Here is a 72,089-nt window from a genome sequence, read left to right as displayed (position 1 = left end):
TGCATGCGCCGCCAACGATGGGCTGGGTTTAGGCTTAGTCCCACTTTGTAGTGGCCAGTGAAGCAAACCCAGATTAAATTCCCTAATAATTTCCCAGATATAAAGCAGATTCAAATCACGCGCCAACTTGATTAGTTCGAACACCAAGGCTTTAAAAACAGCTACTTCGAATATGGAGCTTTAATTGCTCGAATGTTCATTTTTCGTCTCTCGAGACCGAATTCCATGGAAGGGTCCCGTTAAAGCTCGTCTATGCCGCTTAAGCCGACAGCGACGGTGAACACGCGGATCAATTCCATTTTTCTCCCAAAACACTTCGGTTGTGCCTGTGCCAATAGTGCCAAACTCTAGTGGAAGTTCACGTGTCCCTGTATTACATAATACATACCAAATTACATAACTGCAAGTCGGCGGAGAATCGACTAAAATGCAAGATCAAGCTATATTGTGTGGTGAAAGTGCAAAGTGCTACGTAGAGAAAAAGAAGAATCTCTTGGTCACTGGAGGTCTGCCGTGCTTTGGCGCTCTCACGCCTAACCCCCCCACGCAACCTCCAGTGTCTTATTTTTGGCCGCTTCGAATTACCAGCGTTCCGTTGTACGGACGATCTTGTAACGAGTAACGAAGAGAATCTTCGCACGATGAAGCTGGTGGTCGGCTAACTGAGAAGGATTCCGCGCTCGCTTCCACGGCTGATCTCTGGTCGGAAATGGGGATGGGTCCTTTGGGGTATCCCTCCAGTTAGGTTGCTTCGCTCCTGCTGGTATTATTTTATTAAAATTCGCGTACTCTTTTTGGGAATGGGAGGGGGACAGACAAGGAAAGGATCGTTAGGGGTACGGAAAGTATAGTGGGGCAAAGATAGTGCAGAGAAGGAGTAGGGATCTACCACCGCGGCGGACATCTCTGTTTTGCTGGCACGGTGTCGTGCCACGCCCACCCTACCATGATCCTGAAAGAGCCAAGAATAATATCAGGATCCCTGGAGTGTCCGGTATTGGTCATCCTATTTCGCTCACGAGCGGCATGGTTCCCCCAAATGCGGTAACGTCTAGCACATATTCATCTTAACAATCATTTTATTAGAAACTATATTCAGATACTATAGTCATGTTACAAGAAAAAAGAAACACTAACCGAGAACTCCAAGACAAGGCTAAATGGATAAAAGGAGGAACGAAAAGCGTCACAAGAGATATAGCTATTATTACTAGGGAATATTTAGATAAATAAATACGATAAGTGTAAATAGTTATAAGTGCATATACGATATTTTATAGTGCGATATAAACTAATGATTTTTCCTTAGATAGAAGGATAATACTATAGCGCAATATAGGGACACATGTCCCAGCACATCGGCTTCAGGGAGTAGTTGGACATACTATTCGTTCTACCAAGCGTATTGTAAAGGCAGAAGGCCAATCAGCTGTGACTACTTTAAAAGTGTGAGGTCAACGACCGACAAACAGCTCTAGCAAAAAAGAACGAAGCTTTTGCCACGCTCGCGGAATTTTGGGAGGCAATAAAATTTAATGTTGTTGGTATATTATAAAGCTCACTCAGTTTTTGTTTGTGTTCCCGCGGCGAAAGATCTTTCGTAGCTGGGCGTGTGGCTGTGTGTGGGTGCATTAAACTTTTACCTGCAAACCAAAAACAAAATCGTACAGCGCGTGCTGCATGGCATAAGCTCGCGGAGGGGACCCGGCCGAGCGGACGCTTTTAAGCTCAAACTTTTAAGCTTTTATCAAATGCATTTTCAAACTTTCCATGTGTTGGTGGGTTTTTTTCTGGTTTTTTTTTTCTGTTACAATTAACACTAAGTATATCCAACTACACAAAAACAGACATATCAACGGACTGCGAGGTTCAAGGGAATGCGAGTCACGGTGGGATCTTACTGGCCTCAGTGGCTTTCAGTGGGCGTCGTATACATATGTATGTGAGCACATCTCTTACAGTTTTCATTCAGCCTACATAATGACACTAACGTGCACATAAGACAAACGCTGGCCTCCACTGCACTTTAAATAAACGTTTGGAACAGCTAGGCCGAATCACGAGAAGAACAAGAGAGGCGATACCACTAGGGGTCGCCGGGAGGTTATGTACACACGTGGTGCACTATTTTTTTCCCCCCCGGTAGGAACATTTAAGCGGCTTCGGTCCTACGCTGACTGCAAGCACCGGTTTCCGTTTCTTGGCCCGGTTTTGAATGCGAAACGGTTACGCCACTTCGCCGCACTAAGCCCGTTCAGACGGCTGTCCTCGTCTCGCGCAGCCAAAGTTCACTGCCCGCGACTTGGTGGATCAGCTGGTTCGTAGTGCGGGGGCTTAAAGCTCGGGCTGCAGCTTTTGGATAATTCCCAAACTAAGTGCCGATTCTAATGTGGAATTTGAAAATACTGATCAGGCTACTTTTTCTAACAGTTACTCCATGCACATATTTACCCGGTTGGAACTGGCACTGCGAAAATAGGGGGATGGGGTTGAGGTGCTAATTCCTTCTTTCTCCAGGTGTTTTTTTTTTTTTTTTTTTTTGTGTTGGGGCTGCTCACCTCCAAGCGGAAACTACAGAAAAAGTCGTAAAATCTAACTTCGAGGCTCCTAGCACTGTCGAAGGCCGGTACTCACGTTTTCGATTAGAGCCCAATCTGCTTTCTTGGGTTCTTTTTTCCCGATCGAGTGCACTTTGGTTTCACACCACGGTTATTTACGGCGGTTTAATTTTATTTTTATTATTTTTTTTTCTCACCGCGCAACTGAATGCTTGTACGGCCACGAGGAGAAAGAAAGATTTGGGCGGATCTACTGACCAACAAAAATGTTGTTCTCCGGATCTGCCTTTGCACGATCCTTCGCCATTCACCTTGAATGGTTATGGACATGGTGGGGAGATTTTTTGTTCGTTTTTAAGCATATTCTTAATGTCAACCCTAGATGGCGCTAGCCCTCACACGACCAGGAACATTTAACATGTAACACCACAACAAGAAATTAAGCCAACCTAACTATACACTAACTATGGGGACTAAACTTAATAATTAATAAGTATCTCGGTGAGGTGTGATATATACTTGTATAAATAATATAATATATATAAATATATTTATATATATAATATACATAAATATATAAATTGTACAAATACCATCGGGCATACTTTCAGGCGAAGAACACAAATATGCTTTCCTATCCGCCCGACAAGCGACCACTACAAATCCCCCCGGCCAAGATCACACTTTGGTGTTAATCACATCAAAGGGTGATAGACGCTTGGAGGAAAACCGTTAACCTGTATTAGGATGGTCACTGCTTTATGTCTTTAGCGTGGTATTTTCCGATAAGTCTACCTTGGGGATCTTCCAACTCGTAATAACTGTGTCCAAGCCTACGTTTTATTCTAGCTTTTACAAAAGTAGGAGCTAGTTTTGCGCTGAAACCTTTAACGAAATTGCTCTGCTGAAAGTTGCGTCTGTAGACCTCCTGGCCAACTTTGAACGCCACTTCACGACTTCGAAGGTTGTACTGCTGTTCGTTTCGTGGGTGTTGTTTTTGTATTGTTCGTTGGGCTGTTTTTCGAATCACATCAAACGAATCTTCCCGGCCAAAACTCACGGTACGATCTTCTAAAACCTGCAAATTTCGTAAGAGCTGATAGGTGTCTCCATTGGTGATCATGTGCTGTCCAAATGCAACCCGATAGGGGCTGTCGTTTAGGGCTGAATGCAGACTAGATCGTAAGGCACAACTAATAGAACTAAGCTGCTCATCCCAATTAGTTTGATCTGGCTTGATGAAAGCTTTAATGGCGGCAATAACGGATCTGTTAACGCGTTCCGATGCGTTGGCTTGAGGTGCGTACACAGCCGTATAAAAATGCTGCACATTGTACTTTTTCAACAGCGAATTGAAGTGATGGGACTTAAATTGTACTCCATTGTCGAACACAACCACTTCGGGTACCCCGAAGCAATGGAATAGGTCCTCTTCCATGAATCGAGTTATCGCCTCCGCTGTAAATTTCTTTACGGGTTCTAAAAACGGATATTTTGAAAGATGGTCCAAAACAACGAAGATACCGATATTTCCGGATTTGCTTCGTGGATACGGACCCAGGAAATCCACAAACAACTTCTGAAACACTCGTTGAGTTTCCTTCACTGGAGCTAATGGGGGTCGTAACGAACGATTCGGGTACTTGGTGCACTTGCAGACCGAACAGCTGTTTATGAACGCTCTCACATCGGTTACTAAACTTGGCCAATAATAATAACGTCGAACTCTCTCCAACGTTTTATTAATGCCGCTATGAGCTGCTAGCGACTGTTCGTGACTCTGTTTCAGTACATCGGACACCAGCTCCGTTGGAACCCACAGCTTCCAACACAGGTCGTCAGCGATCTGATCGGCAGCCGCGTGTTCTGCTCGCCAATATATGAGATTATCGATCACCTTAATGTCTGGCATCTGTGTCTGGTTGCCTTTAATTTTTCGAATCAGTTCCAAATATTCTGCCGACTTGAAGCAATCAGACTGCAGGTCTACCAATCCATCGCAGCTGAATGCCGATAGATCTTCGGTGTGCACCTGCGACAGAGCATCTGGGACAACATTTTGGCTACCTTTGCGGTGGAAAATTTTGAAGTTGAACCCCTGCAATTTGAGAGCCCATCTTGCCAATCTAGAACTTAGGTCCGATTCTGACATTAGCCACTTCAATGATGCATGGTCGGTATGGATGGAGAACTCGTGTCCTTCCACATAAGCTCGAAACTTCTTCACACACATTATGGCTGCCAAACACTCTTTCTCCGTGACTGAATAGTTTCGCTGACACTGATTCAGCTTGCGAGACATGAATGCGATTGGGAAGTCATTACCATCGCTATCCGTTTGCGTTAACACGCCGCCAACTCCGGTGTGGCTGGCATCGCAATGAATGGCAAATGGAATGGTAAAGTCGGGGCTATGTAGGACTGGTGCCTCGCACATTTGGTCTTTTAAACTTTCAAACGCCCTTTGCGCTTCGTTGGTCCATACAAACGATCGACGTTGCTTTAGTGTATCTGATATTGGGGCAGCAATTCCGGCATAGTTTTTAATAAATTTATGGTACCATCCAGTGGTTCCCAAAAATCGTCGCACTTGCTTCACCGATCGAGGCACTGGAAACTCCCGAATAGCAGCAACTTTTTCGGGATCCGTTTGTATCATCCCATACCCTATCACGTGGCCCAGGTATTTCACTTCCTTCAGGCAAAATTTGCTCTTCTCTACGTTTATCGTCAGTCCAGCTTGAGACAGTCGGTCGGCCAGCGCTTTCAACACGGACATGTGCTTCTCGAAGGACTCCGAAATCACCAATAAGTCGTCGAGATAAATGAAAATCTCATTTCGCAAAGATGGTGGGATAACTTTATCCATCAGTTTGGACATGGTCTGTGGGGCATTGCATAAACCAAACGGCATCACCGTGAATTGATATAGCGGCCTCCCAGGCACAGCAAAAGCCGTCTTCTCCCGAGCCCTTGGAGTAAGCGGAATCTGCCAGTAAGCATCTTTAAGATCGATGCTTGATATGAACTGCGCTTTTGGAAGTCTACTTAAAATGCCATCAATGAGGGGCATAGGGTAAGCATTTTTGACTGTTACTCCGTTAACTTTCCGGCTATCAAGGCAAAGGCGAACCTTACCTGGCTTACGCACAATTACTACCGGGGAAGACCACGGGCTATCTGATTCTTCAATCACCCCAAGGCCTAACATTCGGTCCAACTCTTCGTGTATACATTTTTCGACTGCAGGCGACACTGCGTAGTGGCGTTGTTTTATGGGCCGAGTCTCGGAAATTTCTATGTCATGTGTAAGCCAGTTTGTCTTTCCTAATCCTTTTTCGGCAAACGAAGGGAACATCTGTACTATCGCTACTAGTTCCTTCTGCTGTAATTCCGACAAAGGTATTTGCATCGGGTTGTCAAAGTTTATAGCCGCCAAACTGTTGTTATTCGCTTTGCTCATTAAGAAGAACGGCAGTAGATTAAAGCTTCTCCAAAAGTCTATTCCTAGATATAACTCCTGCGATAACGATGGTACAAGATAAAGGCATATTCGTTTGGAATTTCCACGAAAGAAAATGAGTGTGGAGATCCTACCTAGAATAACTTGCTTTTTCCCATCTGCGGTTCGCACGGCTGACTTCATCGGCTTGACCTCAGGGTTTGTTCGAGATAACTCTTCTGCAAATTTACCCCCAAGGCAGCTGATTGAGGCGCCTGTGTCCATTAATCCACTTATCGTCTTGCCAAACAGAGTGACATTGGCGTAGGGTCGTAGGTCAGTGATATTACTAATTACAGAGGCTAATAATGCTCTGCGCGCATTTTTACTCTGCGTGCGGAACAGCTTCCTACGCTTACGGTCTCGAGTTTTGCTAGGCGCAGGGGTCGTTTCCTGATCGTCGTCCTGTACTGGTATCATAGTGGTCGTTATCATGTCAGGAGGTAGGGGGAGTGAGCTTGACGTAGCCCCGGTTACTCCGTATTCGTTGCCTTCGACACTAACTTGCGTGCACTCGATATCGGTGCACGAGCCAACTCGTTTTTTGACGAGCTACATTTTTGGCACGATGGTTTATATGTGTCCCGCTTACCACATCCATAACAGAATACTTTACGCTCTGCTTCGCACTCTTGATATCGGTGGCCTTGTTTATTGCAATTCCAGCAAGAAAGCGTCATCGCGTCGATATCAAAAGCGTCAGCTTCTTCCGAATCGCCTTCTGCCAGACCTTCTGTCTGGATGGACATTTCGTTCACCTGATTGCGAGGAACAAATCGTCGAGTAGCCGGGATTGGCTTAGCAGTATTTTCGATGAACCTTTCACGCTTGCGGACCACTTGTCGCAACTGCACAATGTTCGGTATGGGCACATATAAAATCTCATGTTGTATCTCATTGAGCAGATTTGCTCGCAACACCTCTAACAAGGACTGCTCGGTCATCGGCTGCACGAGCTTGTCTGCAAGCGCCACTATGGCCTCATAAAAACTGTCAAACGGTTCGTTGACTTTCTGCTTCCTCTGGGTGATCGCGGTTCTGATTTCTAAATCTGTTCTGCCGTCCGAAAACTGCGATCTCAGAGCAATACAGAGATCAATCCAGCGCACTCTTGGTACGCTTTTATGATACCTCCAGTACCATTCACCCGCGCTTCCTTCGAACAGGTTGCTCGCGTAGCGAGATAACAATTCAAAATTGCTATCTAATGTCTGGCTGGTCAGAGCTTCGGCGCGATACAAAAAATCATCTATTGACATAGAGGAGCGCCCTGAGAATCTCAACTTCCAGTTCGCGATTATCTGGCTAATCCGATCCGCGCGCAAGTGATGTGATTGCTGCGACTCGGGTGGGGCTGACAAGTTAGTCGGTCGCTCGGACGCTGAATTTGGCAATGCTGCGTTTTCCCTGGCGGATAACCTAAAGAGTTGCTCAAAGGATTGATTTGACCTAACGGGAGAGGACTGCCTATGGGCTGGGTGTACCCTTTCCGTTGGAACTGGAGCTGCATTCTGGAGCGACAATCTTTGAAACCCCGCTTCAATCGCGTTAGCTAGCATTTGAGTGTGCTGTGCTAGTGCGGCTGTCACTGCGTCCGCAATGGTCTGTTGCAAGCTACCATCCGTGGCTGGCAGACCCGTTCGAGCTGCTGAAGCTGACACCACTGCTGCCGCAGAGTTTGGCGGTTGGCCTCTAGGACGATCTGGAGCGGCCATTGGACCGGACACACTAGGCCCTTCGGGTTGGCTAACACTTCGGACCCCACTCTGCATATTGGCAGCGGATAATTGGTTTTGCTGTGATTTAAGTGTTTTCGAACGGGATCTGGTCACTGCAACTGCCCCTGGTTGGCTGCCTGAGGCTTGAGCTGCTTCTAGTTCTTCTGCCAAATTAAGGGTCGATTTGCTCAGCGCAGTTCTGCACACTGGACAGACTTTCTTATTTCCTGAACGTGCACTAAAGCAGGTGTGATGGAAATAATGGTTACAGCTGGTAGCTAATAGTTGGCCTGGGTATTCGACTTCTTGCGTGCATACACAGCAAAAGGTTTCGCTCTCTTTTGGCTGAATCCTATAATCCGGGCTTCGGTCTACCGGCATTGTAAAGTTATCCTATATATTAACTAGCTTTAAGCACGTTCCTATAAATCTAGTTCAGACAAATATTAACAAAAAAAGAAACAATAATAACGGGGAAAGCAAAAAAAACGATCTTTGATAGAGAGATTTTGGGGGAAACGATGCAACCCTTTCCCTCCGAAAGGTTGCCAATAACTATGCGTGGTAGAGCGAAAAAGGGGGAAATAAAGAAAAGGTATCTTCGGCAATCGTGACCCAAGTAGTAGCTCTAGGCCCCTTCCTGTCTGCGGCGAACGCCTAAACATAGGGACGGACGACGTTCTTGCCCGCGTGCCCATACCAGGATCACGACGGTGTTCGTCAGCCGCCCATCGAGGAAACATTACCGAAGCGGTTACGGGGAGTTTGTAATAGTCTCTGCGTGCTACGACCTATACCTTTTTCGCAGCCATTATCGGTCCGGGCCGGAAGCGTAGCACGAAGAAACGCACCAGCACCAGGAGTACCACGTTCGGCCGGCGATAACCTGCTGTATAAATCGGCGCACGAATCACTAGAAAGTAGAGAGAGAAACAAAAGACGGAGGCACCCTAATAACCCCGATTCGAGTTGAGCGGCAACAAAAAATAATTTTGATTCTTCTAGCTGACTCCGGCGACAACTGAACCAAAGCTACCCAAGGTACCTGTCAATTTCCAAGGGATACGGGCGAATGTATTCACTAATTTGCTTCTGTATAGCGGCAGGTCGTAGATTTACTCCACTAATAACCCTGTGTCCAGCCAACTTCCACATACCAGTGAATCCATCTAGATTTCACTGCTATGGCATATACTGCTCGGCAATAAAGCTATGGTGAAGCTATTATCGATTCCAGAGCAGCTTACCATCGAGCAAGGGTTATGGATCATACTCTGATGCGGGCTAACCGTTATCGGAAACTAATAAGCATCCACCATCACAGGATCCAATTCCAGGACAAAAGGAAGGCTTTAAGGAAGGGGGGTGGGAAACAGGGAACAAAAGTCTTAAGCCAGTGCATGACTATGCACTGCTCGCAGGTGTTATGGACTTTCTCAACAATTTTTCTGCTTCGGGGTCAAGTTTGGCTGGGGTCACACACAACCATATAAGTTAATGTAACTCCGCTTTGTAATCTTCGCACGATGAAGCTGGTGGTCGGCTAACTGAGAAGGAGTACGCGCTCGCTTCCACGGCTGATCTCTGGTCGGAAATGGGGATGGGTCCTTTGGGGTAACCCTCCAGTTAGGTTGCTTCGCTCCTGCTGGTATTATTTTATTAAAATTCGCGTACTCTTTTTGGGAATGGGAGGGGGACAGACAAGGAAAGGATCGTTAGGGGTACGGAAAGTATAGTGGGGCAAAGATAGTGCAGAGAAGGAGTAGGGATCTACCACCGCGGCGGACATCTCTGTTTTGCTGGCACGGTGTCGTGCCACGCCCACCCTACCATGATCCTGAAAGAGCCAAGAATAATATCAGGATCCCTGGAGTGTCCGGTATTGGTCATCCTATTTCGCTCACGAGCGGCATGGTTCCCCCAAATGCGGTAACGTCTAGCACATATTCATCTTAACAATCATTTTATTAGAAACTATATTCAGATACTATATTCATGTTACAAGAAAAAAGAAACACTAACCGAGAACTCCAAGACAAGGCTAAATGGACAAAAGGAGGAACGAAAAGCGTCACAAGAGATATAGCTATTATTACTAGGGAATATTTAGATAAATAAATACGATAAGTGTAAATAGTTATAAGTGCATATACGATATTTTATAGTGCGATATAAACTAATGATTTTTCCTTAGATAGAAAGATAATACTATAGCGCAATATAGGTACACATGTCCCAGCACATCGGCTTCAGGGAGTAGTTGGACATACTATTCGTTCTACCAAGCGTATTGTAAAGGCAGAAGGCCAATCAGCTGTGACTACTTTAAAAGTGTGAGGTCAACGACCGACAAACAGCTCTAGCAAAAAAGAACGAAGCTTTTGCCACGCTCGCGGAATTTTGGGAGGCAATAAAATTTAATGTTGTTGGTATATTATAAAGCTCACTCAGTTTTTGTTTGTGTTCCCGCGGCGAAAGATCTTTCGTAGCTGGGCGTGTGGCTGTGTGTGGGTGCATTAAACTTTTACCTGCAAACCAAAAACAAAATCGTACAGCGCGTGCTGCATGGCATAAGCTCGCGGAGGGGAGCTCAAACTTTTAAGCTTTTATCAAATGCATTTTCAAACTTTCCATGTGTTGGTGGGTTTTTTTTCTGGTTTTTTTTTTCTGTTACAATTAACACTAAGTATATCCAACTACACAAAAACAGACATATCAACGGACTGCGAGGTTCAAGGGAATGCGAGTCACGGTGGGATCTTACTGGCCTCAGTGGCTTTCAGTGGGCGGTGTATACATATGTATGTGAGCACATCTCTTACAGTTTTCATTCAGCCTACATAATGACACTAACGTGCACATAAGACAAACGCTGGCCTCCACTGCACTTTAAATAAACGTTTGGAACAGCTAGGCCGAATCACGAGAAGAACAAGAGAGGCGATACCACTAGGGGTCGCCGGGAGGTTATGTACACACGTGGTGCACTATTTTTTTCCCCCCCGGTAGGAACATTTAAGCGGCTTCGGTCCTACGCTGACTGCAAGCACCGGTTTCCGTTTCTTGGCCCGGTTTTGAATGCGAAACGGTTACGCCACTTCGCCGCACTAAGCCCGTTCAGACGGCTGTCCTCGTCTCGCGCAGCCAAAGTTCACTGCCCGCGACTTGGTGGATCAGCTGGTTCGTAGTGCGGGGGCTTAAAGCTCGGGCTGCAGCTTTTGGATAATTCCCAAACTAAGTGCCGATTCTAATGTGGAATTTGAAAATACTGATCAGGCTACTTTTTCTAACAGTTACTCCATGCACATATTTACCCGGTTGGAACTGGCACTGCGAAAATAGGGGGATGGGGTTGAGGTGCTAATTCCTTCTTTCTCCAGGTGTTTTTTTTTTTTTTTTTTGTGTTGGGGCTGCTCACCTCCAAGCGGAAACTACAGAAAAAGTCGGAAAATCTAACTTCGAGGCTCCTAGCACTGTCGAAGGCCGGTACTCACGTTTTCGATTAGAGCCCAATCTGCTTTCTTGGGTTCTTTTTTCCCGATCGAGTGCACTTTGGTTTCACACCACGGTTATTTACGGCGGTTTAATTTTATTTTTATTATTTTTTTTTCTCACCGCGCAACTGAATGCTTGTACGGCCACGAGGAGAAAGAAAGATTTGGGCGGATCTACTGACCAACAAAAATGTTGTTCTCCGGATCTGCCTTTGCACGATCCTTCGCCATTCACCTTGAATGGTTATGGACATGGTGGGGAGATTTTTTGTTCGTTTTTAAGCATATTCTTAATGTCAACCCTAGATGGCGCTAGCCCTCACACGACCAGGAACATTTAACATGTAACACCACAACAAGAAATTAAGCCAACCTAACTATACACTAACTATGGGGACTAAACTTAATAATTAATAAGTATCTCGGTGAGGTGTGATATATACTTGTATTAATAATATAATATATATAAATATATTTATATATATAATATACATAAATATATAAATTGTACAAATACCATCGGGCATACTTTCAGGCGAAGAACACAAATATGCTTTCCTATCCGCCCGACAAGCGACCACTACAATCTGTATCGACTTTTGAATGCCCTCTAATCGTATCTTGCGAGATGCAACTCAACATCTGTAGTGGTCGCTTGTCGGGCGGATAGGAAAGCATAATAAATAATAAATATAAAATTAAACCGCCGTAAATAACAGTGGTGTGAAACCAAAGTGCACTCGATCGGGAAAAAAAGAACCCAATAAAGCAGATTGGGCTCTAATCGAAAACGTGAGTACCGGCCTTCGACAGTGCTAGGAGCCTCGAAGTTAGATTTTCCGACTTTTTCTGTAGTTTCCGCTTGGAGGTGAGCAGCCCCAACACAAAAAAAAAAAACACCTGGAGAAAGAAGGAATTAGCACCTCAACCCCATCCCCCTATTTTCGCAGCGCCAGTTCCAACCGGGTAAATATGTGCATGGAGTAACTGTTAGAAAAAGTAGCCTGATCAGTATTTTCAAATTCCACATTAGCATCGGCACTTAGTTTGGGAATTATCCAAAAGCTGCAGCCCGAGCTTTAAGCCCCGCACTACGAACCAGCTGATCCACCAAGTCGCGGGCAGTGAGATTTGGCTGCGCGAGACGAAGATAGCCGTCTGAACGGGCTTAGTTTGGCGAAGTGGCGTAACCGTTTCGCATTCAAAACCGGGCCAAGAAACGGAAACCGGTGCTTGCAGTCAGCGTAGGACCGAAGCCGCTTAAATGTTCCTACCGGGCGGGAAAAAATAGTGCACCACGTGTGTACATAACCTCCCGGCGACCTCTAGTGGTATCGCCTCTCTTGTTCTTCTCGTGATTCGGCCTAGCTGTTCCAAACGTTTATTTAAAGTGCAGTGGAGGCCAGCGTTTGTCTTATGTGCACGTTAGTGTCATTATGTAGGCTCAATGAAATCTGTAAGAGATGTGCTCACATACATATGTATACACCGCCCACTGAAAGCCACTGAGGCCAGTAAGATCCCACCGTGACTCGCATTCCCTTGAACCTCGCAGTCCGTTGATATGTCTGTTTTTGTGTAGTTGGATATACTTAGTGTTAATTGTAGACAGAAAAAAACAAAAAACCAGAAAAAAAACCCACCAACACATGGAAAGTTTGAAAATGCATTTGATAAAAGCTGCAAAGTTTGAGCTTAAAAGCGTCCGCTCGGCCGGGTCCCATCCGCGAGCTTATGCCATGCAGCACGCGCTGTACGATTTTGTTTTTGGTTTGCAGGTAAAAGTTTAATGCACCCACACACAGCCACACGCCCAGCTACGAAAGATCTTTCGCCGCGGGAACACAAACAAAAACTGAGTGAGCTTTATAATATACCAACAACATTACATTTTATTGCCTCCCAAAATTCCGCGAGCGTGGCAAAAGCTTCGTTTTTTTTTGCTAGAGCTGTTTGTCGGTCGTTGACCTCACACTTTTAAAGTAGTCACAGCTGATTGGCCTTCTGCCTTTACAATACGCTTGGTAAAACGAATAGTATGTCCAACTACTCCCTGAAGCCGATGTGCTGGGACATGTGTACCTATATTGCGCTATAGTATTATCTTTCTATTTAAGGAAAAATCATTAGTTTATATCGCACTATAAAATATCGTATATGGACTTATAACTATTTACACTTATCGTATTTATTTATCTAAATATTCCCTAGTAATAATAGCTATATCTCTTGTGACGCTTTTCGTTTCTCCTTTTGTCCATTTAGCCTTGTCTTGGAGTTCTCGGTTAGTGTTTCTTTTTTCTTGTAACATGAATATAGTATCTGAATATAGTTTCTAATAAAATGATTGTTAAGATGAATATGTGCTAGACGTTACCGCATTTGGGGGAACCATGCCGCTCAAGAGCGAAATAGGATGACCAATACCGGACACTCCAGGGATCCTGATATTATTCTTGGCTCTTTCAGGAGTAGGGTGGTCGTGGCACGACTCCGTGCCAGCAAAACAGAGATGTCCGCCGCGGTGGTAGATCCCTACTCCTTCTCTGCACTATCTTTGCCCCACTATACTTTCCGTACCCCTAACGATCCTTTCCTTGTCTGTCCCCCCTCCCATTCCCAAAAAGAGTACGCGAATTTTAATAAAATAATACCAGCAGGAGCGAAGCAACCTAACTGGAGGGTTACCCCAAAGAACCCATCCCCATTTCCGACCAGAGATCAGCCGTGGAAGCGAGCGCGTACTCCTTCTCAGTTAGCCGACCACCAGCTTCATCGTGCGAAGATTCTCTTCGTTACTCGTTACAGTAATAATTATTTTATTTGGCGCCCAACGTGGGGCCGAAAGGCCTGAAGGTCAGGGTTGCATTGTAAACGTTATAAAGCGGAGTTACATTAACTTATATGGTTGTGTGTGACCCCAGCCAAACTTGACCCCGAAGCAGAAAAATTGTTGAGAAAGTCCATAACACCTGCGAGCAGTGCATAGTCATGCACTGGCTTAAGACTTTTGTTCCCTGTTTCCCACCCCCCCTTCCTTAAAGCCTTCCTTTTGTCCTGGAATTGGATCCTGTGATGGTGGATGCTTATTAGTTTCCGATAACGGTTAGCCCGCATCAGAGTATGATCCATAACCCTTGTTCGATGGTAAGCTGCTCTGGAATCGATAATAGCTTCACCATAGCTTTATTGCCGAGCAGTATATGCCATAGCAGTGAATCTAGATGGATTCACTGGTATGTGGAAGTTGGCTGGACACAGGTATTAGTGGAGTAAATCTACGACCTGCCGCTATACAGAAGCAAATTAGTGAATACATTCGCCCGTATCCCTTGGAAATTGACAGGTACCTTGGGTATCTTTGGTTCAGTTGTCGCCGGAGTCAGCTAGAAGAATCAAAATTATTTTTTGTTGCCGCTCAACTCGAATCGGGGTTATTAGGGTGCCTCCGTCTTTTGTTTCTCTCTCTACTTTCTAGTGATTGGTCTATTCGTGCGCCGATTTATACAGCAGGTTATCGCCGGCCGAACGTGGTACCCCTGGTGCTGGTGCGTTTCTTCGTGCTACGCTTCCGGCCCGGACCGATAATGGCTGCGGAAAAGGTATAGGTCGTAGCACGCAGAGACTATTACAAACTCCCCGTAACCGCTTCGGTAATGTTTCCTCGATGGGCGGCTGACGAACACCGTCGTGATCCTGGTATGGGCACGCGGGCAAGAACGTCGTCCGTCCCTATGTTTAGGCGTTCGCCGCAGACAGGAAGTGGCCTAGAGCTACTACTTGGGTCACGATTGCCGAAGATACCTTTTCTTTATTTCCCCCTTTTTCGCTCTACGACGCATAGTTATTGGCAACCTTTCGGAGGGAAAGGGTTGCATGGTTTCCCCCAAAATCTCTCTATCAAAGATAGTTTTTTTTGCTTTCCCCGTTATTATTGTTTTTTTTTTGTCAATATTTGTCTGAACTAGATTTATAGGAACGTGCTTAAAGCTAGTTAATATATAGGATAACTTTACAATGCCGGTAGACCGAAGCCCGGATTATAGGATTCAGCCAAAAGAGAGCGAAACCGTTTGCTGTGTATGCACGCAAGAAGTCGAATACCCAGGCCAACAGCTACCAGCTGTAACCATTATTTCCATCACACCTGCTTTAGTGCACGTTCAGGAAATAAGAAAGTCCGAAGTGTTAGCCAACCCGAAGGGCCTCGTGTGTCCGGTCCAATGGCTGCTCCAGATCGTCCTAGAGGCCAACCGCCAAACTCTGCGGCAGCAGTGGTGTCAGCTTCAGCAGCTCGAACGGGTCTGCCAGCCACGGATGGTAGCTTGCAACAGACCATTGCGGACGCAGTGACAGCCGCACTAGCACAGCACACTCAAATGCTAGCTAACGCGATTGAAGCGGGGTTTCAAAGATTGTCGCTCCAGAATGCAGCTCCAGTTCCAACGGAAAGGGTACACCCAGCCCATAGGCAGTCCTCTCCCGTTAGGTCAAATCAATCCTTTGAGCAACTCTTTAGGTTATCCGCCAGGGAAAACGCAGCATTGCCAAATTCAGCGTCCGAGCGACCGACTAACTTGTCAGCCCCACCCGAGTCGCAGCAATCACATCACTTGCGCGCGGATCGGATTAGCCAGATAATCGCGAACTGGAAGTTGAGATTCTCAGGGCGCTCCTCTATGTCAATAGATGATTTTTTGTATCGCGTCGAAGCTCTGACCAGCCAGACATTAGATAGCAATTTTGAATTGTTATCTCGCTACGCGAGCAACCTGTTCGAAGGAAGCGCGGGTGAATGGTACTGGAGGTATCATAAAAGCGTACCAAGAGTGCGCTGGATTGATCTCTGTATTGCTCTGAGATCGCAGTTTTCGGACGGCAGAACAGATTTAGAAATCAGAACCGCGATCACCCAGAGGAAGCAGAAAGTCAACGAACCGTTTGACAGTTTTTATGAGGCCATAGTGGCGCTTGCAGACAAGCTCGTGCAGCCGATGACCGAGCAGTCCTTGTTAGAGGTGTTGCGAGCAAATCTGCTCAATGAGATACAACATGAGATTTTATATGTGCCCATACCGAACATTGTGCAGTTGCGACAAGTGGTCCGCAAGCGTGAAAGGTTCATCGAAAATACTGCTAAGCCAATCCCGGCTACTCGACGATTTGTTCCTCGCAATCAGGTGAACGAAGGTCTGGCAGAAGCCGATTCGGAAGAAGCTGACGCTTTTGATATCGACGCGATGACGCTTTCTTGCTGGAATTGCAATAAACAAGGCCACCGATATCAAGAGTGCGAAGCAGAGCGTAAAGTATTCTGTTATGGATGTGGTAAGCGGGACACATATAAACCATCGTGCCAAAAATGTAGCTCGTCAAAAAACGAGTTGGCTCGTGCTCCGATATCGAGTGCACGCAAGTTAGTGTCGAAGGCAACGAATACGGAGTAACCGGGGCTACGTCAAGCTCACTCCCCCTACCTCCTGACATGATAACGACCACTATGATACCAGTACAGGACGACGATCAGGAAACGACCCCTGCGCCTAGCAAAACTCGAGACCGTAAGCGTAGGAAGCTGTTCCGCACGCAGAGTAAAAATGCGCGCAGAGCATTATTAGCCTCTGTTATTAGTAATATCACTGACCAATGTCACCAATGTATCAATGTCACTCTGTTTGGCAAGACGATAAGTGGATTAATGGACACAGGCGCCTCAATCAGCTGCCTTGGGGGTAAATTTGCAGAAGAGTTATCTCGAACAAACCCTGAGGTCAAGCCGATGAAGTCAGCCGTGCGAACCGCAGATGGGAAAAAGCAAGTTATTCTAGGTAGGATCTCCACACTCATTTGCTTTCGTGGAAATTCCAAACGAATATGCCTTTATCTTGTACCATCGTTATCGCAGGAGTTATATCTAGGAATAGACTTTTGGAGAAGCTTTAATCTACTGCCGTTCTTCTTAATGAGCAAAGCGAATAACAACAGTTTGGCGGCTATAAACTTTGACAACCCGATGCAAATACCTTTGTCGGAATTACAGCAGAAGGAACTAGTAGCGATAGTACAGATGTTCCCTTCGTTTGCCGAAAAAGGATTAGGAAAGACAAACTGGCTTACACATGACATAGAAATTTCCGAGACTCGGCCCATAAAACAACGCCACTACGCAGTGTCGCCTGCAGTCGAAAAATGTATACACGAAGAGTTGGACCGAATGTTAGGCCTTGGGGTGATTGAAGAATCAGATAGCCCGTGGTCTTCCCCGGTAGTAATTGTGCGTAAGCCAGGTAAGGTTCGCCTTTGCCTTGATAGCCGGAAAGTTAACGGAGTAACAGTCAAAAATGCTTACCCTATGCCCCTCATTGATGGCATTTTAAGTAGACTTCCAAAAGCGCAGTTCATATCAAGCATCGATCTTAAAGATGCTTACTGGCAGATTCCGCTTACTCCAAGGGCTCGGGAGAAGACGGCTTTTGCTGTGCCTGGGAGGCCGCTATATCAATTCACGGTGATGCCGTTTGGTTTATGCAATGCCCCACAGACCATGTCCAAACTGATGGATAAAGTTATCCCACCATCTTTGCGAAATGAGATTTTCATTTATCTCGACGACTTATTGGTGATTTCGGAGTCCTTCGAGAAGCACATGTCCGTGTTGAAAGCGCTGGCCGACCGACTGTCTCAAGCTGGACTGACGATAAACGTAGAGAAGAGCAAATTTTGCCTGAAGGAAGTGAAATACCTGGGCCACGTGATAGGGTATGGGATGATACAAACGGATCCCGAAAAAGTTGCTGCTATTCGGGAGTTTCCAGTGCCTCGATCGGTGAAGCAAGTGCGACGATTTTTGGGAACCACTGGATGGTACCATAAATTTATTAAAAACTATGCCGGAATTGCTGCCCCAATATCAGATACACTAAAGCAACGTCGATCGTTTGTATGGACCAACGAAGCGCAAAGGGCGTTTGAAAGTTTAAAAGACCAAATGTGCGAGGCACCAGTCCTACATAGCCCCGACTTTACCATTCCATTTGCCATTCATTGCGATGCCAGCCACACCGGAGTTGGCGGCGTGTTAACGCAAACGGATAGCGATGGTAATGACTTCCCAATCGCATTCATGTCTCGCAAGCTGAATCAGTGTCAGCGAAACTATTCAGTCACGGAGAAAGAGTGTTTGGTAGCCATAATGTGTGTGAAGAAGTTTCGAGCTTATGTGGAAGGACACGAGTTCTCCATCCATACCGACCATGCATCATTGAAGTGGCTAATGTCAGAATCGGACCTAAGTTCTAGATTGGCAAGATGGGCTCTCAAATTGCAGGGGTTCAACTTCAAAATTTTCCACCGCAAAGGTAGCCAAAATGTTGTCCCAGATGCTCTGTCGCAGGTGCACACCGAAGATCTATCGGCATTCAGCTGCGATGGATTGGTAGACCTGCAGTCTGATTGCTTCAAGTCGGCAGAATATTTGGAACTGATTCGAAAAATTAAAGGCAACCAGACACAGATGCCAGACATTAAGGTGATCGATAATCTCATATATTGGCGAGCAGAACACGCGGCTTCTGATCAGATCGCTGACGACCTGTGTTGGAAGCTGTGGGTTCCAACGGAGCTGGTGTCCGATGTACTAAAACAGAGTCACGAACAGTCGCTAGCAGCTCATAGCGGCATTAATAAAACGTTGGAGAGAGTTCGACGTTATTATTATTGGCCAAGGTTAGTAACCGATGTGAGAGCGTTCATAAACAGCTGTTCGGTCTGCAAGTGCACCAAGTACCCGAATCGTTCGTTAAGACCCCCATTAGCTCCAGTGAAGGAAACTCAACGAGTGTTTCAGAAGTTGTTTGTGGATTTCCTGGGTCCGTATCCACGAAGCAAATCCGGAAATATCGGTATCTTCGTTGTTTTGGACCATCTTTCAAAATATCCGTTTTTAAAACCCGTAAAGAAATTTACAGCGGAGGCGATAGCTCGATTCATGGAAGAGGACCTATTCCATTGCTTCGGGGTACCCGAAGTCGAAGTGGTTGTGTCCGACAATGGAGTACAATTTAAGTCCCATCACTTCAATTCGCTGTTGAAAAAGTACAATGTGCAGCATTTTTATACGGCTGTGTACGCACCTCAAGCCAACGCATCGGAACGCGTTAACAGATCCGTTATTGCCGCCATTAAAGCTTACATCAAGCCAGATCAAACTAATTGGGATGAGCAGCTTAGTTCTATTAGTTGTGCCTTACGATCTAGTCTGCATTCAGCCCTAAACGACAGCCCCTATCGGGTTGCATTTGGACAGCACATGATCACCAATGGAGACACCTATCAGCTCTTACGAAATTTGCAGGTTTTAGAAGATCGTACCGTGAGTTTTGGTCGGGAAGATTCGTTTGATGTGATTCGAAAAACAGCCCAACGAACAATACAAAAACAACACCAACGAAACGAACAGCAGTACAACCTTCGAAGTCGTGAAGTGGCGTTCAAAGTTGGCCAGGAGGTCTACAGACGCAACTTTCAGCAGAGCAATTTCGTTAAAGGTTTCAGCGCAAAACTAGCTCCTACTTTTGTAAAAGCTAGAATAAAACGTAGGCTTGGTCACAGTTAAAGTTACAGTTAAAGACATAAAGCAGTGACCATCCTAATACCGGTTAACGGTTTTCCTCCAAGCGTCTATCACCCTTTGATGTGATTAACACCAAAGTGTGATCTTGGCCGGGGGGATTTGTAGTGGTCGCTTGTCGGGCGGATAGGAAAGCATATTTGTGTTCTTCGCCTGAAAGTATGCCCGATGGTATTTGTACAATTTATATATTTATGTATATTATATATATAAATATATTTATATATATTATATTATTTATACAAGTATATATCACACCTCACCGAGATACTTATTAATTATTAAGTTTAGTCCACATAGTTAGTGTATAGTTAGGTTGGCTTAATTTCTTGTTGTGGTGTTACATGTTAAATGTTCCTGGTCGTGTGGGGCTACCGCCATCTAGAGTTGACAATAAGAATATGCTTAAAAACGAACAAAAATCTCCCCACCATGTCCATAACCATTCAAGGTGAATGGCGAAGGATCGTGCAAAGGCAGATCCGGAGAACAAAATTTTTGTTGGTCAGTAGATCCGCCCAAATCTTTCTTTCTCCTCGTGGCCGTACAAGCATTCAGTTGCGCGGTGAGAAAAAAAAAATAATAAAAATAAAATTAAACCGCCATAAATAACAGTGGTGTGAAACCAAAGTGCACTCGATCGGGAAAAAAAGAACCCAAGAAAGCAGATTGGGCTCTAGTCGAAAACGTGAGTACCGGCCTTCGAGAGTGCTAGGAGCCTCGAAGTTAGATTTTCCGACTTTTTCTGTAGTTTCCGCTTGGAGGTGAGCAGCCCCAACACAAAAAAAAAACACCTGGAGAAAGAAGGAATTAGCACCTCAACCCCATCCCCCTATTTTCGCAGTGGCAGTTCCAACCGGGTAAATATGTGCATGGAGTAACTGTTAGAAAAAGTAGCCTGATCAGTATTTTCAAATTCCACATTAGAATCGGCACTTAGTTTCGCATTCAAAACCGGGCCAAGAAACGGAAACCGGTGCTTGCAGTCAGCGTAGGACCGAAGACGCTTAAATGTTCCTACCGGGCGGGAAAAAATAGTGCACCACGTGTGTACATAACCTCCCGGCGACCTCTAGTGGTATCGCCTCTCTTGTTCTTCTCGTGATTCGGCCTAGCTGTTCCAAACGTTTATTTAAAGTGCAGTGGAGGCCAGCGTTTGTCTTATGTGCACGTTAGTGTCATTATGTAGGCTGAATGAAAACTGTAAGAGATGTGCTCACATACATATGTATACACCGCCCACTGAAAGCCACTGAGGCCAGTAAGATCCCACCGTGACTCGCATTCCCTTGAACCTCGCAGTCCGTTGATATGTCTGTTTTTGTGTAGTTGGATATACTTAGTGTTAATTGTAGACAGAAAAAAACAAAAAACCAGAAAAAACGAGGTGGAACGTTGTGAGTTGCTGCGGACACCGCAACTCTACAGTTATACCCGATACTAAGTCAGTATGGCACTCCTGCGGCAGACGCCGCTAATATTGAACCACACGACAAAAAGTGCGTGCGAGAGAGACAGAAAATCAGTCTGAGCGTGACGTCGGGCGCTGCGTAGCCACTGAAAATTGATTTCTTGCTTTTGGCTATAAAAATTATCTGATCTGATCTTGATTCAGCAATCTGATAGATATGGTCATTATCGATGATTCTGCGTTTTTAGTTTTCTCGAATGTGCAATATTGTGGATGCAACAGATTTTCGTCTTTTGTGGGGGCGGAAGGGGGTGGGGCGAAGTTCTGAGATATACGTTTTATAGTGAGATCTAACAGAAGTGCGGATACCAAATTTGGTTACTCTAGCCTTAATAGTCTCTGAGATTTGTGGATGCCCCAGATTTTCGTCCTTTGCGGGGGCGGAAGGGGGTGTGGCGAAATTTGGACACGAAACGGTCAAGGTCCGATATCACAGGAGTGTGGATACCAAATTTGGTTGCTCTGGCTCTTATAGGTTCTGAGATCCTTGAACTCTTATTTTGCAATTGTCAAAACCGACCATGAAACCTGTGTGTTAGAGAGAGACAGAGCGAGAAAGAATGAAATTGTTTTCTTGATTCTGGCTATAATCATTATACGATCTGGTTCAGATTCTGCACTGTAGAAGATATGGTCATCCTCACCGATTCTGCGTTTTTGGTTTTATCGTATCTTTAAAAATGTGGATGCCACAGACTTTCGTCCTTTGTGGGGCGGAAGTGGGCGGGGCGAAGTTTTAAAATATTTTTGTAGCAGTGACATATCACAGAAGTCTGGATACAAAACATCGTTGCTCTAGCTCTTATAGTCTTTGAGCACTAGGCGCTGAAGGGGACGGACGGACGGACGGACGGACGGACGGACGGACGGACGGACGGACAGACGGACAGACAGACAGGGCTCAATCGACTCGGCTATTGATGCTGATCAAGAATATATATACTTTATGGGGTCGGAAACGATTCCTTCTGGACGTTACACACATCCACTTTTACCACAAATCTAATATACCCCAATACTCATTTTGAGTATCGGGTATAAAAACAGAAGCGTTTATTTATAAATTCACACCTCAAGAGCCCAAGCATCGGCGGCGGATCTTTAGAATCTTGATTAATAGAACTATTTTGAATTAACATGAATTTGGAATAAATAACAACCATTCTGTCTAAGTACATAATGCCAATGATGCATCGAGTGTAATAATGCAGCGGTAGTTACGTTAGGGGCCATGCCAACATCGTTCCACGCATTGCCGAAGGTAGGGAGGGTATAGAGGAACTAGTGATCTCCTACACCTAGGATCACTAAATTAAATACGCGACTACCGGATTCCTTCTTGCCATCTATGCCGACCGGGGATTGATTACATTTGTTTTTTTTTGTTTTGATCAAAGTAGATTCTGTGTAAGTGCACTTAAATTTTTATAATATGGCGAGAACAAGGAAGTATAGGGATAGGAAAGACCCCGACCCCATCCGGCGAGCTGAGCCCAGAGCGCAGTATAGTGCACTAACCCCGATTCCCTTTCCTGCTGAGGCTGCATTGCCAACAAGATTTAACCAGCCCGTAGCCGTAACATTTGTAGTAGCCAGCACAAAATATAGGGAATTGGTTATCTTCTTTCGTTTCGTGAGACCCCCTAGTGATATTTCGAACGATCAAGCTTTAGCCGCTCTTAAGGTTGGATCAAAGCCTTAGCCGCTCTTAAGTCCGAACGCCCACGAACACATACAAGCGACGGACAGTGGGAAGCATAGACGGCAATCGTACGATTGCACAGTTAAGCTATGCTGTGCATTAGACGATCGTTTTATGCTGCTGCGAATGTTCTGGATCATACGATTGCACAGTTAGTAAAAAGCTCAAAAGCTCTGCTGCACTGGCTACTCAGTCCATCGTCTATTACTGCTTTGAACAATATAAGAAAGTTGATCGATCTGTAAAGACGTGATAATTTCCGAGTGCGAGCAACATACATATTGCACACACATATATATAGTGCTATCCGGAAAATATATATATTTCCACAAATATATGCTGGAAGCATATAGTTACAAGTGCCGTATAGTTCAGTGGTCAGTGAATGACAAGAATTTAGTGCAGATATATTTGGGAAAAGAGGTATGTTTTCATATTAGTGCCGTGCACGTGCTGACATAACCTATGTTGCAGGGAGGTGTACCTAAGCTGCCCCATCGCGGTATAGTCTCGAGAAGACTACCCTGGGAGCTGGCTTAGGCGAACAGTTGTCGAGGTTTCTCCAACTCCATCCATAATTCATCTTTTCTGGACCTTATATTGCCACCAAGTCGGAATCTCCAAAGATCCAAGGGGAACAGATCAGTCTTAATCGCCAAGAATATTTAGTGCTGCTCAGACATAAATAACTAAATACAAGCTTGGCGGAAGATTCGTCAGTACGGCCCGGAACCATATACATCGCACCTGTTGACCTCTAACCAACTTCAGGCGGTCAACAGTCTACAAAGCAGCAGCACAGGATCGAGTTTTGTCCAATTTACATTTAATTCATTATCAAGTTCCAACGCATAAACATCAGCAGTTTAACGTAATGTAACTGAAACTTTATTAACACCCCTCTTTGATGTTACGCGCGTACATACCTACATACATATGTGCATATGCACACTAAATTGTCTTCGTTTGCTACCTTTTGGTTCAATTTTCGCGATAGAGCATAACAATTAAATTTCTGTCTGTATTATGAAAACCAAAACAACTGACTGATGACTATGCGACGGTGATTGTAGCGTAATTGTATTGTATGCATTATATATTTATGATTTCCATATTTTAAACAGCTGCGGTCAACATCTACGACATCATTGGGCCCAACGATCAGCGTAAGACAATAACGCCGGAGTGAGTAATTATGTACAGCAAAAAGTAGTTTGGTCAAAAGAGCCTATTAACTTGAAAGTGTAGATATGCATACAGTGTAAAATGATTCAAACCCGTCTGCTCAGTGTGTATAATGCACCCCAGTCTGATCTAGCTTTTGTTTACGATTTCGATTCTTATTCTCTCGTTTATATATATATATATATCTATACCCTAATGTTTTTCATGCTTTAAAATAATGAATTTATAACTAAACTTATATGATAATTAGGATTAAGGAAATATTACCCACAAATTAGAAGCTAAGTCAATTGTTGTGTTTCTACAACTGCAACGTAATGAATATTGAAATTGAAGTCTCACATTATATTAAAATATGAATCTTTTTGGATTGAAATGAATCTTTAAAATCATAAAAATGGCCTGTCGAGTATCCGTGCCAGGATCTTATAAAATGTGGTAAACCTTAGTAAAGGATTGATCAAGGGACAATGCAAGAACTCGAACGCAATGTCATGGTAGGGAGGGTACAGAAGAGAGGGACAATCAACACCTAGGTTCTCTCTAAATAGAAATGGTTCAGTAGGGCTTTTTTTTTGGCGTGTCGGCGCTATCAGTATTTCAGTTTCCTTTGTTTTATATAATCACTTATAGTTCCCGTAAAGTGCACTAATTAAATGTAGTGGAGTACGATAGTACAATTAGGCGAGGAAGAACCCCGACCATCCGGCGAGCTAGACCCGAGCCTAGCAAGAGTGCACACGACCAACCCTATTTGTACGCCGTCCTTAAGTCAGTCATGGTCATCTGCTGATACCGAGGGCCTATATATCTGTTTACATATATATATATTTAAACTCTGGTACACTAAACATTTATGGCGCCCAACGTGGGGCCAGGCAACTTGCCTTAGAATCTAAAACCAATTCAGAGCCGATATTAAAATTTGGATTTATAGTGTCTTACTATATAGGCCGTTTATTTTAATAAGACAAGCAAATCTTGCCTTGGTTCTCCAAGCTCAACCGGTAATACATCAAAATTTCAACGACACATTTTCTTTTGCAAAATATTGCACAAAGGTTAAAGATTTCAAAATTTATACTTTGACTCGGTTTTCGGATTTAGCAACTGCAATTCATTTTATTTCGGATTGGTTGACCAAAACAGACAGTATCGAATTGTGAGTATCAGAGACAGTTATGCAATATCATACAGTGATCAGAATAAACAGGGATTGTTTTAGGATTTAGCGGTTCCAATTCAGTTTATTTTGGATTGATCGACCAAAGCAAACCTGCTTTTTCACTTTAGGCATCTTGAGTTATTCGGATTTACAATTTTATATTGCCAAATCGCGATAGTTGTCCAATGATTCAGTGCACGAGGTCATTAACTGATAATTAGTCCATATTAACGAAAATAGAAAAGCCTACTGAAACCAAATAGATATTTCGTAAGTATTCTGGCATGTGGGAAAGACAGACATTATTATTACAATTAATACCTTCTTATATAATTCTTTTTTTCTTATTTTTTTTTTCTTTAATTCCTTAAATATTGTCTGATATACAATGGCTGGAAGGCGAAGTACAGATGACATAACAACTGCGTTGCAGGAAGCAGAACCATTTTGTGGAATTTGCAACGAAGTATTGGGAACTAGTGAGATTATAGCCAACACCCCGTGTAGACACAAATTCCATAAACTTTGTATTTTGGAACAGATTAGGACAAACCCAAAATGTCCCACCTGTTCATTAGATTGTTCTGCTCTGGCACTAACATTCTCTAACAACCCGTTGTTAGCCGAGCTTAACGCCGAAGGAACACGACCAACTAGTGCTAACGAATCTTTTAGCACAATAGACGGAACGTCTAATCGACCTAAAAAGGGCCAAAAGTTTATTAGAAGGGGTATGAATACGAGAGCAACTCAACGATCCAAGTTAGATCGCTCACTAACAGAAACTGAAACCAACAACACAACCCTTCCAATAACCTCTCAAGTGGAAATCGCTAACTACGTCCAGTCTGCTGTAAGCATTCAACAGGCTCAGTTAATGGAACAACTAACTTCATTTTTAAGCAAAACAATTGAATTTTCGATTCAAAGTCAATTAGCGTCACTCCAGCTGACGCAACCAGAACATATCTCTCCCGATGTTTCCGGTGACAATAACATTAACCAAACAAATAACGTGGGTATCGGTCAAGCACGAGATAGTCACGCAGAAGTTCTTTTAGATTTTTCAAGAGCGAGTGCAAATCGAAGTAATTCGAGCTCACACGTAGCACCAGCAAAAGTTTCCAGTATAATGCAGAATTGGCGCATTAAATTCGATGGTTCAAAAACTTGCATGAGGATGGATGAGTTTATTTATCGAGTACGTTCTCTAACGCAACAAAATCTTTATAACAATTATCAATTGCTTTGTGATCACTTGTATCTTTTATTCGCGGGAAAAGCTAGTGATTGGTACTGGAAATTCCATCGAAATTACCCAAACTTTAATTGGGATACGTTTTGTATAGAGTTTAGAAGAAGATTTGAAGATGTTGAGACCGACTATGATATCTGGGAAAAGATTAGGAAACGTCGTCAGGGCGAAAACGAATCCTTCGATGACTTTCAATATGCTATCGAAGATCTCGTGGATAGGCTTCAAAATTCGGTTACAGAAGAAGATGTTGTGAATCTACTTATTAGAAATTCCAAGCCCACTCTTCACCACGAGCTTCTTCACTTAAAGATTGCCAATAGATCGTTATTACGACGAGAGGTACGTAAGCACGAGCAGTTTTATAACGATATAAGATCGGTCAAGCAAAGGACTCTTCGCTCATACGTATCGGAATTGTCAGGTCCAGACGATAGCGAGCAGCTATTCGATGACTTGGTCGAGCATAATGAAGTGTGTCAAATACAACGTCGTACTTCACAGTCAGTTCCAACTTGCTGGAACTGTGACAACAAAGGTCATAAATTTGACGATTGTGTAGGTCCTCGTAAGATCTTTTGCTACGGGTGTGGAACAAAAGATACTTACAAACCGGTATGTCCCAAATGTAACCCTCCGGGAAACCGGCAGAAGGATGTGTTAAACAACAACAAGCAGACACATCCTTAGAAAAAAGTTTGCAAGAATCACCTACTAGTTTAACGAACGACCAAAGTTTAAGGGAGCCTAAGATCAGCTCACAAACAGTAGAGGAAACCCTGCCTACGGCATATCATTTTTCATTTACTCCTTTACCTGAAAGGGAAGCAAATTATATTACAACGCGTAAGAAAATTTTTGATAAGATAGATAGTTTTAAATTTGTAAGAAAGCCCAAACGTTCAACTAAACGTTTGAGACAATTTTGGAAGATGGTTCGCAAGAATAAGAACAAGTTTGTTTCAGCTATATTTCTTAGTTCGGATAGCAGGCTGTACACCAGTGTCACCATTGAAGGCAGTGATTACATAGCTTTGTTGGATTCGGGGGCCACAATCAGTTGTATTGGAGGTTCAGCCGCGAAAGAAATGTTGGCGCATTGCAAGGTTAAGAAGTGTTCAGGAGCAATACGAACGGCTAACGATACTGAAAGTAAGGTTATAGGCAAGCTGGTAACACAAATTAATTACCGTGGATGCACGGCAGACCTAGAAATGTTTCTTATTCCTGAACTCAAGCAAGACGTCTATTTGGGGATAGACTTCTGGCAAAAATTTGGACTTTTAGATAAAATCTCACACACTGCAGAGGTATCTGAATTAGATGTTGGAGGTACGGATGACGTGGAAGAACCACCGAACCTACATAAATTGACAGCAGACGAGAGAATTCGCTTAGATAAAGTGATAGGTTGTTTTCCATCTTTCGCTACTGAAGGATTAGGCCGTACCAGTTTAGTCACACACTCTATAGATGTTGGAGCAGCTATTCCCGTTAAGCAACGACATTGGCCGGTATCGCCAGCCATAGAGAAATTGATGTTTGCCGAGGTGGACAATATGCTTGCGCTCGATGTTATAGAGGAGTCGACTAGTCCCTGGATCAGTAATTGCGTTTTGGTAAAGAAAGGCGAAAAATATAGACTGTGTCTCGATTCAAGAGAAGTGAACAAGGTTACAAGACGGGATGCATATCCGTTACCACATATTGATGGTATTCTAAGTCGATTACCACCCGCTCGTTACATCACTGGATTAGACATGAAACACGAATTTTGGCAAATCCCGTTGGATGAACAATCGCGACAGTATACTGCATTTACAGTGCCTAACCGACCATTATATCAATATAAAATGATGCCATTTGGTCTTTGCAATGCCGCTCAAACTCTCTGTAGACTAATGGATCGAGTTATTCCAGCTCATCTTCGGACACGTGTATTCGTATATTTAGATGATCTACTTGTTTTATCAGAGGATTTCGAGTCGCATTTACTGTTGTTACAGGAGATAGCGTTGTGTCTACGCAAAGCAAATCTAACCATTAACATAGGGAAATCAAACTTTTGCATAAAATAAATCACGTATTTGGGTTTTATTATTGGTAATGGTCGGATAAAGACAAATCCAGACAAAATCAAGGCCATCTCGAAGTTCCCTGTGCCAGTTACCGTTAAGCAACTGCGTCGATTTTTGGGGTTATCCGGTTGGTACCGACGTTTCGTTGAAAATTATGCTACCGTTAGTTTTCCCTTAACCGAGTTGCTTAAGAAGAAAAAAGATTTACAGTGGAATGATGATGCTCAACAGTCGTTTGAGACCTTAAAGTCCTGTTTAACCGCATCACCCATTTTGATAACTCCTGACTTCTCAAAACCTTTTATTTTGCTCTGTGATGCTAGCGCTTACGGAATCGGTTGTGTTTTAGCTCAAGAACGCGACGGCGTTGAATTGCCAATTGCTTACATGTCAGAAAAATTATCCAAGGCACAACGTAATTATTCGGTTACCGAACTAGAGTGCTTAGCAGTCATAAAGGGAATAAAAAAATTCCGCTCTTATATTGAGGGACAGGACTTCGTAGTCATAACCGATCACGCAGCACTTAAATGGTTAATGCAACAAAAGGATTTATCGGGTAGATTAGCCAGATGGTCTATGAAATTGCGTAGTTTCACATTTAATATCCTACATAGAAAGGGGACACTGAATGTTGTCGCTGACACTCTATCGCGTCAGGATGAACCGGCTATAGAGGAGCTCACGCAAATAAACCCCATGGTTGATCTAGACTCAGATCAATTCAAATCAGCTGAGTATCTGAGTTTAATAGAAAGTATTCAACAGAATCAGAGTAAGTTCCCAGACTTGAAAGTGATAGACGGTCAAGTTTTCAAAAGGACAGTATTCGCTTCGGGAGATGAGTCTCAAGAGAACGCATCATGGAAACTTTGGGTTCCGTCAGGGTTAATTACGAACGTATTATATCAAGCTCATGACGCCCCTAGCTCCGCACATTGTGGGATGAGTAAAACCATAGAGAAGCTTAAAAGATATTTATTCTGGCCTCGCATGGTTAGCCAGACGCGCAAGTACATATCTGAATGCACCGTTTGTCGCACGACCAAGAGTCCGAATATGATTCTTAGACCTCCTATGGGTAAACCATTCACTTCGGATAGGCCGTTTCAGAAATTATACATAGATCTCTTAGGACCATACCCCCGCACAAAAAAGGGAAACATAGGATTGCTCATAGTTGTTGATCACAATACTAAGTTCCATTTTCTGTGTCCCTTGAAGAAATTTACAGCCCCTAAGATCTGTGAATATCTGGAAGGGTCTCTCTTTTATACATTTGGGGTGCCAGAAGTCATCTTGTCAGACAATGGATCCCAATTTAAATCTAGCTACTTTCAGGCATTTTTAAATAGCTTCGGTATAACACAAAAATGCACAGCTATTTATTCACCGCAAGCGAATGCCAGCGAGCGACTGAACAGATCCGTGATAGCTGCGATACGAGCTTATATCGGTAACGAACATTCCAATTGGGACTGTAACCTAAATGCCATTAGTGGTTCATTGAGATCTACCTTACATAGGAGTACAGGGTATTCTCCATATTTTCTAGCATTTGGTCAAAACATGATGTTGAATGGGAAGGATTACGCACTCTTGCGTAAACTAGACCTTTTGAACGACGATACTAGAATGGAGAACCCCGATTCCTTGCAGCTAATCCGGCAACAGGCTAAAGCGAATGTCAATAAGGCACACGAAGAAAATTCGCATAGATACAATTTGCGCTGCCGTGATACACAATTAAAGATTGGAGATTTGGTATATGCTAGAAATTTCACACAAAGTAGTGCTATAAAAAAGTTTAGTTCTAAACTAGCCCCTGTGTTCATTCCCGCTCAGGTAATTAAAAAGCGAAGTCCGTACTATTACGAATTGGTCGATGGGAACAAGAAATATCTCGGCGTGTATCATCTGAAAGACATTCAAATCAGGAAATAATCTCTCCTAATCAAGTTCTTCAGATAATTATTCGTCGAGCAGGTCTTGTATAATTATCTGTGGTGTAGTAGCCAGCACAAAATATAGGGAATTGGTTATCTTCTTTCGTTTCGTGAGACCCCCTAGTGATATTTCGAACGATCAAGCTTTAGCCGCTCTTAAGGTTGGATCAAAGCCTTAGCCGCTCTTAAGTCCGAACGCCCACGAACACATACAAGCGACGGACAGTGGGAAGCATAGACGGCAATCGTACGATTGCACAGTTAAGCTATGCTGTGCATTAGACGATCGTTTTATGCTGCTGCGAATGTTCTGGATCATACGATTGCACAGTTAGTAAAAAGCTCAAAAGCTCTGCTGCACTGGCTACTCAGTCCATCGTCTATTACTGCTTTGAACAATATAAGAAAGTTGATCGATCTGTAAAGACGTGATAATTTCCGAGTGCGAGCAACATACATATTGCACACACATATATATAGTGCTATCCGGAAAATATATATATTTCCACAAATATATGCTGGAAGCATATAGTTACAAGTGCCGTATAGTTCAGTGGTCAGTGAATGACAAGAATTTAGTGCAGATATATTTGGGAAAAGAGGTATGTTTTCATATTAGTGCCGTGCACGTGCTGACATAACCTATGTTGCAGGGAGGTGTACCTAAGCTGCCCCATCGCGGTATAGTCTCGAGAAGACTACCCTGGGAGCTGGCTTAGGCGAACAGTTGTCGAGGTTTCTCCAACTCCATCCATAATTCATCTTTTCTGGACCTTATATTGCCACCAAGTCGGAATCTCCAAAGATCCAAGTGGAACAGATCAGTCTTAATCGCCAAGAATATTTAGTGCTGCTCAGACATAAATAACTAAATACAAGCTTGGCGGAAGATTCGTCAGTACGGCCCGGAACCATATACATCGCACCTGTTGACCTCTAACCAACTTCAGGCGGTCAACAGTCTACAAAGCAGCAGCACAGGATCGAGTTTTGTCCAATTTACATTTAATTCATTATCAAGTTCCAACGCATAAACATCAGCAGTTTAACGTAATGTAACTGAAACTTTATTAACACCCCTCTTTGATGTTACGCGCGTACATACCTACATACATATGTGCATATGCACACTAAATTGTCTTCGTTTGCTACCTTTTGGTTCAATTTTCGCGATAGAGCATAACAATTAAATTTCTGTCTGTATTATGAAAACCAAAACAACTGACTGATGACTATGCGACGGTGATTGTAGCGTAATTGTATTGTATGCATTATATATTTATGATTTCCATATTTTAAACAGCTGCGGTCAACATCTACGACATCATTGGGCCCAACGATCAGCGTAAGACAATAACGCCGGAGTGAGTAATTATGTACAGCAAAAAGTAGTTTGGTCAAAAGAGCCTATTAACTTGAAAGTGTAGATATGCATACAGTGTATAATGATTCAAACCCGTCTGCTCAGTGTGTATAATGCACCCCAGTCTGATCTAGCTTTTGTTTACGATTTCGATTCTTATTCTCTCGTTTATATATATATATATATCTATACCCTAATGTTTTTCATGCTTTAAAATAATGAATTTATAACTAAACTTATATGATAATTAGGATTAAGGAAATATTACCCACAAATTAGAAGCTAAGTCAATTGTTGTGTTTCTACAACTGCAACGTAATGAATATTGAAATTGAAGTCTCACATTATATTAAAATATGAATCTTTTTGGATTGAAATGAATCTTTAAAATCATAAAAATGGCCTGTCGAGTATCCGTGCCAGGATCTTATAAAATGTGGTAAACCTTAGTAAAGGATTGATCAAGGGACAATGCAAGAACTCGAACGCAATGTCATGGTAGGGAGGGTACAGAAGAGAGGGACAATCAACACCTAGGTTCTCTCTAAATAGAAATGGTTCAGTAGGGCTTTTTTTTTGGCGTGTCGGCGCTATCAGTATTTCAGTTTCCTTTGTTTTATATAATCACTTATAGTTCCCGTAAAGTGCACTAATTAAATGTAGTGGAGTACGATAGTACAATTAGGCGAGGAAGAACCCCGACCATCCGGCGAGCTAGACCCGAGCCTAGCAAGAGTGCACACGACCAACCCTATTTGTACGCCGGCCTTAAGTCAGTCATGGTCATCTGCTGATACCGAGGGCCTATATATCTGTTTACATATATATATATTTAAACTCTGGTACACTACACATTATAAAATGGCGCCCAACGTGGGGCCGAAGATGTAACATTATAAAATGGCGCCCAACGTGGGGCCGAAGACGAAACGACGTGTTATAATCGGGAAAGTGTAGAAAAGATACGATTATTTCCAGATGAGGATAATTCCGAACGGTTGGAGTAACCTTCGTGCTTCACGGTTAATCTCTGTTAATACATCCATTAGCCTGTTAATTAGAAAATTCGGTATATCGTGTAGACGTGTAGTCAGCTTTTGGAATGGAGATTTCAATTCGACTGAGTAGGGATTGGTCTACCAAGAAATGACGGCGTGAACTGTATAGATGTCTGAAGAAAATATTTTAGTAGAATAAAGATGTTAGTGCCGTGTATCTGAGCTGTGGAATTTGCGATTGCAATTCAGGATTTTGTATTGATCGACCCAACCAGACGCACGACCACTTTCAACTTTATAGGAACCTGACTTGTTCGGTACTTGGAATGGCGGGTCTTAGAGAAACTTTGAGTTCCCGACGAGTATCAGACATAGTCTAATAGGAACCTTTAATATCCATTTAATTCAATAATCATAGAGGCAGAGGAGAGGAGTTACACATCGATGTAGAATTGGCATTTGTGAAAAAAACAGAAAATATTTTGCAGATTGGAAAAAAAAAAAATTAAGAGGAAATATGGCCAGTAAAGATAATAGCTTTGAAACTGCATTAAATCAGCATGGCTATTGTCGCATTTGCCACGATAAACTTGAGAAAGATCAATTGTTTGCCACGACACCGTGTCAACATCAATTTCACCATTCCTGTTTGACCGATTGGCTTAAGAGTTCACCGAGTTGTCCAACCTGTCGCGGACTATGCACTACAGAATTGTTAGTTCGGGGAAATGTTGATTTGGCGACGGAATTAAATAACGCGGACCTTGCAGAGGTAGGAGATTCGAACACCTTGAGGAGCCTGAACCAATAATATCAGCGATCATGCGTAATAAGATGTCCTGCTGGAATTGTGATAAGATAGGGCATAGATGGGATGATTGTGTGGAACCTAGAAGCATATTTTGTTACGGTTGTGGAACCAAGAATGTTTACAAGCCACGTTGCTCTAAGTGCCATCCTTCGGAAAACCGGCTGCGGGATGTGTCAACGAACCCCCTGTAGGCACATCCGTACCAAAACATAGCGAAAGCATCAGTCAGACTATAGATGAGGGTTTAGCTAAAACCGCTATGGACTCAGGATTTTTATCGGATAAACGACCAACCAGATATTTACCCTTACATGAAGACAAGGTTTACAACGCCTTGTTAGATTCTGGAGCGTTGGTTAGTTGCGTTGGCAACAATGCGCCCGTGCTCTCCTTAACCATCCGAAATCACGTAAGTGTTCGGGAAGGGTTAAAACAGCCAGCGGAACCAAATGCTCGGTTGAGCGCATTTTCACAGCGACTATTACATATCGTAGTCTCACGGAAAGTATAGATTTTTTCATAATACCAAACTTAACCCAAGAGGTTTACTTAGGAATTGACTTTTTTAGGAAATTTAAACTTGCTGATCGACTCATGAGCGAAAGTGTCTCTGAGTTAGATATAGGTCCCACGGAGGATGAGGAAAGCTCACCCAAGTTACACAAACTTTCTAGTAAAGAGCAGGACAGAATGCAAGGTGTCGTCGAAATTTTTCCTTCGTACGAACGAGACGGATTGGGCAGAACCAGCATTATTTCGCACTCGATCGACGTAGGTGATGCTAAGGCGATTAAACAAAGACACTGGCCAATCTCCCCTGCGCGCGAAAAACTTATGTTTGCTGAGGTAGATAACATGTTAGCTCTCGATATCATAGAACCTTCTTGCAGTCCTTGGAGTAGTAATTGTGTTCTTGTTCAAAAAGGTGATAAGGTTCGGTTGTGTTTAGACTCTCGCGAGATCAATAAATACACGAGGAAGGATGCTTACCCCTTACCACATATTGACGGGATCTTAAGCCGCTTACCTCCAGCGCGGTATATAACTGGTCTTGATATGAAACATGCTTTCTGGCAAATACCATTGGACGAGCCATCACGACCGTATACTGCGTTTACCGTTCCGAATCGTCCACTGTACCAATATAAGGTCATGCCATTTGGTCTGACAAATGCACCTCAGAGCTTATGCCGCTTAATGGACCATGTCATACCCCCACATTTACGGAATCGAGTTTTTGTATATCTCGATGACTTGCTTGTTCTATCGGATGACTTTGATTCGCACTTGATTCTTTTGCAAGAAATCGCACTATGCTTAAGAAAAGCGAATATCACTATCAACGTTCGAAAATCTAAGTTCTGCATGAGAGAGATTAAATATCTCGGTTTCATAATTTCGGATGGTCAGATCAAGACTGATTCATTGAAGATTTAGGCAATCAACGACTTCCCAATTCCAACAACGGTAAAGCAGTTACGACGGTTTCTCGGTTTATCCGGATGGTATCGACGTTTCGTCGAGAATTATGCCTCCGTGAGCTATCCATTGACCGAGATGCTTAAGAAACAGAATACTTCCTTGATATGGAATGAAACCGCAACCAATGCTTTTGAAGAATTGAAACGAAGATTAACATCAGCTCCAATCCTCAGAACTCCTGATTTTTCTAAGAAATTCATCTTATTGTGTGATGCTAGTTCTTTTGGTCTCGGGTGCGTCCTAGCTCAAGAGAATGAAGAAGGCTTCGAAATGCCAATTGGATACATGTCGGTTAAGTTATCCAAAGCTCAACGGAATTATTCCGTTACAGAACTAGAATGTCTAGCAGTTATTAAGGGAATTAAGAAATTTCGAGCTTACATAGAAGGCCAGGAATTCTTAGTGATAACCGACCATGCAGCATTGCAGTGGTTGATGCGACAAAAGGATTTGTCTGGAAGGCTCGCGCGATGGGCTATACAGTTACAGGGTTTTGATTTTCGCATTGCACACCGGAAGGGTTCACAAAATGTTATTGCTGACACTCTGTCAAGGCAAAATGAATCGTCAGTAGATGAGTTTATAGATCTAGGGCCGATCATCGATTTAGAGTCCGAGCATTTCACTTCGTTGGAATATCTTGATTTAATTGAACGCATTCAGCAGAACCAAGAGAAACTTCCAGATTTAAAAATAACAGATGGCTATGTATACAAACGCACCGAAGCTTCTATTGGAGATTCTGAATCTGACCACCAGTCGTGGAAATTATGGGTACCCTCTGGCCTAGTCAGTAGTGTTATCAAACAAGCCCATGATTCTCCTAGCGCATCACATGGCGGGATGGGTAAAACCGTTGAAAAACTTAAGAGATCCCTGTTCTGGCCCAAGATTTTGGTTCAAATCCGAGAGTATGTGAATAATTGTGTCATTTGTAAACATACCAAAAGTCCCAATATAGTATTACGACCACCATTGGGAAAGCCAATGCAATCAGAGAGACCGTTTCAACGACTCTACATGGATCTGTTAGGTCCATACCCTCGTTCAAAGGCAGGGAATATCGGATTATTAATAATCGTGGATCATTGTACAAAATTCCATTTCCTCTGTCCATTGAAACGATTCACTTCCGGAAAGATTTGCGAGTACTTAGAAAATTCCATTTTCTTTACGTTTGGAGTGCCGGAATACGTCTTAACGGACAATGGTTATCAAAATCGATCAGGATTCTTTGAGGCTTTTCTAACTCGATTTTCAATTAAACATATTTGTACCGCTTTTTATTCGCCTCAAGCGAATGCAAGCGAGCGCTTAAACCGATCGGTTTTGGCGGCGATCCGTGCGTACGTGGGGAAAGATCACACAACCTGGGATCAACGACTGAATGAGATTAACGGTGCTATTCGATCCAGTCTACATACAACCACCGGATATTCTCCTTACTTCCTTACGTTTGGGCAAAACATGATTTTGAATGGCAAGGGTTACGAATTGCTCAGGAAACTTAACTTGCTATCAGATGATTCTAGAGTTAATTACCCCGATGCTCTGCAGTTGGCAAGGTATGCAGCAAAGGTCAACAATGCAAAGGCTCATGCAACCAACGCGAGGGTATACAATTTGAGGAGTAGAAACATACAACTCAACGTCGGAGATCAGGTTTACGTTCGCAATTTCTCCCAAAGCAACGCGTCTAAACAATTCAGCCATAAATTAGCGCAGGTGTTTGTGACAGCAACAGTAACGAAAAAGCTAAGTCCTGTTTATTACGAATTATCGAACGAGAAAGGAAAGAAAATGGGAGTATACCACGTAAAGGATATTCAAAACCGCTAATTCACTGTCCTTCTTTTCTTTTCGATTACGATCCCTGTCGATCACTCCGGGACATAATCTGGTGGTGGAGAGTGTAGTGGCCAGTGAAGCAAACCCAGATTAAATTCCCTAATAATTTCCCAGATATAAAGCAGATTCAAATCACGCGCCAACTTGATTAGTTCGAACACCAAGGCTTTAAAAACAGCTACTTCGAATATGGAGCTTTAATTGCTCGAATGTTCTTTTTCGTCTCTCGAGACCGAATTCCATGGAAGGGTCCCGTTAAAGCTCGTCTATGCCGCTTAAGCCGACAGCGACGGTGAACACGCGGATCAATTCCATTTTTCTCCCAAAACACTTCGGTTGTGCCTGTGCCAATAGTGCCAAACTCTAGTGGAAGTTCACGTGTCCCTGTATTACATAATACATACCAAATTACATAGCTGCAAGTCGGCGGAGAATCGACTAAGAAGCAAGATCAAGCTATATTGTGTGGTGAAAGTGCAAAGTGCTACGTAGAGAAAAAGAAGAATCTCTTGGTCACTGGAGGTCTGCCGTGCTTTGGCGCTCTCACGCCTAACCCCCCCCACGCAACCTCCAGTGTCTTATTTTTGGCCGCTTCGAATTACCAGCGTTCCCGTTGTACGGACGATCTGTATCGACTTTTGAATGCCCTCTAATCGTATCTTGCGAGATGCAACTCAACATCCTTGATGCGGAATCGACAACGCCTAGGAATTAAAGTGGAAATTTATGTCAGCTAAAATTGTGCAGAAGATGTGAATATAAGATCAGGAATCGGAATCTAGGGTGACCTGTGTCGTGGACAACATGTGATCATCGATTCGTGAGTACGAACATACCCGCGAAATGGCAGGGTATAGCAGCGGTGCAGCGTAATGAAAGGGAGAGCGTGATAGCTCACACGCCAAGAGCGGGCTTTCGTTCGAAGAGAATTCGGACATATGCGTGCGTATGCACACACATATAAACGTGCATTAATTTGATCATCGACATTCTCTTTGCTTTGTCTTGTTCTTTTCTTTTGCTTGCATTCTTGTGTTTGCACTTCAATTAAATTTGACTTTATATGTAAAATCATATAAACATATACCGTTATATTAAGGAATATCTTTCCTATAGAATTAATTTCTTTATCATATGTCTTAAGTCCTTTCCTAATCAACTCAATGTTAAGCCTTGATTCACTCTGGCAATGTCGGCCAAAATATCATTCTTTAATTCTTTACTATTTTTATATAATTAATATTGTTCCACAGCTACCGAAGCAGTTCATTGGGCCCAACGAGCTCGTCAAGGAAAGTGTTTGAATTTGGTAATGATCATTAATTTCGTATTGAATGGAAATGTTGACCTTCGTGAGTAAAAAGGCTCAGTTTTGCTATGAATTGTATTTTATATTCCTAAGTTAATGAACCTTTTGTTATATATGAATCTTTTGAATCTTGATTAATATAACTATTTTGAATTACATTAATTTGGAATAAATAACAACCATTCTGTCTAAGTATATAATGCCAATGATGCAACATCGTTCCACGCATTGCCGAAGGTAGGGAGGGTATAGAGGAACTAGTGATCTCCTACACCTAGGATCACTAAATTAAATACGCGACTACCGGATTCCTTCTTGCCATCTATGCCGACTGGGTATTGATTACATTTGTTTTTTTTTTGTTTTGATCAAAGTAGATTCTGTGTAAGTGCACTTAAATTTTTATAATATGGCGAGAACAAGGAAGTATAGGGATAGGAAAGACCCCGATCCCATCCGGCGAGCTGAGCCCAGAGCGCAGTATAGTGCACTAACCCCGATTCCCTTTCCTGCTGAGGCTGCATTGCCAACAAGATTTAACCAGCCCGTAGCCGTAACATTATAACTTGCAGTCCCAGTCCCAGTCGCAGACCAAGACCAAGACCCAGAAGGCCTCGACTCGACTCGACCCAGCCAGCCCGGCTAAACGGCGACAGCCACTGACAATTGACACTTTTGGCCGAGTCCCGCCCCTGGGCTTCCCTGCCCCTCTCCCTCCTTTGCTGCTGGTTTTTACGGACACAATTTCAAGTTGAACTTCAGCTAGCAATTTTGTATGCAATGTGTGCCTTAAACCTAAAGAAAATTGTGACAGACGAAGGGTTTCGAGCGAAGGTTAGAGCAGGGACTAAGGTACAGACGGGAGACTCCAAACGGAACGCACAGAAGAAGATGGCAATGAAAGGATCGGAGCACACAGGAGAGCTCGGAATGGAGCAGGGATCGAAGAAACAAGACTACGATTTGTGATATGAATTGGAAGCAGAGCTGCGTAAAAGTCTAGGCCAAAGAAAAAGCAAAAGACCCCAGAGAAGACAATAACAACTGGAGGCAATAAAGGAAACAAACAGAGAACGGCCCCACGATGGGCCATAGACGGGGCCCGAATCCATAGGAAGGGGGAAGAAAAGGCCTGCACAAGCCAGGCTCAAACCCTTCTGGAGGCAACTTACCGATGCGACGCCTCTGCAGCAACAATCAGGCCTGGTCTCTGGCCGGGTCTTGACCCCAGTCTTGGCCATGCATGCCATGGCCAATGGCCACAGACAAAGTGCGTTAATAGCCAAGACACACATGGCCAAAACACCGCCTCTCCTCCCACCCCACCCCACCCCATCCAGCCCTTGAGCGGTAAGGGGAGTCCAGGACAAGCAGCTAGCGCGCCTTTTACAAATTTTTATTGAAAAATATTAAATTCTCATTAAGGCAGGAGAGGACCAAGCAGGTTCCCCCAATGTGTCCCGGCAGCAGCATCATTTTCCACACTCACACAGAGGAGGCTTTTCTGCACAGTTTTTTCTGCGGTTTTTCCTGAACGAACCCGAACCCCGAACCGAAGTTGGCGCGCGCTCGCATGCGCCGATAGACTCGCTTAGATAAAAGATGATTTATGGGTTTTATGGTGTGATGGGAATTTTAATTTCCAGCATTTTTGCTTAACAAAATTATACATGGTACGACTACCATGACCGACAGCCACATAGGAGATGCTATAGGTATATGGATGCTAGAGATGGATGGGAGATGGTAGATGCTGGATGCTGTCGAGAGGAGGGTACTCGTATGGCTATTTGGCTCTATTTGGGATCCGGCAATTGTCAAATGAGGCGTCCGGGCGATCGAGCGACCTCCTCTATAGACGATTCCATTGTTAATTGAGCCAGAGCGCACAGCATGTACCGCGGCAGCAGTGGCAGCAGCCGCAGCAGCCAGGCCATCTATCTGCTTGCAACGGACCAACTTGCAACAGACGGGCCGCTGTCCATTATGCTCACTCACCTGTAAAATAAATGGCAAAACTGCCAAACACTTTGGTCCGCTGACAACTTGCAGTGCGACGAGACGAGAGGCGATGCGGAGCGGAGTGGAGCGGAGCGGCTCCTTCCATCGTTCCAATTTGATGCAGAGGACAAGGATGAAGGGGCTGTGGATGGGGCACCCACTGCTGTGATCCGAGGTCCCTCTCTCTCTCTGAGGCACAGTGCCGTCTGTTTACCGTTAGGTGTCAAAGATTTCATGCCCCATGTCGCAAACTAACGACACACAATCGATCACAAATCAAATGGACAGGAGCCACAGAGGCAGAGTTGGCCGCAGAGGCAGACCCGCAGTTGCCGCAGCGCAGTTGCCTCTGCTGCCTCCGTTGCGACAGTCATCCAAATGTGTCTCAAAAATCAGGCCGCGGCCAATGCAAAGCCGTTTCATAAATTGCACATGACCTGACGACCAGCAGCAGCCTGCAACTGCAACTGCAACAGCAACAGTAACAGCGGCAAGATGCAGCGGCAGCCAAAAGGCAGCAGAAAGGCATAACAATAAATTAAAAGTGGATGTCGATGCCGATGTTGATGGGGCTGTGGCTGTGGACTCGGACTCCATGTGTGCTGTGCCTCTTGCCGCAGACTCTAAAAACTGCAATCCTCAGACTTGGAACTCCTTCAATTTCGGCTTGGAATCGGATTTGGACTCAGATTCGGATTCGGTCTTGGGCTCTGGTCGATTTGGTTATGGGAGCACTCTTCTGTGTGATGGACAGCTGCCGACAGCAGCAGCCACACATCGTTCCCTCCCAAGGCTACTCCATGCAGCAGTGGTGTATGCGGGACACAGATCCCCTCTCGATCTATACGGCTCATTGATGGACAGAGTTTTGTCCGGTGCAAAGCATTGGATCGCGACTTTATTGGTTTTTAATGATCTGCGCTGTGATTTTGAATGCTTATCCAAATGTATTTTGTAGATACGTGGTATGTGTGTGGATATCCCCTATCGATGGGATGGATGCTTTGATTGGAGCTCTGCTGATCCCCTTACGAAGGGAGTGTCGGCGTTCACTTGAAATTTCATTAATCCATTTGCGTTTCAATTTCTCTGCCTTTATCGATGTAAGCGCCGTTTCGACGAAGAAAAGATTTAGGTGCTGGCACCTGCAGGGCATTCATCGCGTCGATCAGTCTTAATTAACGCAACTTCTCACTTTATTTACTTTTACTCATTTGCATCACGTTTGGGTCATTAAACCTGACCTCTCCCCAACCTAACAGCTATCGACCATTATCTCGGACCCTTCTCGTATCATAGTATCTGCTCCTCCCTCCCCTCAAAGTGCCACTGGCAGTGGCAGTGGCAGCCTCGACGCAATATTGACCTGACCCAAGGCATATTAGTTAACCCAAAAAACCGGTCGGTTATATTTGTCTAACCTTTATGCTAAATGCGGTGACGGCAGACCCAGACGCAGACCCCAGCCGACCGGCAGTGGGCAGTCGGCAATGTTTGGAACGGCAGCCGTTTGGCTACTGTCCGTTGGGTTGTACATACATATGTATTTGGTTATTAATTTACCAATAAATTGCCGTGGCGTATACGTAATATTTCACAATTGTGCCTTAATGACCGAAAGCGTTATTCATGCACTGATTTCCGATCTTAGCTGGAGCTCCATTGCTCTCACTCCCTGCTGTCGCCGGAGCAACCATTTATGCGTATTAGCCAGCTTCAGCTTTAGCCATACTTCCAGTCTTGGCCTCAGCTACACTCCACCCCGTCAGTAGCTCCAGCTCAGCTGCACAACCCTGCCCTGCCCGTTTCGCATTGAAATTACAAATGACGAGAAATTTGTCATCTTTATTATTGCAAACCACGCGCGCAATGCTCTGCGGCAACGTTGCACAGTCGACGACAAACGACAAACGACGACGACGACTACGACGTCGACAACGACAATGCTCCCCTGGACAATTGCCGGGGAGTGCGTGCCACGCCGAAGACAAAGGCCGCAGCAGCAAAGCAGTTGCTGACAACTTGCCACACATCTTTGGGGAGCCGCCACCGGATCAGTGAAGGAGATGGAGATGGAGACGGAGGAGAAGGAGGAGGAGGAGGAGGAGGGAGCCTAACCACTTGGTTAGCCATTGCCCCATTGTGAGCTCAATTGATTTTTCATTCAAATGAAAATCCACAACGGATTTGGCCACGGACCCCGTAATGAGCACAGTGTCCGCCGTACGTCTGCATATGGTACGAAAAAAACGTATTTGCTTTTCTTTTATTTAAAAAAATAAAACAATTTGTTTTGCTTTTTGTGTGTGTGTTTCTGGGAGTGTGCGTGGAGCTAAATCTACGATGACAGTTGAGACGCGGCAGAATGCTGTTAGGATTAGGCAAGGAATACAGTGCGTTTCATAAGTCTCGCGAAGACGGGTACTTAAAGAAATGCATATGTTATCGAAAGATATACCTTTAAAGGGGAAAAGGGAGAAAATGGGGAAATTATACAATTATACAAAAGTTGAATAAACATCAAATAAAGTGGTTGATAAAATAGTCTTTGAAGGAATGTAGTCCGTTTTACCCATCAAAGTGAATCCAACACTTATTTCTCATAGCTTTGAAACGCTAGGCATTCAAAAATACAAAAAATTGAACTCCCTTCTCTGGAATTGCCCCACCAATCAACCATTAGCTATCCACCCTTGTTCTCCATTCACTCTCATATCATATGCGTATAGTGTATAGTACAAAATGTGTATAGTAGGTATATCCTATATATGAGAGAATTTCTATTTATATAAATATATTGCTTTGCTTGGCTTCCTCTGGTTTTTGTGCCTCTTTTGTGTCGCTTGTTTTTTGTTTGTGTTTGTTTCTCTTTTGTTTTGTGTGGTATACGAGTATAAAATTTTCTACTTAATAACCAATAAAAAATTTCATCTAAAATTAGTTAAAATTCGCCTTACCAAGTATATCTAGATCTACATACATATGTATGTATATATAATATATACACGCAAGTTGCTAGCACCAACCCAAAACTATCTGTATATATAAAATGTATGATCGTACGAAACTATATGGATATGTTCTACGAGTATTCATATGTGTGTACGAGTAGTAGGTTTACAAATCCATTCGTAACTTGGCTTCTGAAGGCAATTGTCTCTGGGTTGTGAATACGTAAATGAATTTTACAAATTCTTCAGCTCTAGAGCTATGGATACCCTATTAATAGATTGGGCTTTGAGCCCGCTTACCACTAAATTGAGCTACTTAGGCAATATGGAAAATGTGTAAAATCTGGTCTCAGTTAATGAACAATGGAAAGCGATTCGTGTGTGAATATAAATAGTCAAGAGCGAACAGAACATTCGATGAGTATTCTCGGCGTCTATATAGATGTGTTTTGTATGCACTATATGTATATATGTATGGCCAGATCGGCAGTCACAATCCTCATTCTCTTCTGCCCTTCTGCTCAGTGGCGGCGCATGTGCAGCGACAGATGATCGGAGCGGCTGAAGCTCCTCGTGCAGAGCTGACACCGGAAGGGCTTAACGCCCGTGTGCTTGCGGTAGTGGCGGGTCAGCTCGTCGGAGCGGGCGAAGCGCCAGATGCAGCCCTCCCAGGTGCACACATACGGCTTCTCACCTGAAAAATGTTTCACAGCGTCAGCTATAGACACACCCCAATGGTACACCCCAAAGCATCCCCATCTACTCACCCGTATGCGTTCGCTTGTGCGCCTTGAGGTGCGAGCTTTTGGTGTCCGCGACATCAACATCAATTGCGGCAGCAGCTGCTGCTGCTGACTGCCAGCCGTCCGTTCCTTCCTTTACCACTCTTGCCACCGACAGTAGTCCGCTATGTATGTACCTTCCTCGAAGGGTGCCCCGGCCACCAGAGTCATATAAAAGTTTGCTCAATTCTCGCTTCTGGGATACTGCTGCTGCTCCACTCCACTTGGCCACTTGTCTTGGGTCGCCGCACAACCGGGCCAGCAGAGGGGGTAGAGGCGGGGCCGCCTTTGCTTATTTTTCTTCACTTTTTCTCTTACTATTTGTTGAAAACCACAAGTGATTCTCAGCGCTTGTTTTGCTAGGCCTTAGGTAATCGATAATTGACAGTCGCAGCTGAGCTGTATCGCTTATTACCCCGGAGGTTTACGAAGATCAAATTGCTAGTCAGAATATTTACGTAGTTGCCAATTTTGCATGTGATTCTGTTTGCCCCCTCATCTTCGATCATTTCGATGTGGGGCACGCCCATTGATGGTTGAGTGCGCTGGCTTGGGTCACGCATGATCATTATAAATGTGCCTAACCTTGCGACTAAGCAAATAAATATTGTCTGAACGTAATTTAGAACTGATTTTCTTTAACCTTCAACCCGTGGCTTCTCCTTCCTTCTTTTTGTGTCGCTCTCTTTATTGTTGCGCTCTCTTCTGCTGTAACGGTTGCGGTTGGACAATACCGATTCAAAATAGGTTATCGCTATGGTGCTCGGATATCGCATGCAATAACCTTGGGCCAATTATCGCTGCAGGGCATAGTATAGTTGGGGATGGTGCAAGCAAGCTCGAGGTAGGGAACAGCTGAGCTGAGCTGCCGTAAGTGCTGTGCAGCGCATCGCAACGGAGCTTTCGAAGCCGAGCTTTAAGATCGGTAAGCTCTTATTTAAGCAGTGCAAAAGCACCAGAACGTTCTCTTTCGAAAATTTGAATCTGTGCAGCCGGCGGCTATCTCCGCGTCGGTAGCAAATATATAACTAAATCGACCACGTGTAAGCCCAAAAGAAAAGAAAAGTAACCCAAATAAGTGCCACAAAGACAAACCGAAAAGAAATAAAACGGAACGGGGAAAATCCCACACGGTGGGCGCGCCGCAAAAATCGGGCGAAAATTAATAACCGTGCGCCGAGAAAACTGGCAAGAAACTACCCTGGCGAAAAGTGCATATTTGTTGTTCTTTTTGCAAACCCGTGCGTCCCGCAGCTCGGCCAGGAGAACCCAACGCTCGTGTCTCCGTGGAAAAGTCCGAAATACCGGTATGTTAAAGTGCCCTGTAGGGAAAATTTAGATTTTTTTCTTAGCCCTCGTGGTTTTGGTTCTGTTTCGCCCATAGGGCCCTGGCCCCGAGCGGTGGCCACCCGGCTCTCCCAAAGTTCTGCCCCACCCACACCAAACTCCCACCCTTGACGGGAGTACTCTTCGGAGTCGACCTTGGTGTGGGGCCGAGATTTTTTTTCCTTTTGGAGTCGTCGAAGCATCCACCTGCCCGGCGACATAACCTCCACCGGCCATAACCCTTGCGCCATATCTAACGTACGCGCATAGATGGCATAGAGGGCATAGAGATCACCCCCCCCTATGCGCCGCTAACTCGCTGTCTGCGACGGCCCAGAAGACGCCGCCACGGATCCGGACCCAGATTTCGTAGCATAGTGTAGTTTTAATTGTAATTTTTTTTTAGTTCCTTCTGAGCACTTATATGACTATGTAACTTTCCTTAACTCTGCGTCACAGTCCTACCTCGATAGGCGGGAATGAGAAAGTTATCAAAACGGAATTTATTTTTGCGGGTTGGAGACCGAAAAACTAATCATAAAGTAACAGACTACAAAAAAAAAAAAAAAAAAAAACCTTTTTCATACCCCCCCTATTTACCAATCCCCCTCCGACCTGGGCACACATTAACATGGTTTCCACAGCTCCACAACGAAAGGCGCCTTTCAGCGAGGGACCACTGTATTAAACCAGTTCGTGGGCCAATTTCAATTTTCTCCTTTGCGCCTGTCTTCGTCAAAATCTAAAACGCATGCGCAGCGGCCAGCCGCTGCTGATAAGAGAGCGCAACGCTTGCGTTCCACACGCTCGAAGCTTTTCGGTCTCTTCGGTGCCAATTCTGCTAAGCTTGCCTTGCTCGCATTCCCTGCATTCTTTTAATGCATGGAAACGTAGCCAAGCCATACACTAACCAACATAAAAAAAAAAAATCTCCTCAACCCAGAAAAAAAAAAAACCATAAATTTATAATGTTTAATTAAATTTCGTTTTGGCTCACCATTGCTGATCGCTGGTATGACCCCCGCTGCTTTTGAAAATTTTTTTGATTTTTATTTTTTTTCCTTTATACATACCTAATTTACTTATTTCGAATATCCTATATTATATTTCCATCTTTTCTATTTATACTCCACCGTTTATATATACCTATTTTTATAAATTTTTTTTCCTCCTTAGGGATTAAGCCTCCTATTTTTTTTTCATTCCACTAAAATTTTTTTTTTGAGTTGCCTGCTGATTGTAGTTCAATACTTGTGTTATTTTTGGAAGTGAAACTTGGTTTGCTAGTTTTTGATTGAAGCAACATGTCTATGATGAAGTACAACGAAATATATTGAATTTTATTAGCAATGAACATGGAGTAGACTTATAATTTCCAAGGGACAGGGTGACGTAATGGGGTAGGGTAAGAATTTTAGGGATTTCCAGAACCTTCGCACCACTGGAAATCATGGAAGGGTGGGTATAGAATCGTGTGGGTCGACTTCCATCGCAAGTACTCACGCCCGCGAGAGTTTGGAACACGCCGACGAAAGCCCCTAGTACTTTTCGGGTACGCCCTATGATTGTGCCATGTAATGTCCGTTATGCTCGGAATAGGCATAGTGTTGTTTTCGGAGCTCGCTCCCGGTAGAGTCACGGGATTCTAAAAAATTTAAAGTTTATGTAGTAGGAGTCGAGACGCGGTCAAACGAACCCCCCCCCCCCCCCCCCTACCTCCGCCAAGTTACCGAATGAGCACGGAACCAAAGAATCCCCCCGGCCGTGACCTCGACATCCCCTCCAATCCATCCCCTACTCACGGATAGAAATATATCGTGGAAATGTTACATACATTTTTGGCGCCCAACGTGGTGCAGGTTTTTTTTTCAATGCTATCTACTGTCTATACCCAGTTGGACGCGAGGGTGTAACGTTGTTACATAAATTTTTGGCGCCCAACGTGGGTCACTAGCCAAAGTCATAGTGACAGTAAAAAGTATTGGTAACTTTAGCAACAAAATTAGCTATTGGCTCGTCTCACCTATTGCTCGTTTGTATTCATATGCTTAATGCTGACTTTAGTTTTCTCTAAACGATCTGGTCATTGCTCCGATACAATTTCAGAATATTGCGGATTCTGCTTGGATCCTAATACTGGTTGTTCCTCTGAGTTTTATGGGGAAGTCGTCGAGTCTACGACGAAGGGAAGCTTAAGTGATCATCCGGAATTGAGAAAGTAGTTCCCATGTTGACGCATCCTGTCGGGCTAGTCAAACTTGTTGTCTGGAATGTGTATATATGCTGCTTGCGTATTCATACCGAACAAGCGAGATTGGTTTAGGTCGCGTCCTCCAAGCTACAGTTAATTCAGCGGATATTAGTTTCAATAGATTGAATTGTGAGGTTGATTCGGATTTGGTATTGTTACTCTTTGCGCATAGCATACGGTTGCATACAATTGCAGAATATTGCATATTTGGTTTCGGCCGGATATCAGTACTGATTGTCCCTGTACGGGTGATGGAAGCACAGAGATGGCGGTCCCAGATTTGGTCTTCACTCATACCCTTACCATTGGCGGGGATTATTCCAGCGGCAGCGGTGGCTGCATATGGTTGTCTGGAACTAGCGCGTATGCTGCTTGCGTATCCTTGCCGAATCATATGTGGACACTTAAACCAGTGCACTGATACTAAGACAATGCAAATTAGAAACCATAGCCCAAACCAAATCAATTCTTTTGTCGCTGTTCCAAGGATTCGCAACTCCTATCCCTATCTTATTATGTCACCCATTAAATGTCACCCTAGGAAAAATTTGGTAGAATATAGTAAAAAAAAAAAAAAAATAAAAAAATCTTATAAAAAATGCCGCTGCGACATAGTCCTCAGCAAAACAATCCGCTGAGTTCGGAAAACTTTTGCGGCATTTGTTGCTCCGAAATGTTCAATACTCAGCCGTGTTTTTGTACTCCGTGCAATCACGTTTTCCATAAAGCATGTCTGGAAGAATGGTTCCCTCATCACGATGATTGTCCGAACTGTAGCCGAGTATGTACGTTATCGCAAGCAAAACTAGTTGTTGGCAATTGTTCTCCAAACAAGCCGCAGCCGGAACCAACAGAACTACCCGGTCCCTCGGGAATTACTACTCGAAGTCTTGCCAAAGCTTTGGAGGTCGTACAGACCCCGGCAAATGGAAATTTTCAGACAGAGACGGGAAAGATATCCGAGGGAAATGGCAAGAATACCCAATTGAGCCAAATTCCAACTGTAGGTTCAGTCCCGGTAGAACGAACCACTAGGCCCACTCGTTCCAAAAGAACTCGAGCACCAGCCAAAAAGCAGGTACCGATGTTCCCGCCAGGTCGATCTTCCGGTCCGGAAGTAGTGTGTTTGTCGGGATTGGATGCTAGCCGTAGCTCCAACCAGACTGAAGCTCCGTCAGCTAATGTCGCCACTCACTCTAGCCCTTGGGAAGCACCCAACGCACGGACAGCCCCTCTAAGCCAGGGGTTGGACTTGGATGTCCTCCAACAGATAATTGCGCGCACTGTGGCCAGAGCCATATCCACTTTGCAGATTCAGCCGCCAGCGAGTCCCCAGGAAGGGTATGCGAGGCCAAATATCCCAACACCAGTTTCATGTATAAACAGCATGACTAGCCTGCGAACGGCCAAGACGGCCAACATTATGCAAAAGTGGAATGTTCCTTTTGATGGTTCTACCGAAGGTTAAGGGGTAGAAGAATTCATTTACCGAGTCAAAACATTAACCGATGAAACCTTGGATAGCGATTTACTCGGCCTTTGCAAACATTTGCACATCTTGCTGGTTGGCAAAGCGCGCGATTGGTATTGGAGATACCACAAGCAGGTAGATCGCATCGTTTGGACAGAATTTTGTGCAGCTCTTAGACAACAATATAAAGACTATCGTTCGGAGTTTATGAGCAAGGAATTGATTCGAGCTCGAAAGCAACACGTCGGAGAACCCTTCGTCGCTTTTCACGACGCCGTGGCTGGTCTGATAGATAAATTTGGCATTAAAATGGCGGAAGAGGAATTAATAGAAATATTAAAAGCAAATTTGCTTCCCGAAACCCGTCACAAAATCTTATACCAGTCCATTAGCTCAGTTGGTCAATTGAGAAGATTAGTACAGATGCATGAAAATCTAGTGCAGGAGTTACAGAAATCTGACAAGTCTCGGCCACAGGTCGGCCGTCGTTCGATACATAGTCTGGAGGAATCGCGCCCTGAAAGCGATCAAGAAGAGTATGAGGATATCAGCGTAGAGCCCATTCAAAGTTCGACGGCTAAGCGTTCTTGTTGGAATTGTGAGGAGCTTGGACATGGGTGGGAAAATTGTATGGCAGATAGGCGGATATTTTGTTACGGCTGTGGAGCTCCGAATGTCTATAAGCCGTCTATAAGTCTATAAGAATTTTTAATGAAAAACCACATGAAGCCCCAAAACGAATCCAGCGTTTAAGAAAATATTATGATAATGTCAAAAATAACCGTAGACTGTTAGTTTCCGCTATTATTAATAGTCCCAAGGATATGCGCAGTTATGCCGAAGTATCCTTTCTGGGTCGAACAGAACAGGGGCTGTTAGACACCGGCGCAAGTATCAGCTGTATAGGTGCTGAAGTAGCTCAGACTGATTTTTCATCCTTTTCTGAATATAAACTAATAAAAGCCACTGCAAAAACTGCAGATGGCCAAAGTCAACAGATACTGGGGGTATTAAATGTCATCATGCGTTATCGAACTATCGAGAAACCCATGAAGTTATATATAATTCCATCCCTGACACAAAATCTAATCCTAGGTCACGATTTTTGTAGATCCTTTTCGCTGGCCCCAGACATCATTGCAGCTGTCGAGATAAGCTCGAAAGACGATGAGGCAGCCGAACCAGATCCCTTACGGTATCCTTTAACTAGACAGCAAAACCAACAACTCGAGGTAGTTAAACAGTTATTTCCCAACGCGACGGAGGGACTAGGGCGTACGGCCTTGCTTAATCATCATATCGATGTAGGTCAGGCCGCCCCCGTAAAACAACGCTTTTACCCGGTTAGCCCAGCGGTGGAAAAGTTGCTTTATGCTGAGGTAGATCGCATGCTCCAACTAGGCGTTATCGAACCGTCATCCAGTGATTGGAGTTCGCCAATGCGACTGGTTCTCAAGCCCAACAAAGTCCGTCTGTGTCTCGATGCTCGAAGACTGAATGAAGTCACCCGTAAGGATGCCTACCCATTACCAAGTATCGATGGTATTTTTGCCCGGTTGCCCAAGGCAAATATCATAACCAAGCTGGACCTAAAAGATGCATATTGGCAGATCGAACTCTCTGAGGATTCCAAGTCACTAGCTGCTTTTACGGTCCCGGGAAGGCCTTTATATCAGTTTAAGGTTATGCCTTTTGGCCTGTGTAACGCTCCATCCACTATGTGTCGTTTGATGGATGAGATCATTCCCCCGGATTTGCGTTACTGCGTCTTTGGATACTTGGACGATCTCTGCATCGTATCAGCAGATTTCTCTTCCCATCTAGCCGTGCTGGTAGGACTCGCTGAACAGTTCAGAAAAGCCAACCTGACTCTGAATATTAAGAAGAGTCAGTTCTGTGTCACCAGCGTAAATTATCTTGGATACGTCATCAGTAATGGAGGTATTTGCACTGATCCCTCCAAAGTAGCTTGTATAGTGAACTGGCCACCGCCAAGGAATCTAAAACAGGTTCGCGGCTTTCTTGGGGTCTGTGGCTGGTACCGGAGATTCATCCAGAATTTCTCTGAGCTATCCTGTCCTATCACCGAGCTTCTTTCCAACAAAAAGAAATTTATTTGGACCCCGGAAGCACAAGTCGCAATGGACTCTTTAAAAACCGTGTTGACTTCTGCTCCAGTGCTCGAAAACCCAGACTTCGAACAGAAATTTTTCCTCCACTGTGATGCTAGTGATTTTGGTAAAGGAGCCGTGCTCGTGCAATTGGTGGATCTGCAGGAAAAGCCAATAGCGTTTATGTCGAAAAAACTAAGTCGTGCGCAACGTAACTATAGCGTTACGGCGCGCGAGTGCTTGGCCGTAATTCTGGCCATCGAAAAATTCCGTTGCTATCTGAAACTGCAGGAATTCGAAGTGGTTACTGATCATTCCAGTTTGTTGTGGCTAATGCGCCAGCAAAACGTGTCGGGGAGGTTAGCTCGATGGATTTTTAGATTGCAGCAATTTAAATTCTCGATATCGCACCGAAAAGGAAAAGATCACATTGTCCCCGATGCTCTTTCCCGATTACATGAACCTGAAGTATCCGCAGTAGTGATGAGTCCTGTGATAGATCTCGAATCCGATGCCTTTCAGGATGAGAGCTACCAACAGTTAAAAGAACAGTATCAGAAAAATTCCTCTCAACTGCCCGATCTGAAGATTATCGACCAATTTCTGTACATTCGAACCGAACACGCAGATGGAAAGGCGGAGCAAGACAGTCGAACTTGGAAGTTATGGGTTCCCGAGCGATTGAAGACCGACGTTCTTAAACAAGCTCATGACAATCCTACTTCAGCGCATGCCGGCATGCAAAAGACCATAGAAAAAGTTCGAAGAAGTCTGTTTTGGCCCGGCTTAGCTAAAGATGTTCGAGAGTATATTCGTAGTTGTGAGGTGTGCAAAGCTCCTAATTATACTCTGCGGCCACCCATGGGAAACCTACCAACTTGTCGACCATTTCAACGATTATACATAGATCTGCTTGGACCTTATCCACGCAGCAAAATGGACATGTTGGTTTGCTAATTGTCTTAGATCACTTCAGTAAATACCATTGGCTACACCCCCTGAAGAAATTTACTTCCGTATTAATCCAAGAATTTCTGCTAAAGCATATCTTTCATGCATATGGGGTGCCTGAAACTATTGTTAGCGACAATGGAAAACAATTCAAAGCTACAGAATTCAACGCATTCTTGACACAGCTGGGAATTAAACATATGTACACGGCACTATACTCTCCCCAAAGTAATGCGGCGGAACGAGTAAATCGTTCATTGTTAGCTGCCGTGCGAGCATATCTTCAGCAGGATCAGACATACTGGGATCAGCATCTCTCAAGTATATCTTGTTCGCTGCGATCGTCACTACATCAGTCCTTAGGTTGTTCACCATATCGAGCCCTGTTTGGCTTAGATATGCTCACTCATGGGACGGATTATAAGCTTCTGCAGGATTTAGACTTGCTGGAAGAACCCGTTGTCCCGGTAGCTAGGTCAGACAATTTAGCTCTAATTCGAAAAGATATACAGGGCAATATTAAGAAAGCGTATGAGCGCAACGTTGCTCAATACAATTTACGAGCCAAGCCTGTGTCGTTCCGAAAGGTCAGGAAGTATTTCACCGAAATTTTTCCTTGAGCAAATTCACGCAAAATTTTAATGCCAAATTGGCTCCTAAATTTCTGAAATGTCGCGTGCGGAAAAAACTGGGTAATTGTTTCTACCTTCTGGAAAATCTGCAGGGCCGAGAAATAGGAACCTTTCATGCGAAATACATTCGATCCTGATTCCCGCTAATATTCCGTCTAACGGTGGCATATTATCGGGTGGTGTAACGGTTGCAGTTGGACAATACCGATTCAAAATAGGTTATCGCTATGGTGCTCGGATATCGCATGCAATAACCTTGGGCCAATTATCGCTGCAGGGCATAGTATAGTTGGGGATGGTGCAAGCAAGCTCGAGGTAGGGAACAGCTGAGCTGAGCTGCCGTAAGTGCTGTGCAGCGCATCGCACCGGAGCTTTCGAAGCCGAGCTTTAAGATCGGTAAGCTCTAATTTAAGCAGTGCAAAAGCACCAGAACGTTCTCTTTCGAAAATTTGAATCTGTGCAGCCGGTGGCTATCTCCGAGTCGGTAGCAAATATATAACTAAATCGACCACGTGTAAGCCCAAAAGAATAGAAAAGTAACCCAAATAAGTGCCACAAAGACAAACCGAAAAGAAATAAAACGGAACGGGGAAAATCCCACACGGTGGGCGCGCCGCAAAAATCGGGCGAAAATTAATAACCGTGCGCCGAGAAAACTGGCAAGAAACTACCCTGGCGAAAAGTGCATATTTGCCTGGCCTCGCCAGCAAGTGTTGTTCTTGTTGCAAACCCGTGCGTCCCGCAGCTCGGCCAGGAGAACCCAACGCTCGTGTCTCCGTGGAAAAGTCCGGAAAACCGGTATGTTAAAGTGCCCTGTAGGGAAAATTTAGATTTTTTTCTTAGCCCTCGTGGTTTTGGTTCTGTTTCGCCCATAGGGCCCTGGCCCCGAGCGGTAGCCACCCGGCTCTCCCAAAGTTCTGCCCCACCCACACCAAACTCCCACCCTTGACGGGAGTACTCTTCGGAGTCGACCTTGGTGTGGGGCCGAGATTTTTTTCCTTTTGGAGTCGTTGAAGCATCCACCTGCCCGGCGACATAACCTCCACCGGCCATAACCCTTGCGCCATATCTAACGTACGCGCATAGAGGGCAAAAAGGGCATAGAGATCACGCCCCCCCCCCCCCTCCCCTATGCGCCGCTAACTCGCTGTCTGCGACGGCCCAGAAGACGCCGCCACGGATCCGGACCCAGATTTCGTAGCATAGTGTAGTTTTAATTGTAATTTTTTTTTGGTTCCTTCTGAGCACTTATATGACTATGTAACTTTCCTTAACTCTGCGTCACAGTCCTACCTCGATAGGCGGGAATGTGAAAGTTCTCAAAACGGGATTTATTTTTGCGGGTTGGAGACCGAAAAACTTAATCATAAAGTAACAGACTACAAAAAAAAAAAAAAAAAAAACCTTTTTCATACCCCCTCTATTTACCAATCCCCCTCCAACCTGGGCACACATTAACATGGTTTCCACAGCTCCACAACGAAAGGCGCCTTTCAGCGAGGGACCACTGTATTAAAGCCGTACGTGACCCAATTTCAATTTTCTCCTTTGCGCCTGTCTTCGTCAAAATCTAAAACGCATGCGCAGCGGCCAGCCGCTGCTGATAAGAGAGCGCAACGCTTGCGTTCCACACGCTCGAAGCTTTTCGGTTACTTCGGTGCCAATTCTGCTAAGCTTGCTTTGCTCGCATTCCCTGCATTCTTTTAATGCATGGAAACGTAGCCAAGCCATACACTAACCAACATAAAAAAAAAAATCTCCTCATGCCAGAAAAAAAAAAATCCATAAATTTATAATGTTTAATTAAATTTCGTTTTGGCTCACCATTGCTGATCGCTGGTATGACCCCCGCTGCTTTTGAAAGTTTTTTGATTTTTATTTTTTTTTCTTTATACATACCTAATTTACTTATTTCGAATATCCTATATTATATTCCTATCTTTTCTATTTATACTCCACCGTTTATATATACCTATATCTATAAATTTTTTTTTCCTCCTTAGGGATTAAGCCTCCTATTTTTTTTTCATTCCACTAAAATTTTTTTTTGAGTTGCCTGCTGGTTGTAGTTTAATACTTGTGTTATTTTTGGAAGTGAAACTTGGTTTGCTAGTTTCTGATTGAAGCAACATGTCTATGATGAAGTACAACGAAATATATTGAATGTTATTAGCAATGAACATGGAGTAGACTTATAATTTCCAAGGGACAGGGTGACGTAATGGGGTAGGGTAAGAATTTTAGGGATTTCCAGAACCTTCGCACCACTGGAAATCATGAAAGGGTGGGTATAGAATCGTGTGGGTCGACTTCCATCGCAAGACCTCACGCCCGCGAGAGTTTGGAACACGCCGACGAAAGCCCCTAGTACTTTTCGGGTACGCCCTATGATTGTGCCATGTATAATGTTACGGCTACGGGCTGGTTAAATCTTGTTGGCAATGCAGCCTCAGCAGGAAAGGGAATCGGGGTTAGTGCACTATACTGCGCTCTGGGCTCAGCTCGCCGGATGGGGTCGGGGTCTTTCCTATCCCTATACTTCCTTGTTCTCGCCATATTATAAAAATTTAAGTGCACTGACACAGAATCTACTTTGATCAAAAAAAAAAAAAAACAAATGTAATCAATCCCCGGTCGGCATAGATGGCAAGAAGGAATCCGGTAGTCGCGTATTTAATTTAGTGATCCTAGGTGTAGGAGATCACTAGTTCCTCTATACCCTCCCTACCTTCGGCAATGCGTGGAACGATGTTGGCATGGCCCCTAACGTAACTACCGCTGCATTATTACACTCGATGCATGTTAATTCAAAATAGTTCTATTAATCAAGATTCAAAAGATTCATATATAACAAAAGGTTCATTAACTTAAGAATATAAAATACAATTCATAGCAAAACTGAGCCTTTTTACTCACGAACTTTAACATTTCCATTCAATACGAAATTAATGATCATTACCAAATTCAAACACTTTCCTTGACGAGCTCGTTGGGCCCAATGAACTGCTTCGGTAGCTGTGGAAAAATATTAATTATATAAAAATAGTAAAGAATTAAAGAATGATATTTTGGCCGACATTGCCAGAGTGAATCAAGGCTTAACATTGAGTTGATTAGGAAAGGACTTAAGACATATGATAAAGAAATTAATTCTATAGGAAAGATATTCCTTAATATAACTGTATATGTTTATATGATTTTACATTTAAAGTCAAATTTAATTGAAGTGCAAACACAAGAATGCAAGCAAAAGAAAAGAACAAGACAAAGCAAAGAGAATGTCGATGATCAAATTAATGCACGTTTATATGTGTGTGCATACGCACGCATATGTCCGAATTCTCTTCGAACGAAAGCTCGCTCTTGGCGCTATCTTGGTGAGCTATCACGCTCTCCCTTTCATTACGCTGCACCGCTGCTATACCCTGCTATTTCGCGGGTATGTTCGTACTCACGAATCGATGATCACATGTTGTCCACGACACAGGTCACCCTAGATTCCGATTCCTGATCTTGTATTCACATCTTCTGCACAATTTTAGCTGACATAAATTTCCACTTTAATTCCTAGGCGTTGTCGATTCCGCATCAAGGATGTTGAGTTGCATCTCGCAAGATACGATTAGAGGGCATTCAAAAGTCGATACAGATCGTCCGTACAACGGAAACGCTGGTAATTCGAAGCGGCCAAAAAGAAGACACTGGAGGTTGCGTGGGGCGGTTAGGCGTGAGAGCGCCAAAGCACGGCAGACCTCCAGTGACCAAGAGATTCTGTAATAGATTCGGAATTCAGTGAATGTACCAAACCTGCTTTCCTCTATAATCACCTTCTTTTTCTCTACGTAGCACTTTGCACTTTCACCACACAATATAGCTTGATCTTGCTTTTTAGTCGATTCTCCGCCGACTTGCAGTTATGTAATTTGGTATGTATTATGTAATACAGGGACACGTGAACTTCCACTAGAGTTTGGCACTATTGGCACAGGCACAACCGAAGTGTTTTGGGAGAAAAATGGAATTGATCCGCGTGTTCACCGTCGCTGTCGGCTTAAGCGGCATAGACGAGCTTTAACGGGATCCTTCAATGGAATTCGGTCTCGAGAGACGAAAAAGAACATTCGAGCAATTAAAGCTCCATATTCGAAGTAGCTGTTTTTAAAGCCTTGGTGTTCAAACTAATCAAGTTGGCGCGTGATTTGAATCTGCTTTATATCTGGGAAATTATTAGGGAATTTAATCTGGGTTTGCTTCACTGGCCACTCCACTCTCCACCACCAGATTATGTCCCGGAGTGATCGACAGGGATCGTAATCGAAAAGAAAAGAAGGACAGTGAATTAGCGGGTTTGAATATCCTTTACGTGGTATACTCCCATTTTCTTTCCTTTCTCGTTCGATAATTCGTAATAAACAGGACTTAGCTTTTTCGTTACTGTTGCTGTCACAAACACCTGCGCTATTTTATGGCTGAATTGCTTAGACGCGTTGCTTTGGGAGAAATTGCGAACGTAAACCTGATCTCCGACGTTGAATTGTATGTTTCTACTCCTCAAATTGTATACCCTCGCGTTGGTTGCATGAGCCTTTGCATTGTTGACCTTTGCTGCATACCTTGCCAACTGCAGAGCATCGGGGTAATTAACTCTAGAATCATCTGATAGCAAGTTAAGTTTCCTGAGCAATTCGTAATCCTTGCCATTCAAAATCATGTTTTGCCCAAACGTAAGGAAGTAAGGAGAATATCCGGTGGTTGTATGTAGACTGGATCGAATAGCACCGTTAATCTCATTCAGTCGTTGATCCCAGGTAGTGTGATCTTTCCCCACGTACGCACGGATCGCCGCCAAAACCGATCGGTTTAAGCGCTCGCTTGCATTCGCTTGAGGCGAATAAAAAGCGGTACAAATATGTTTAATTGAAAATCGAGCTAGAAAAGCCTCAAAGAATCCTGATCGAAATTGAGAACCATTGTCCGTTAAGATGGATTCCAGCACTCCAAACGTAAAGAAAATGGAATTTTCTAAGTACTCGCAAATCTTTCCGGAAGTGAATCGTTTCAATGGACAGAGGAAATGGAATTTTGTACAATGATCCACGATTATTAATAATCCGATATTCCCTGCCTTTGAACGAGGGTATGGACCTAACAGATCCATGTAGAGTCGTTGAAACGGTCTCTCTGATTGCATTGGCTTTCCCAATGGTGGTCGTAATACTATATTGGGACTTTTGGTCTGTTTACAAATGACACAATTATTCACATACTCTCGGATTTGAACCAACATCTTGGGCCAGAACAGGTATCTCTTAAGTTTTTCAACGGTTTTACCCATCCCGCCATGTGATGCGCTAGGAGAATCATGGGCTTGTTTGATAACACTACTGACTAGGCCAGAGGGTACCCATAATTTCCACGACTGGTGGTCAGATTCAGAATCTCCAATCGAAGCTTCGGTGCGTTTGTATACATAGCCATCTGTTATTTTTAAATCTGGAAGTTTCTCTTGGTTCTGCTGAATGCGTTCAATTAAATCCAGATATTCCAACGAAGTGAAATGCTCGGACTCTAAATCGATGATCGGCCCTAGATCTATAAACTCATCTACTGACGATTCATTTTGCCTTGACAGAGTGTCAGCAATAACATTTTGTGAACCCTTCCGGTGTTCAATGCGAAAATCAAAACCCTGTAACTGTATAGCCCATCGCGCGAGCCTTCCAGACAAATCCTTTTGTCGCATCAACCACTGCAATGCTGCATGGTCGGTTATTACTAAGAATTCCTGGCCTTCTATGTAAGCTCAAAATTTCTTAATTCCCTTAATAACTGCTAGACATTCTAGTTCTGTAACGGAATAATTCCGTTGAGCTTTGGATAACTTAACCGACATGTATCCAATTGGCATTTCGAAGCCTTCTTCATTCTCTTGAGCTAGGACGCACCCGAGACCAAAAGAACTAGCATCACACAATAAGATGAATTTCTTAGAAAAATCAGGAGTTCTGGGGATTGGAGCTGATGTTAATCTTCGTTTCAATTCTTCAAAAGCATTGGTTGCGGTTTCATTCCATATCAAGGAAGTATTCTGTTTCTTAAGCATCTCGGTCAATGGATAGCTCACGGAGGCATAATTCTCGACGAAACGTCGATACCATCCGGATAAACCGAGAAACCGTCGTAACTGCTTTACCGTTGTTGGAATTGGGAAGTCGTTGATTGCCTGAATCTTCAATGAATCAGTCTTGATCTGACCATCCGAAATTATGAAACCGAGATATTTAATCTCTCTCATGCAGAACTTAGATTTTCGAACGTTGATAGTGATATTCGCTTTTCTTAAGCATAGTGCGATTTCTTGCAAAAGAATCAAGTGCGAATCAAAGTCATCCGATAGAACAAGCAAGTCATCGAGATATACAAAAACTCGATTCCGTAAATGTGGGGGTATGACATGGTCCATTAAGCGGCATAAAGTCTGAGGTGCATTTGTCATACCAAATGGCATGACCTTATATTGGTACAGTGGACGATTCGGAACGGTAAACGCAGTATACGGTCGTGATGGCTCGTCCAATGGTATTTGCCAGAAAGCATGTTTCATATCAAGACCAGTTATATACCGCGCTGGAGGTAAGCGGCTTAAGATCCCGTCAATATGTGGTAAGGGGTAAGCATCCTTCCTCGTGTATTTATTGATCTCGCGAGAGTCTAAACACAACCGAACCTTATCACCTTTTTGAACAAGAACACAATTACTACTCCAAGGACTGCAAGAAGGTTCTATGATATCGAGAGCTAACATGTTATCTACCTCAGCAAACATAAGTTTTTCGCGCGCAGGGGAGATTGGCCAGTGTCTTTGTTTAATCGCCTTAGCATCACCTACGTCGATCGAGTGCGAAATAATGCTGGTTCTGCCCAATCCGTCTCGTTCGTACGAAGGAAAAATTTCGACGACACCTTGCAGTCTCTCCTGCTCTTTACTAGAAAGTTTGTGTAACTTGGGTGAGCTTTCCTCATCCTCCGTGGGACCTATATCTAACTCAGAGACACTTTCGCTCATGAGTCGATCAGCAAGTTTAAATTTCCTAAAAAAGTCAATTCCTAAGTAAACCTCTTGGGTTAAGTTTGGTATGATGAAAAAATCTATACTTTCCGTGAGACTACGATATGTAATAGTCGCTGTGAAAATGCCCTCAACCGAGCATTTGGTTCCGCTGGCTGTTTTAACCCTTCCCGAACACTTACGTGATTTCGGATGGTTAAGGAGAGCACGGGCGGCATTGTTGCCAACGCAACTAACCGACGCTCCAGAATCTAACAAGGCGTTGTAAACCTTGTCTTCAATCGTGATGGGTGTGTACAGACGGTTATCTCCCGTACTGAATATGGAAGCAATTAAGCATTTTCGAGTGCTAACAACTGTTTTCCAAAATTGATATGGTACAAAGATCGCCAAATATCCTATTTCTAGCTTTTTTGTAATTTGACAGTCTTACATGTAAGGGTAAATATCTGGTTGGTCGTTTATGCGATAAAAATCCTGAGTCCATAGCGGTTTTACCTAAACCCTCATCTATAGTCTGACTGATGCTTTCGCTATGTTTTGGTACGGATGTGCCTACAGGGGGTTCGTTGACACATCCCGCAGCCGGTTTTCCGAAGGATGGCACTTAGAGTAACGTGGCTTGTAAACATTCTTGGTTCCACAACCGTAACAGAATATGCTTCTAGGTTCCACACAATCATCCCCTCTATGCCCTATCTTATCACAATTCCAGCAGGACATCTTATTACGCATGATCGCTGATATTATTGGTTCAGGCTCCTCAAGGTGTTCCCTCTCCGGAGAGATCTCGGAGATGTTGCGCCGGTTTACAAAAGGCGTTTTGTAAGAAGGGTTTCGAAGTTCCGAATAAAATTGTTCGTGCTTTTTAACCTCTAAAAGTAATTTCTTTATCGAAGTGATATTCAAATGTAGTAACTCGTGATGAAGTGTACTTTTCGAATTGTCAATCAACAGTTTAACAAGGTCGCATTCTGGTAGGCTACGCTCGAGTCTATTCACCAACTCTTCTATACTATTCTGATAGGAATCAAAAGGTTCATTTTCCCCTTGCTTTCGTTTCGCGATTCTACGCCATATGTCGTCATCAGTGGCAGCATCGTCATATTTATCCCTAAATGCCAGACAAAAAGTCTCCCACGCGAACTCTTCATGTTTACGATGGAACTGCCAGAACCAATCACCTGCTTTTGCGGATAACAATAAGTGCAAATGATCGCAAACCAGCTGGAAATTGTTTCCCAGTGTCTGTGCCGTCAAGGAACGTACCCGGTAAATAAATTCTGTGGCCGATAGACCGTCCTTACTACCGTCAAACTTTACTTTCCAGTTTTGAATAACATGTCCTACCTTTTCTGGTGAAATTGAAACTGAAGAGCGATTGCTAGTATTCCTTAAGTCTGCCTCTTGGCTTGCTCTACTCCTAACGTCTGCTGGTACATGCTGATAATTCGAAGCCTGCTCCGCAAGTCCCGATCTCAATTGAAACGAACTCAGCTGATGGCTCAATGCTGTCTCTATATGAGCGGTTAGCTTCTCCAACAACGTCTTTTGTTGGGTGCCCATCATTGACCTTACCAAATTAACAATTTCACTTTTATCCATGGCGTTAGATGAATTCAGCGATTGGCTAGTTGGGTCTGTAGGGTTAGGATTTCCCTCCCTTTGCTTAGATCTCGTTACTATATTTGACTTGGGAATAGCGCCTCTGCCTCTACCTCGAAATCTACTTCCACTTGGCCCTGGCGCATCGAGGGGAATTCCTTCAGTGTTCGAATCTCCTACCTCTGCAAGGTCCGCGTGATTTAATTCCGTCGCCAAATCAACATTTCCCCGAACTAACAATTCTGTCCGCGACAGGTTGGACAACTCGGTGAACTCTTAAGCCAATCGGTCAAACAGGAATGGTGAAATTGATGTTGACACGGTGTCGTGGCAAACAATTGATCTTTCTCAAGTTTATCGTGGCAAATGCGACAATAGCCATGCTGATTTAATGCAGTTTCAAAGCTATTATCTTTACTGGCCATATTTCCTCTTAATTTTATTTTATTATTTTTTTTTTTTCAATCAGCAAAATATTTTCTGTCTTTTCCACAAATGCCAATTCTACATCGATGTGTAACTCCTCTCTTCTGCCTCTATGATTATTGAATTAAATGGATATTAAAGGTTCCTATTAGACTATGTTTGATACTCGTCGGGAACTCAAAGTTTCTCTAAGACCCGCCATTCCAAGTACCGAACAAGTCATGTTCCTATAAAGTTGAAAGTGGTCGTGCGTCTGGTTGGGTCGATCAATACAAAATCCTGAATTGCAATCGCAAATTCCACAGCTCAGATACACGGCACTAACATCTTTATTCTACTAAACTATTTTCTTCAGACATCTATACAGTTCACGCCGTCATTTCTTGGTAGACCAATCCCTACTCAGTCGAATTGAAATCTCCATTCCAAAAGCTGACTACACGTCTACACGATATACCGAATTTTCTAATTAACAGGCTAATGGATGTATTAACAGAGCTTAACCGTGAAGCACGAAGGTTACTCCAACCGTTCGGAATTATCCTCATCTGGAAATAATCGTATCTTTTCTACACTTTTCCGATTATAACACGTCGTTTCGTCTTCGGGCCCCACGTTGGGCGCCATTTTATAATGTTACGGCTACGGGCTGGTTAAATCTTGTTGGCAATGCAGCCTCAGCAGGAAAGGGAATCGGGGTTAGTGCACTATACTGCGCTCTGGGCTCAGCTCGCCGGATGGGGTCGGGGTCTTTCCTATCCCTATACTTCCTTGTTCTCGCCATATTATAAAAATTTAAGTGCACTGACACAGAATCTACTTTGATCAAAACAAAAAAAAACAAATGTAATCAATCCCCGGTCGGCATAGATGGCAAGAAGGAATCCGGTAGTCGCGTATTTAATTTAGTGATCCTAGGTGTAGGAGATCACTAGTTCCTCTATACCCTCCCTACCTTCGGCAATGCGTGGAACGATGTTGGCATGGCCCCTAACGTAACTACCGCTGCATTATTACACTCGATGCATCATTGGCATTATGTACTTAGACAGAATGGTTGTTATTTATTCAAAATTCATGTTAATTCAAAATAGTTCTATTAATCAAGATTCAAAAGATTCATATATAACAAAAGGTTCATTAACTTAAGAATATAAAATACAATTCATAGCAAAACTGAGCATTTTTACTCACGAAGGTCAACATTTCCATTCAATACGAAATTAATGATCATTACCAAATTCAAACCCTTTCCTTGACGAGCTCGTTGGGCCCAATGAACTGCTTCGGTAGCTGTGGAACAATATTAATTATATAAAAATAGTAAAGAATTAAAGAATGATATTTTGGCCGACATTGCCACAGTGAATCAAGGCTTAACATTGAGTGGATTAGGAAAGGACTTAAGACATATGATAAAGAAATTAATTCTATAGGAAAGATATTCCTTAATATAACTTAATATGTTTATATGATTTTACATTTAAAGTCAAATTTAATTGAAGTGCAAACACAAGAATGCAAGCAAAAGAAAAGAACAAGACAAAGCAAAGAGAATGTCGATGATCAAATTAATGCACGTTTATATGTCCGAATTCTCTTCGAACGAAAGCTCGCTCTTGGCGTGTGAGCTATCACGCTCTCCCTTTCATTACGCTGCACCGCTGCTATACCCTGCTATTTCGCGGGTATGTTCGTACTCACGAATCGATGATCACATGTTGTCCACGACACAGGTCACCCTAGATTCCGATTCCTGATCTTGTATTCACATCTTCTGCACAATTTTAGCTGACATAAATTTCCACTTTAATTCCTAGGCGTTGTCGATTCCGCATCAAGGATGTTGAGTTGCATCTCGCAAGATACGCTTATAGGGCATTCAAAAGTCGATACAGATCGCCCGTACAACGGAAACGCTGGTAATTCGAAGCGGCCAAAAATAAGACACTGGAGGTTGCGTGGGGGGTTATGCGTGAGAGCGCCAAAGCACGGCAGACCTCCAGTGACCAAGAGATTCTGTAATAGATTCGGAATTCAGTGAATGTACCAAACCTGCTTTCCTCTATAATCACCTTCTTTTTCTCTACGTAGCACTTTGCACTTTCACCACACAATATATGTAGCTTGATCTTGCTTTTTAGTCGATTCTCCGCCGAGTTGCAGTTATGTAATTTGGTATGTATTATGTAATACAGGGACACGTGAACTTCCACTAGAGTTTGGCACTATTGGCACAGGCACAACCGAAGTGTTTTGGGAGAAAAATGGAATTGATCCGCGTGTTCACCGTCGCTGTCGGCTTAAGCGGCATAGACGAGCTTTAACGGGACCCTTCCATGGAATTCGGTCTCGAGAGACGAAAAAGAACATTCGAGCAATTAAAGCTCCATATTCGAAGTAGCTGTTTTTAAAGCCTTGGTGTTCGAACTAATCAAGTTGGCGCGTGATTTGAATCTGCTTTATATCTGGGAAATTATTAGGGAATCTAATCTGGGTTTGCTTCACTGGCCACTACACTCTCCACCACCAGATTATGTCCCGGAGTGATCGACAGGGATCGTAATCGAAAAGAAAAGAAGGACAGTGAATTAGCGGGTTTGAATATCCTTTACGTGGTATACTCCCATTTTCTTTCCTTTCTCGTTCGATAATTCGTAATAAACAGGACTTAGCTTTTTCGTTACTGTTGCTGTCACCATCACCTGCGCTAATTTATGGCTGAATTGTTTAGACGCGTTGCTTTGGGAGAAATTGCGAACGTAAACCTGATCTCCGACGTTGAATTGTATGTTTCTACTCCTCAAATTGTATACCCTCGCGTTGGTTGCATGAGCCTTTGCATTGTGAACCTTTGCTGCATACCTTGCCAACTGCAGAGCATCGGGGTAATTAACTCTAGAATCATCTGATAGCAAGTTAAGTTTCCTGAGCAATTCGTAATCCTTGCCATTCAAAATCATGTTTTGCCCAAACGTAAGGAAGTAAGGAGAATATCCGGTGGTTGTATGTAGACTGGATCGAATAGCACCGTTAATCTCATTCAGTCGTTGATCCCAGGTAGTGTGATCTTTCCCCACGTACGCACGGATCGCCGCCAAAACCGATCGGTTTAAGCGCTCGCTTGCATTCGCTTGAGGCGAATAAAAAGCGGTACAAATATGTTTAATTGAAAATCGAGTTAGAAAAGCCTCAAAGAATCCTGATCGAAATTGAGAACCATTGTCCGTTAAGATGGATTCCGGCACTCCAAACGTAAAGAAAATGGAATTTTCTAAGTACTCGCAAATCTGTCCGGAAGTGAATCGTTTCAATGGACAGAGGAAATGGAATTTTGTACAATGATCCACGATTATTAATAATCCGATATTCCCTGCCTTTGAACGAGGGTATGGACCTAACAGATCCATGTAGAGTCGTTGAAACGGTCTCTCTGATTGCATTGGCTTTCCCAATGGTGGTCGTAATACTATATTGGGACTTTTGGTATGTTTACAAATGACACAATTATTCACATACTCTCGGATTTGAACCAAAATCTTGGGCCAGAACAGGTATCTCTTAAGTTTTTCAACGGTTTTACCCATCCCGCCATGTGATGCGCTAGGAGAATCATGGGCTTGTTTGATAACACTACTGACTAGGCCAGAGGGTACCCATAATTTCCACGACTGGTGGTCAGATTCAGAATCTCCAATCGAAGCTTCGGTGCGTTTGTATACATAGCCATCTGTTATTTTTAAATCTGGAAGTTTCTCTTGGTTCTGCTGAATGCGTTCAATTAAATCAAGATATTCCAACGAAGTGAAATGCTCGGACTCTAAATCGATTATCGGCCCTAGATCTATAAACTCATCTACTGACGATTCATTTTGCCTTGACAGAGTGTCAGCAATAACATTTTGGGAACCCTTCCGGTGTTCAATGCGAAAATCAAAACCCTGTAACTGTATAGCCCATCGCGCGAGCCTTCCAGACAAATCCTTTTGTCGCATCAACCACTGCAATGCTGCATGGTCGGTTATTACTAAGAATTCCTGGCCTTCTATGTAAGCTCGAAATTTCTTAATTCCCTTAATAACTGCTAGACATTCTAGTTCTGTAACGGAATAATTCCGTTGAGCTTTGGATAACTTAACCGACATGTATCCAATTGGCATTTCGAAGCCTTCTTCATTCTCATGCGCTAGGACGCACCCGAGACCAAAAGAACTAGCATCACACAATGAGATGAATTTCTTAGAAAAATCAGGAGTTCTGAGGATTGGAGCTGATGTTAATCTTCGTTTCAATTCTTCAAAAGCATTGGTTGCGGTTTCATTCCATATCAAGGAAGTATTCTGTTTCTTAAGCATCTCGGTCAATGGATAGCTCACGGAGGCATAATTCTCGACGAAACGTCGATACCATCCGGATAAACCGAGAAACCGTCGTAACTGCTTTACCGTTGTTGGAATTGGGAAGTCGTTGATTGCCTGAATCTTCAATGAATCAGTCTTGATCTGACCATCCGAAATTATGAAACCGAGATATTTAATCTCTCTCATGCAGAACTTAGATTTTCGAACGTTGATAGTGATATTCGCTTTTCTTAAGCATAGTGCGATTTCTTGCAAAAGAATCAAGTGCGAATCAAAGTCATCCGATAGAACAAGCAAGTCATCGAGATATACAAAAACTCGATTCCGTAAATGTGGGGGTATGACATGGTCCATTAAGCGGCATAAGGTCTGAGGTGCATTTGTCAGACCAAATGGCATGACCTTATATTGGTACAGTGGACGATTCGGAACGGTAAACGCAGTATACTGTCGTGATGGCTCGTCCAATGGTATTTGCCAGAAAGCATGTTTCATATCAAGACCAGTTATATACCGCGCTGGAGGTAAGCGGCTTAAGATCCCGTCAATATGTGGTAAGGGGTAAGCATCCTTCCTCGTGTATTTATTGATCTCGCGAGAGTCTAAACACAACCGAACCTTATCACCTTTTTGAACAAGAACACAATTACTACTCCAAGGACTGCAAGAAGGTTCTATGATATCGAGAGCTAACATGTTATCTACCTCAGCAAACATAAGTTTTTCGCGCGCAGGGGAGATTGGCCAGTGTCTTTGTTTAATCGCCTTAGCATCACCTACGTCGATCGAGTGCGAAATAATGCTGGTTCTGCCCAATCCGTCTCGTTCGTACGAAGGAAAAATTTCGACGACACCTTGCAGTCTCTCCTGCTCTTTACTAGAAAGTTTGTGTAACTTGGGTGAGCTTTCCTCATCCTCCGTGGGACCTATATCTAACTCAGAGACACTTTCGCTCATGAGTCGATCAGCAAGTTTAAATTTCCTAAAAAAGTCAATTCCTAAGTAAACCTCTTGGGTTAAGTTTGGTATTATGAAAAAATCTATACTTTCCGTGAGACTACGATATGTAATAGTCGCTGTGAAAATGCCCTCAACCGAGCATTTGGTTCCGCTGGCTGTTTTAACCCTTCCCGAACACTTACGTGATTTCGGATGGTTAAGGAGAGCACGGGCGCATTGTTGCCAACGCAACTAACCGACGCTCCAGAATCTAACAAGGCGTTGTAAACCTTGTCTTCAATCGTGATGGGTGTGTACAGACGGTTATCTCCCGTACTGAATATGGAAGCAATTAAGCATTGTCGAGTGCTAACAACTGTTTTCCAAAATTTGCGTAATCGAAGGGTAGATCTTTTAGATTTTGTCGTAGTTGATATGGTACAAAGATCGCCAAATATCCTATTTCTAGCTTTCTTGTAATTGTACAGTCTTACATGTAAGGGTAAATATCTGGTTGGTCGTTTATCCGATAAAAATCCTGAGTCCATAGCGGTTTTAGCTAAACCCTCATCTATAGTCTGACTGATGCTTTCGCTATGTTTTGGTACGGATGTGCCAGAATCTACTTTGATCAAAACAAAAAAAACAAATGTAATCAATCCCCGGTCGGCATAGATGGCAAGAAGGAATCCGGTAGTCGCGTATTTAATTTAGTGATCCTAGGTGTAGGAGATCACTAGTTCCTCTATACCCTCCCTACCTTCGGCAATGCGTGGAACGATGTTGGCATGGCCCCTAACGTAACTACCGCTGCATTATTACACTCGATGGGGTTCGTTGACACATCCCGCAGCCGGTTTTCCGAAGGATGGCACTTAGAGCAACGTGGCTTGTAAACATCCTTGGTTCCACAACCGTAACAAAATATGCTTCTAGGTTCCAGACAATCATCCCATCTATGCCCTATTTTATCACAATTCCAGCAGGACATCTTATTACGCATGATCGCTGATATTATTGGTTCAGGCTCCTCAAGGTGTTCGAATCTCCTACCTCTGCAAGGTCCGCGTTATTTAATTCCGTCGCCAAATCAACATTTCCCCGAACTAACAATTCTGTAGTGCATAGTCCGCGACAGGTTGGACAACTCGGTGAACTCTTAAGCCAATCGGTCAAACAGGAATGGTGAAATTGATGTTGACACGGTGTCGTGGCAAACAATTGATCTGTCTCAAGTTTATCGTGGCAAATGCGACAATAGCCATGCTGATTTAATGCAGTTTCAAAGCTATTATCTTTACTGGCCATATTTCCTCTTAATTTTGTTTTATTTTTTTTTTTTTTTAATCAGCAAAATATTTTCTGTCTTTTCCACAAATGCCAATTCTACATCGATGTGTAACTCCTCTCTTCTGCCTCTATGATTATTGAATTAAATGGATATTAAAGGTTCCTATTAGACTATGTTTGATACTCGTCGGGAACTCAAAGTTTCTCTAAGACCCGCCATTCCACGTACCGAACAAGTCATGTTCCTATAAAGTTGAAAGTGGTCGTGCGTCTGGTTGGGTCGATCAATACAAAATCCTGAATTGCAATCGCAAATTCCACAGCTCAGATACACGGCACTAACATCTTTATTCTACTAAAGTATTTTCTTCAGACATCTATACAGTTCACGCCGTCATTTCTTGGTAGACCAATCCCTACTCAGTCGAATTGAAATCTCCATTCCAAAAGCTGACTACACGTCTACACGATATACCGAATTTTCTAATTAACAGGCTAATGGATGTATTAACAGAGCTTAACCGTGAAGCACGAAGGTTACTCCAACCGTTCGGAATTATCCTCATCTGGAAATAATCGTATCTTTTCTACACTTTTCCGATTATAACACGTCGTTTCGTCTTCGGGCCCCACGTTGGGCGCCATTTTATAATGTTACGGCTACGGGCTGGTTAAATCTTGTTGGCAATGCAGCCTCAGCAGGAAAGGGAATCGAAGGTCAACATTTCCATTCAATACGAAATTAATGATCATTACCAAATTCAAACACTTTCCTTGACGAGCTCGTTGGGCCCAATGAACTGCTTCGGTAGCTGTGGAACAATATTAATTATATAAAAATAGTAAAGAATTAAAGAATGATATTTTGGCCGACATTGCCACAGTGAATCAAGGCTTAACATTGAGTGGATTAGGAAAGGACTTAAGACATATGATAAAGAAATTAATTCTATAGGAAAGATATTCCTTAATATAACTGTATATGTTAATATGATTTTACATTTAAAGTCAAATTTAATTGAAGTGCAAACACAAGAATGCAAGCAAAAGAAAAGAACAAGACAAAGCAAAGAGAATGTCGATGATCAAATTAATGCACGTTTATATGTGTGTGCATACGCACGCATATGTCCGAATTCTCTTCGAACGAAAGCTCGCTCTTGGCGCTATCTTGGTGAGCTATCACGCTCTCCCTTTCATTACGCTGCACCGCTGCTATACCCTGCTATTTCGCGGGTATGTTCGTACTCACGAATCGATGATCACATGTTGTCCACGACACAGGTCACCCTAGATTCCGATTCCTGATCTTGTATTCACGTCTTCTGCACAATTTTAGCTGACATAAATTTCCACTTTAATTCCTAGGCGTTGTCGATTCCGCATCAAGGATGTTGAGTTGCATCTCGCAAGATACGATTAGAGGGCATTCAAAAGTCGATACAGATCGTCCGTACAACGGAAACGCTGGTAATTCGAAGCGGCCAAAAATAAGACACTGGAGGTTGCGTGGGGGGGTTATGCGTGAGAGCGCCAAAGCACGGCAGACCTCCAGTGACCAAGAGATTCTGTAATAGATTCGGAATTCAGTGAATGTACCAAACCTGCTTTCCTCTATAATCACCTTCTTTTTCTCTACGTAGCACTTTGCACTTTCACCACACAATATATGTAGCTTGATCTTGCTTTTTAGTCGATTCTCCGCCGAGTTGCAGTTATGTAATTTGGTATGTATTATGTAATACAGGGACACGTGAACTTCCACTAGAGTTTGGCACTATTGGCACAGGCACAACCGAAGTGTTTTGGGAGAAAAATGGAATTGATCCGCGTGTTCACCGTCGCTGTCGGCTTAAGCGGCATAGACGAGCTTTAACGGGACCCTTCCATGGAATTCGGTCTCGAGAGACGAAAAAGAACATTCGAGCAATTAAAGCTCCATATTCGAAGTAGCTGTTTTTAAAGCCTTGGTGTTCGAACTAATCAAGTTGGCGCGTGATTTGAATCTGCTTTATATCTGGGAAATTATTAGGGAATTTAATCTGGGTTTGCTTCACTGGCCACTACACATGTAATGTCCGTTAAGCTCGGAATAGGCATAGTGTTGTTTTCGGAGCTCGCTCCCGGTAGAGTCACGGGATTCTAAAAAATTTAAAGTTTATGTAGTAGGAGTCGAGACGCGATTTTCTCTCATATTCAGTTGCTCTTCTCGACCATCGTGTGTACTGTGCGTCTCAAAGTGTGCGAAATCTTGCAAATTATAAGCCACAATCTACAGTATTTATAATTTATTCTAATAATGCGTCTCAGTCCGAGCTCTCGCTCTCGCTGTCGATGGCGACGTGCTTGGCCAAGCGCACCACCAAAGCACCAAAGCACCACATAGCACCATCGTGTGTTACGTTTGCATCCACTTAATTGGCAGGCGCGCGCGCACTTGCTTACTTTGATTTACTAGTTGATTTTTGATTTTTATATAAAACTGTCGTATTTAAGTTATAATTATGAAACAACATGGCGCATGAGCACTGGCAATACTGGCTGTACGGCGTATCCGTATTTCGCTTTCGCACTCGCATTTTGGCCTCGGATTCGCAGCCGCCAATGGGATGGGATGGGATTCTGCAATTTTCACACATGAAAATGAAACGTTGCGTTGCTGTCTTTCTGGGCCACCACATCGTTTGACCAACTTCGAGGCTGACCGCATCGGATCGGATCTGTTTGGGCCACCGCGAGTCGCATTGAATTTATGGCATTGCGCATACGCTGTGGGGCCAGCCGCAAGCTAAAATCCCCCTTTATATAACCTCTGCAATTGCTGTGGCCACAGCTTTTTGTTTAAGACATTTTTCAAACTCTGCGGGCGTCTTTTGAACCTTGAAATAAAAGTTTTCCCCCACTGCACACTGAACACCGAACACCACGGCAAGGCATTTCGATTTTCCTTTTGGCGGCTGCCATGCCATGCCTTAGCGTACCTTTACCTTACCTCATACCTGCCTTCTGCCTGCTGCCTGCAGCCTACCTGTTTGCCTAGTGCCTGGCTAATGCAGCGCCTGATTCCCAGAGAGCCCAAAATGGTAACAGACGTAGACTTTGGGGCAGCAGGGAAAAAAGCTAATGAGCAACAACAGCAGCCGCAGCGGCAAATGCAAACTGCACCTGCCAAAGAGAGCCACAGAGCCAAATAAAAGGAGGCACTAGGAGAAATAAAATGAAGTCAGGAATGGCGAAGATGAAATGCCCTTTCGATATCTGATCAGTCAAAAACTGCCCTAAATTAACAATACTATTCTATGTCATTTCACAATCAAAGCTTGTAGCATACAACGTACAGGTTCTAGGAGCTGATATTAGCTAAACGGGAGTAGGAAGTACGCGCTGGCTTCGGCTTTTGTCTCAGGTC

The 72,089-nt window shown here is 43.6% G+C and overlaps 1 protein-coding gene across 1 annotated transcript; it reads right to left on the bottom strand.

Annotated features, from left to right (window-relative positions):
- Positions 1–42,350: 42,350 nt before the first annotated feature.
- Positions 42,351–44,757, bottom strand: LOC117191593 (Krueppel-like factor 1). The gene is made up of 3 exons (XM_033396416.1): positions 44,664–44,757; positions 44,234–44,539; positions 42,351–44,160 (listed from the first exon to the last, which is right to left on the bottom strand). The coding sequence occupies exons 1-3, from the start codon at positions 44,755–44,757 to the stop codon at positions 43,988–43,990; spliced, it is 573 nt and encodes a 190-aa protein (XP_033252307.1). The 3' UTR covers positions 42,351–43,987.
- Positions 44,758–72,089: the final 27,332 nt, after the last annotated feature.

The sequence above is a fragment of the Drosophila miranda genome (genome assembly GCF_003369915.1).
Source record: "Drosophila miranda strain MSH22 chromosome Y unlocalized genomic scaffold, D.miranda_PacBio2.1 Contig_Y1_pilon, whole genome shotgun sequence".
NCBI classification, from domain to species: domain Eukaryota; kingdom Metazoa; phylum Arthropoda; class Insecta; order Diptera; family Drosophilidae; genus Drosophila; species Drosophila miranda.
This window is presented reverse-complemented; position numbering and strand designations above follow the sequence as displayed.

What these genes read in the sequence shown, in the direction of transcription:
- LOC117191593 (XM_033396416.1), bottom strand. Translation starts at nt 44,757, where the DNA reads ATGATCGAAGATGAGGGGGCAAACAGAATCACATGCAAAATTGGCAAC. An exon ending in GATCTTCGTAAACCTCCGGG is followed by an intron (nt 44,540 to 44,663) that starts GTAATAAGCGAT and finishes AAGAAAAATAAG; the next exon opens with CAAAGGCGGCCCCGCCTCTA. An exon ending in GCACAAGCGAACGCATACGG is followed by an intron (nt 44,161 to 44,233) that starts GTGAGTAGATGG and finishes AACATTTTTCAG; the next exon opens with GTGAGAAGCCGTATGTGTGC.